This window comes from Spermophilus citellus (assembly GCF_964194105.1).
Source record: "Spermophilus citellus genome assembly, chromosome: 4".
Classification (NCBI taxonomy): Eukaryota; Metazoa; Chordata; class Mammalia; order Rodentia; family Sciuridae; genus Spermophilus; species Spermophilus citellus.
This window is the reverse complement of record NC_138185.1, coordinates 149,457,623-149,529,711: the sequence shown is the minus strand read 5'-3', so window position 1 is coordinate 149,529,711 and position 72,089 is coordinate 149,457,623.

The following is a 72,089-nucleotide window of genomic DNA, read 5'->3' as shown; positions in this document are numbered from 1 at the left end:
CACTTTACATCTTTGTTTTACCTTCTTCATTTACACAATGAACAGACTGGCAAAGATTGACTTTTTGAGTTCCCAACCCTTAACTTGTTAGACTTTCGTGGAATAAAAAACAAAAACAGGACACATACTAAATAGGGAGCTCGGTTTACCTACATATCCAAAACGGAACATTACCATCCATTTCCCTCCTGGGAAATTGATATCAGGTGATGGGTATAGAAAGTTTGTAGGATGATTCTGGGTTTTACAAACAAATTTCCATGTACCTCTTTAATTTGCGATTACCTTAAGTAAGCAATTCCCTTTACACTTTTATTTTAAAATAACAAGCTGTGTTTGAAGTGCCAGTATACACCATTTATTACGCTCTCCAACCCAAACACAAAAACATTTGTACTTATGTTATGACTTCACCTGGTGGCTTTCATTTTCCCCAACATAAAGACAGGGTGAAGCAAAGTAATAGAAAAATAGAAAACATCTTTGTCGGAAAATGAGATTGCAGCTGTGTAACTGGAGCACACAACCATAAATCAGAATGTCAAATCCAAAACACATGACTTTTTTGCAAGTTCTCCATGTGCGCTCTAATGTGATTACAGCCTGGTTGCTATTATGATTTAAAACAAAGTCTTTCATGCTAGAAGCAAAATTCGGAATGTGAGCCGCCTGGGGGAGAGAGCTGCAGGCGAGGGAGCGACATACCCCTTTCTGTCATTGAGGTGGGCTCCAGGCATTTCAACCTGGGTTGTCAGGTGTGAGACAGCCAGAGGATACAGAGGAACCTTGGCAGAGGTCTTAACATGAGGGACAAATTAGCCAGCGGTGCTCAGCTCTGTTTGACAATCTGAAATTAGTTTCTTTCTCCCTGTTCACCATCTTTTCTTTCTTTCTTTCTTTCTTTTTTTCCCCTAAGCAGAATTCTGAAGCCAAATACAAAGATTACAGAAGTCATTCTTTCCTGCCTATCACATAAACAAATGGCCCAGCTGTTATTGCTAAGATTCCAGTTTTAAACTTGGACTTTCTTGTATAAACTTCAATGTAATGGTATTTAAAGTGTCATAGGCAATAAGCATCTAATCCTACTCAATAAATTGTAGGCTCGTTGCATGAACTCCTAGAGCTGTTAAAGACAGCTGTGCTTTTTTTGTAATTTAAGTCATTTCCAAATTGGGCAGCTCTCCAGGTGTATTTTCAGACAAACAATGTGTGCTGGAAAAAAAAGTGATGTTCTGAATCTTTCAGCAATGGAATAAACACAAAGGAGTAAGAGCTGGGGTATAACCTGGTGAAAACATAGGGCCTGCTCACTCCAAGAGGGCAGGTATCAAGGTAGGGGTGCTAGGACACTGCTCTTGCTTCCTCGCACTGCTAGAATATGAGCCAGGACACTCTCCCCCAAGAGCCTTTTGCATGCACTATTACCTTTGTACTATCTGGTGGTTGGGGTGATGCCCTAGATGGGTTCCAGGAATGGAAATTAACAATTTAGTATTTCTCAAAATAGGACCTTTGACTTTAAGAGCAGAGACACAACCCTAAAATTGAAAAAGCCTCTATACCAATATTTAAAGGATCCAGACCAATATTTAAAGGGATCCGGACAAAATGGTTTATACCCCTGTGATGTCATTAAAACAAATCCATATAATAAAAAGGAATTTCTAGAGATCATTTTATCTAGCTCATTGTCTCTAACAAGACCCACAAGGAAAGCATTTGAAAATAAATATATAAAAGTTATTTTATACATAAATCAGGAAGTATTAATTGAGTCCTCTTTTGGTGCATAGGGCTCAGAGTGGGCAGGGTGGGCAGGCACTTCTCTATATCCACCCCAAATTGAATATTCTTCAATCAGATGGTGTACCTGAGTTCAAGCCCACAGCCAGGAAACAGCAGCCCAATTCATCCCAACCATGATTTGGTGATAGCTGGTGCTTTTCAGGGAGGCCATTGCAAGCTTTGCTTCTAGAGCTCATTCTAGAGCAGGACAGTGTTGTTGTTGGCTTTGTTCACATCGATCTTTATTATCAGCCGTTGTTCTGAGCCTAGAAGAACTTACCCACTTTTGTTCTACACTGCTCCAAGATACCGTGTACTATCTTTCAGGCTGAATATATTTGATGTCTGCCTCGTTGTCAACAATGCAGAGAAAACAGAGAAAGGCACAAGGAAAACATAAATCACAGACCTGGAGCCCACAGGGCAGCTCCCCTGGGCTCTCTGTGGTGGGTTGAACTTCATCATAGACAAACTAGGCCTGAAATGAATCAACACCTCCTTCAGCTGCTGGCACGTAACACAAGCTCACAGGTGGAAGGAGTTCCAGGCTATGACTCAGCATTGCTTTTGGCTCAGGTGGACAGCTGGACAGCTACCCCTACTCCCAAAACTCTTAGAAGTAGCCTCTTGGATCCCTGTCCCCAAATGACAGGGCTACATGTGCTCCTAGGAAACTTTCAAGTGAGAGCTTGATAATTAGAACTCTGCTCCTGCAGGGATTCAGGTAGGTATTCCTACTATTCCCCTTGGAGAAAGGAAAGCTCAGACCTACACCTGGGTGGGAAACTTCACCTTAGGAAAAAGCAATGGCCCCCTTGTTCCTAGTCCCGTAGAACAAAACCTCATAGGCTTTGCTGGGTTTTGAGGGAAAACTCATCAGCTCTGCATAGATTAAAGTCCTAACCAAAAAAAAAAAAAAAAATGTCTAGAAACAACTAATTTCTCAGTGTCACTGCAAACAAGTACGGCAGATGAGACACATGGTGATGATCAAACAATCAGAAACAATCAGACCTTCAGCTAGCCATCCTAGTGAGTCCCATTTCTCTCACTAAAAGTCTCTAAAAGCTTAGAAAAATATTGTCAAAGCTACATATATATTATTCAGAATTTTGTTCTCAAGACAATTTACCCAATGCTACAGGTAGCATAACTCCTACTAAAATTCTGTTTAAATCTCATGAAAGTGCCTTCAAACAAGGACATGCCCCATAGAATGGAATGATGGGTAGTTTTCTTGTGTGTGAGTGTGTGTGTGTGGTGTGCAAGCTAAAAGCTGGAGGATGAACTTATTGAAACCATCTTCTGTTCCACTTTAATTTTCGCCAGCTTTTGCTAGTTTACTTTAACAAGTAACGTTTGATTTAATTCAGGCCTGCTTTTGTTTACAAAGTGAACGAGAGCCAGCAAGTCGTGGCCTGGCTAATTTGCACATCCACTGCCTTGGTCTCCTCCCCTTTAAACAAAAATCTGGAGTTTGTGATTTATTGTTGATTTGGTTAGCTCAAATGATTTCAATAGTTAAAACCTACCTTCCACCCCATCCTTGAGATTTCACCAAAAGCACCCAACTAATTTTTACTACATCGGCAGAGCTGGCCCCACACTCCACAAAAAAAGCAAAGCAAAACATATCTGACCTCCCAAGATTTGAGATGCCAACAACAGGGATTGAGAGATGGGAGAAGAAGAAAGCAAGACACTATATAAAGCCATAGCTTAGACATTAAACCGACTCATTCAGAAGAATAATGTCATACTGACAAATAAAATGGTAATTGTTGATAACAGATCCTTTTGAATCTATGTGAACCACCCTTGTCTGACAACTAGGCAAACCAGATGTTCTCAAATTCATCAGAGTTCAGAGTCTTCTTGGAAGTCTCATTCATAAATCTCTTCCTTTAGAAACTCTGATTATCAGAGTCCAGAGGAAAATCTCTATATTCACGAGGTACCCCCAAATGGTTCTTGAGGTCTATCAAACTTCAAGACATTAGTATAGTCTTTATTAATATTTAATGTCACCTTGCCCAGCAAGTCCAATCTCCTCCTTGACTTGAATTCTCCATTCAAAATCTTTTTTATTCTAGTCTGTGCTGTTCCTTATATATAAGGGGAGGGGAGAAAAAGGGAGGAATAACACTCCTACTTCCCTTTGCTACAAATTCCATATGCATATTACTACTGGGGGCTTGTTCCTCAAAATCACTCCCTGGCACTGACATAGCTTGACTTTCACATGCACAGTGTGGCCATAGCTTTTCATCTCCATTCAACCTCCCATTCTAAAGGCAAGGCAAAGTGTGTTCCCAGTCTCCTACCCTCCCATGCAAACTGCTACCTTTTTGAAATCTAGCCACTTTTCTTCAATTTGCTTATTTCAATGCAATCTCATTTTAAATAAAAAGGGTACTTGCCCAGTACTTGTGAGGGAATGACTATTAACTCTGAGGGGAAAAAAACTATGCCCATCCCTGTATTCCCAAAGAATACCCTGGCATAGGCCCATGACAGATGTTCAGCAAATATTTGTTGAAAATACTAATGGATGTCCAAAGACTATTTTAATAAGCTACAACTTTTCAGACTGTACCTTAGCCACATGGAATCATAAAATCTTAGAAATGAAAAGGATGCCCTCCTGATACTGATAAGAAAACTAAGGTAAAGAAAACTTATGGCCTGAACAACCTCAACTACACAAGAATTGTGAATTTTAGACTAGCAAAGAGTCCAAGGTTTGTTGGTTTATGTGTGTGTGTATTTGTGTGTGTGTGTGTTTTGTTTTTAGCACTCTTCTATAAAATAATCAATAATCCTTCCTACATCATAGGGTGGAAGGAAAGTAAATAAATGTTTGGGTTACATACCTACAAAGTGCTTTCTAATATATCATAAACATTTAATGCATTTAAGCTATTATTATTATATTAAATCATATCATGTTCCCTTTCCAAGTATAATGCCTGACTTCCAACTCTTCCACAATCTGGCTCTATTTTGTCAATCTAAGTGGGTTTCCCATTATTGGCCTTGCAATGAAATTCCAACACTGAGCTACTAAGAGTTAGGTCAGATTTCGCAGGTCAAAAGCATAGTATTCTACAAGATTGCCCTCACCTCGGACACCAGCCACAAGCTCTGGGGTTACTAGGCCACCTGCACTTCTGACTAACTGGCTACAAATTCTAAAGCTCCTTCTACTCCCCCAGGTTCAATAATTCAATTTAACAACTTACAGAGCTCAGAGCTCAGAAAACATGGTACTTACAATTATATTTTTATATAAAAAATACAAATCAGGAATAGCAATAAAGAGACAAAAGGATTGACGCTGGGAAGGGACAAATGCAGGGTTTTAATGTCCTTAGCACTCTTCATCCTCCCAGTACATCAGTTTGTGTCAGGAAAATCACCGGAGATACAGGTATCTGTAGTTTTTATTGGGGTTTCATTACACAGGCATGATTGGTTGACTTATTGACCACATGACTGATCTCCTCCTCTAGGACAATTCTGTTTCCTGCAGGACTAACCGACATCCCATGGGTAAAACTCCAGTGTTCTAATCACATGGGTTGGCCCTATTACACAGTTCCAGAGTCACCAGACCCATCCTAAGTCATCTCATTAGCATGAACTCAGGCATGGTGTTAGGGAAGCCCCATAAATAACAGGCAAGGCCCTCACTCAGGAAGTTCCAAGGATTTAAAGATTACCTGGAAGGGACCAAAGTTTTATTATATTAGAGGCCTCTACTCCACCATGACTGGTCTTCTCAGTGTCCCTTGGCCATGATCAGTTCTAGGTCAGCTCCTTCTGCTGATCATGCCTCAGCTCTCTGTTTTTGACTTTTGTTACATTCATACTTGTAAGTACTTGTTTCTCTGTCTCCCTCCTTAATCTACGAGAACCTTAAAGGAGAGGACCACTTCTGTCACAACATCACACATCACCAGCTCCTCACAATGGTCCAGACCTTAGTTAATAGAGTTAAGGGGGCTGGGGGTGTGGCTCAAGCGGTAGCGCGCTGGCCTGGCAAGCACGGGGCGCTGGGTTCGATCCTCAGCACCACATAAAGATGTTGTGTTTGCCGAAAACTAAAAAATAAATATTAAAAAAGTTCCCTCTCTCTTAAAAAAATAAAGTTAAGTAGTAGATAATTTTCATCTTCATAACTTTATTCATAGATATGAAAGCAAGAGGCATCACAATACCAGACATTAAACTACACTACAGAGCCACAGTAACAAAAATGGCATGGTATTGGCACCAAAACAGATTCATAGGCCAATGATACAGAATAGAAGACACAGAGACAAACCCACATATATACAGTTATCTCATACTAGACAAAGCAGCCAAAAACATACATTAGAGAAAAGATAGCCTCTTCAACAAATGGTGCTGGGAAACCTGGAAATCCATGTGCAGCAAAATGAAATTAAACCCCTTATCTCTCACCTTGCACTAAAATCAACACAAATTGGATCAAGGACATAGGCACTAGAACAGAAACTCTGCACCTAAAAGAAGAAAAAGTAGGCCCAAATCTCCACCATGCCAGAGTAGGACCTGACTTCTTTAACAAGACTCCTAAAGTGCAAGAAGTAAAATTAAGAATCAATAAATATGATGGAATCAAACTAAAAAGCTTCTTCACAGCAAAAGAAACAATAACATGAAGAGAGAACCTACAGAATGGGAGAAAATCTTTACCACATGCACCTCTGATAGATATTAATCTCTAGGACATATAAAGAACACAAAAAATTGCACACCAAAAAAAAAAACCCACAAAAAAACCCCAAAAAACCAACAAATAACCCAGGCAATAAATAGGCCAAGGAACTGTACAGACACTTCACAGAAGAAGAAATACAATCAGTCAATAAATGTATGAAAAAGTGTTCAACATCTCTAGCAATTAGAGAAATGCAAAGCAAAACTACACTGAGATTTCATCTCACTCCAGTCAGAATGACAATTATCAAGAATACAAGCAACAATAAATTCTGGTGAGGATGTGGGTGGAAAGGTACATTCTATATTACTGGTGGGACTGCAAATTGGTACAACCATTATGGAAGGGACATTTTCAAACCTAAACCTAGCACTAGTACTACATTAGCTGCAGTAGTACCAAGTATGAAAATAGAATTAAATAATAAGGGGAATTTCCCAAAATTTTTTCAAATTCCCATTTGAAATAAACCTCAAAATATATATAAAATATTCATAATTCATCTCAAACCCTGCTGTGGCTATAACAGAGACTTGGGGAATATGTAAGCTGAGAGACCCCCCACAAAATGGGGTCATATTTTTCACCCTAACTGTGCTATTGATGATTGTAGAGGAAGGAGATATTGATTTATTTTCTCCTTTATTTCACTTCTAGTTTCATTCATCTTTAGCAAACAATCGAGTCTTAAGAAGGCAAGGTATTTCTTTCCAGTTCATTCTTCCCTAAAATATGTGGTAATAGACTTGAATTGAAAATTATTTCCTCAATTTCATTGATCTAAGTCTTGCTCCCCAAACACTGTAGGACATAAATGCAGTATAATGTAAAGTATGCCTTATGGAATGAAAGGCTTTGGGAGTATCACAGTCAACAGTACTTTGCACATTCAGAAATCAGAAATCTATAGTAGGCAAATGACTCAACTTTCTACACCAAGTTCATGGCAGAGATAAGCCCAGAATCTCATATCCTATTTTCATTCCCATAATATTTAACCTCTATCATGTCACAATAGTGATTATTTTCTATGCCCCAGTTTATGATGAAGTTTGGCACATAATAAATGCTCACTGAATCAAGCTGATTTTCCTTTCTTAAAGGGGATTTGTCTAACACTCACTCAAACATGCTTCTGATTGATTCCATACTTTCTTGTGTACTTAATCCTACTTCTAAACTCACGCAGATTATACAAGGCCATTTGCAGACTACCCGGTGTGTCCCAATTTCTGCTGACATTCTTCTTCATTCTCTCCAAATGTACTCACTTCCACGTGTACCCCTGCATGGCATTCCCCCATGATTGGTTACTACCCCTTCTTTAGAGGGAGACTTGTTCTTCTAGTTCCAGTTTGAAAGACAACCAACTGATTTGTAAATGGTTTAAACAGTTGACTCGTGGGAGGAAAAAAAAAATGCATATCTCCCAAGGACATTCCAATTTTTTTTCTTGGTTTCACTGGACTCAAATAGAATACATCTAGTATTTATTATTTTTGTTTGTTTTTTCAACCAAAGTGACTGAGACATGTTAGTCCTTCAAATGCATATTGGATAAAATATGTGTGAAGATGTGATTTGAATTCTTTTATCTCAAACTGCAACAGAATGTATTCTTATCCCTTCTATCTTTGAGAAAGCTTGGAATGCAGTCTTTCTGTTCAGGGAGCTAATTCATGAATATTGGGTTCTACAGAGGGGTCAGCAACAACATTTGGAAAGACAGAGCATGCCAAAATTTCCCTGCTGAAATTTTCAATAGTTTTGTCCTGCAACAAACTTATAAACAATAGCCTACATGTCCCACAAGATCTTGCACTACCATCTCCAACCTCACCATTCTTGAAAGTTCTTTCATTCCTTATCAGCCATGGTGGCTTTCTTTGAGTTTCCTCTAATTTCAGCTAATTCAGGGCCTTTACATATGCTGTTCCCTCTGTTTGGAATATTAATTGTGCTCCTCATGCTCCTCCCTGCCACCCCTACCAATGAACCATGCCTCTTTTGTGTCCACCTCCCTTTGCTGCTCCTACTATCAAATAGTAGAGGCGATTTCTCCACCACTTTACTTGGACAAAACTTCTGACTGATATAATGTAATGGAAGTGCTATGGTTTGGGTAAGTGCTAAATGTAAGTAGCCCATGTGTTAAAGATTTGGTTCCCAGCACCATGGAGCTATTGGGAAGTAGCAGATCCTTTCAGAGGTGGGGCCTAGTCGGAGGTCTTCCAGCCACTGGTGCATACTCTTGAAGTGGGCATGGAAACCCCAGTCGACCCTTCTTCTCTCACTTCCCAGCGATGAGGTGAGCAGTTTGCTCCATGTGTACCCACTGTGGTTTGGATATGAGGTGTCTCCCTCACGTTCATGTGGTAATACAGGAATGTTCAGAAGTGAAATGGTTATATTGTGAGAGCGGTAACCTAAGCAGTCTGTTCTACTTTGAATGAGCTAAGCAGGTGGTAATTGTAAGCAGGTGGGGCATGGCTCGAGGAGGTGGGTCACTGGGGACATGCTCTGGAAAGGTTCATCTTCCCAGCCTCTAAAAGGGTAAGTCAAATGAACCTCTCTTTCTCCCCACCTCCCCTGTTCCTCTGCTTCCTGGTAACCATGAATGGGGCAGTGCTTCTCCACCACACACTGGTACTGCTCACCTTGGGCCTAGAGCAATGGAATTGACCTACCATGGACTGAATCTCTGAAACAATGAATCAAAATGAACTTTTACTCCTCTAAGTTGTTTCTGTTGGGTATTATGGTCAGAGCAAAGCTAATCTTCCTAACACAGCATTTCACCATAATGCTGCCTTGACATGGGCCCAAAAGCAATGGGATCAACTGACTATGAACTAAAACATTTGAAACCATAAGCCTTCTCTCTTTATAAGTTCATTATATTTTGTTACAGCAACAAAGCTAAATAACACAGAAAGTAAACATTCTGGAACTTCCAAAATCAGATCCTAAGTGGCCTTAGAATTTTTGTTCTCAGAAATACATAAGATGATCGAGCCATTTTGTCAAAGACAGAGGGCACATGGGGAGAGAAAGCCTTGTAGAAAGACATACCACATGGAGAAAAACCAAGATGTCTTAGCTCAAAGATAGCACCAAGACCTAATACACTAGTGAAGCCAATTTGTATTCTCTAGCTCCAGTTTGAGCTATCACTATATGAAACAGAAGTACCATCCTGACTTAATCCTTCCATATTCCTGACTCAAAAAATTGTAAGCAATAAAATAATTATTGCCATTTAAAATTCATTTATTTTTGTTACATAGAGTAAGTATATTACTATACTTTGGTTCACAGTTATATAGGTTCAAGTGTATACATAGATTCTTTTAATCACCCATGAATGGATTTATGGTAGTGACATAATGTTCCAAAGTATTTTTGGTACTATCAATAGTACAAAATAGAACTCTACACCCACAGAATCCTAGCAACCACTGATCTACTCTCTGAATAACAGGTTTTTGTTTGTGTTCAAGTGTCATGTACATAGATTCATAATGTAATATTTGAGACTGGTTTCTTTCTATTAGAATAGCTAACTTGAGATTCATTCATGTTGCATATATCGAGTAGTATTTTATTGTATGGATTCCCACTCACTGAGGTACTTTACGGTTGGTTCTGGTTTGGGGTAATTTTGAGGGCTATTTTAAACATTCACCTTAAAGTTTCTATTGAAAATAAGTGGTTAGTCCTTTCAATGCCATGACCAAAATACCTGACAAGTGCAATTTCTAGGAGGAAAAGTTTATTTGGGGCTCATGATTAAAGAGGTCTCAGTCTATGGTTGACTGACTCCATTGCTTTGGGTCTGAGATGAGGCAGAACATCATGGCAGAAGGAATTGGCAGAGGAAAGCTGCTCACCTCATGGCAGCCAGGAAGCAAAGAGATCATGGAAAGAGCCAGGGACAAAATTATAGACCCCAAGGCATGTGCTCAATGCCCATTTCCTCCAGCCATGCTCCCACTGTATAGTTAACTACCCAATTAGTCCATTCAAATTAGAATGAACTGATTAGGTTACAGTTCTCACAATCTAATACTTTGACCTCTGAACATCCCTGCATTAACACAGGAGCTTTCAAAGGACACCCCATATCCAAACCATAACAGTAAGCTTTCATTTTTAGCATACAAATAACTAGAGGTAAGCTTACTCAGTCACATGAAAGATCTGCATTTCACCTTGTAATAAACTACCAGAGTAGCTGTCCCAATTTGCACTCCTGCCAGCAGTACATGAGAATTTTAGTTCTTCCACATCTTTGCCTCACTTATTTTCAGTAATTTTAAATGATTCTAATAGACATGTATGTAGTGGTAACTTTTACTTTAAATTTGAGTGGTAACAATGGGCACTTCCCATCAGGTATGTCATATTATCATTTCAAACTGTACATATTAAATATTTATGGTTCTTTGTATATCAATTATATTTCAATGAGACTGCTTTTTTAAAGAGATAAGCCCCTTTCTCCTTTGTTTGATCATTAATGGAGGTAAACAGTGAATAGTGGCTAGTTTTATTCTGTTTTGTATTCTGCTATACATATATGTATGTATATATTTGATATATGTATGTCTTTTTATATATTATACATGATATTTATTATATATTATATAGGTGTACATAACATATAATCATATATAATATATAATGTGATATATATTATATAGGATATATATGTGTTTATATACAATATGAATATATATATAGAAATATATAGTATGTATACATACATATGTATTCATCTTTCTTCTACCTTCTCTTCCACCTTCTCTGCAAACTCTTAGGATTCTTTCCTTTCTATTTATGATACTAACTTTCATTTCTTCAGTTACATAATTGAACTGCCTATGATTACCTCCTTTCCCTCATGCTTGAACACTGATTATCCTAGACGAATCGCATGCTTTCTTCATCTCGGTGCTCCTGGAAATCTTTCTAGTTCCTGTTCTCAAACTGCATTGCTGTTGTTTTAAAGCTGGTTTTGTTTCTTCACCCATTACCCTTTACATGCTTTAGAATTTCTCTTTCTTCCTGGGCCAATCCCAGACCTCATCCTCAGACTTTGGTTCTAATTTCCCTTTAATTAGAGCCCTTGAAGTACACGAAAACTACTCCAACACTAGTCCCTGCAGTTAGAATTCAATCTGTGTCCAGCCCCCACTTTTCTGAGAAGGCAGATCTGCCACCTGGCTTGCTACAGATGAAATATGCAAACTGACAGGGTGGAGCCATCATAATATAATTCATGTGGTTTTGCTGTTTATTGATTACAATTTAATCCATTGGGCAAAAAGATGTTTGATTTTAAATACATTAGGGTCTAGATTTTTCTGCCTTTCTAAAAGATTACTTAAAACATCATTTAACTTTTTCTTGGTATTATTTTAACATCAGTTATCTAAATGGATATTATAGCATGACAAACCCATATCTTAGTCAATTGAAAAAGACTATTTCTCTCTTAAACATGCCTAGATTGCTATAGATTTATTGTGTTTTATTGTTGGTAGTGTTTCTTCATGTTTTTTCTATTTCTTATGATTTTAACATTTTCTCCTTTTCTATAAAACTATTTAACTTTCTCTGGAAGTACCTTTCTTTTAAATTTCTTCTAATTTACTATAAATATTATTAAAAAAATGTTTGCTAAACTTACCACCCATTCTTCTTTATTTTTTTGCTTACCTATGATTTGAATTATTACAATGACATATTAGTTTTTATATATTTTACTAACTAAAAATAATTTTAAAATGAATTGAGGCCTGGTTACTTCCTAGTAGAGTTATAAATATTAAATACATTAAAATGTGTTGAATATCTACAGTCATCTGATCCTTGACAAAGGTGCCAAATATGTACATCGGAGGAAAAAACACTCTTTTTAACAAATGATGCAGGAAACTTGTTATCCAAATGTAGAATAATGAGACTAGACCCTTATCTCTCAACCTACACAAAAATCAATTAAAAATGGATCAAAGATCTAGGAATTAGACCAGAAGCTTTGCAACTCCTAGAAGAAAACATAGGTTCACCACTCCAGCATATAAGCAGAGGCAACAACTTTCTCCCAAAACTCAGAAGGCCCAAGAATTAATAAATGGATGGCATCACAAATGTCTTCTTTGATATAAGGAGAGTAACTAAGAACAGAGTAGGGACGAAGAGCATGAGAAGAAGATTAACATTAAACAGGGATGAGAGGTGGGAGGGAAAGGGAGAAAGAAGGGAAATTGCTTGGAAATGGAAGGAGACCCTCAGGGTTATACAAAATTACATACAAGAGGAAGTGAGGGGAAAGGGAAAAATAATACAAGGGGGAGAAATGAATTACAGTAGAGGGGGTAGAGAGAGAAGAGGGGAGGGGAGGGGAGGGGAGGGGGGATAGTAGAGGATAGGAAAGGCAGCAGAATACAACAGACATGAGTATGTCAATATGTAAATCAGTGGAAGTGTAACTGATGTGATTCTGCAATCTGTATATGGGGTAAAAATGGGAGTTCATAACCCACTTGAATCAAAGTGTGAAATATGATATATCAAGAACTATGTAATGTTTTGAACAACCAACAATAAAAAAAAGAAAAATAAATAAATAAATCCCAACAGCCCCCTTGGGAGATCTAAAACAACTGGCTACAGCACAGGGAGAAAAAAATAATTTCAGGGTTCTCTCTCTCCCTTTCTTTCTTTCTCCTTCTTTCAGTACCTGAACTCACACTAGCCTGAGTCAAAAAGTAAACTGTATGGTGCTTTATTAAAATAATTAATGGCTATGTCACTTTTTCCTAGGACTCTTTTTTTTTTAATTCTATATTTTTCAGCTCATGGTTTTATGGTGAAATTCACATTTTGGTCCTGTGTGCCTAGACTAATATGTTTTTATGATCAGTCCTATTTTTATCCAAATATACAGGCTTTTTTTTTTTACTCTGTTTTGTTCAAAGGCCAATTTACAAAGGTTAGTTAGCTCTCATCCGTAGCATTGCAATGGAGACCTACCTACAAAAAGCTACAAGGCCTTTTTTTGTTTGTTTTGTGTATGTGTGCACCTGTATATTGTTATGTCTACATGTGTTTGTGTCCATGGTAAAATTGGCATTATAGATAAATGAGTGACATAAGTTAAAATTTTAAAAATGGATCCAAATGCCTTTAATTCACATGATTTTAAAAGTTCAATTTAAATTGACTAAACAAATGAGAGTAAAGACATTTTTAAATGACTAACTCATACTTTTTCGAGGTGGTCAAACAACTAATAAAATGTTGCTATCTAAATCCATTGTTTCTAAAATTTTTCTTTAACAAGGAAGAGATGGTTAATGCTATTCAATACACTTGTTTGATATCTTGGTTTATAAAGTTAAACTAAATTAGGTTTTAATATCTGTGGGTTTAATCTTTGTAAATGTGTTAAGGAGACATCTGGTTAACTTATAAAGTTAAAGTGCTAACTGCTAAATATACAATCAAATATTCTTGACTTATTGAATTCAGGGTGATACACTTAAACATTATGCATGTTTTCATGAATTTGTAAATGGAAAAAGGTTTAAGATTGCTATGTCTATGCCTTACCTAAAACAAGGTTACTAAGAGTCAATATTCTATTAGGTATAATTTATATACAAAGAGTGTAAGAGGTTTCATTTGGGTTTTGATTAAAGTGACATAACAACATAAAAGTATTTCATCTTATTAAATAAAATATTTTGCCTAAATTTAAAAAAATATAAAAAAATAAATGGATGGCATCAAATTAAAAAGCTTTTTCATAGCAAAGGAAACATTTAGGAATGTGAAAAGAGAACCTACAAAAGATCTCTGCTAGCTACTCTTCTGACAGAGGATTTATATAGAATATATAAAATACACAAAAAAATTAACAGCAAAAAATCAAATAACCTAATTAATAAATGGATAAAAGAATTAAACAGACCCCATTTCTTCAAAAGAAGAAATACAAATGACCAACAAACATATGAAAAAAAAGTTCAACATGTTTAACAATTAGGGAAATGCAAATCAAAACTGCACAGAGATTTCATCTTACACCAGTCAAAATGGCAGTCATCGAGAATACGAATAATAATAAATGCTGGAGAGGATGTAGAGAAAAAGAAACATTTTTACACTGTTGGTGAGATTGTAAATTAGTACAACCACTATGGAAATCAATATGGAGATTCCTCAGAAGACTAGGAATATGTCCCAGCTATACCATCCCTCAGTATTTATCCTGAAGAATTAGTCATCTTACTACAGTAATACACGCATACCCATGTTTACAGCAGCACAATTCACAACAGCCAAACTATAAAACCAGCTTAGGTGTTCATCAATGGATGAAGGGAAAAACAAAATGTGGTATATATACACAATGGATTTTTTTTAATTCAGCCATAAAGAAAAATGAAATTATGTCATTTGCAGGAAAATGAATAAAACTGGAGACCATTATGTTAAGCAAAATAAGCTAAACTCAGAAGGTCAAGGGACTTATGTTTTCTCTCATTTGTGGAAGCTAGAGAGGAAAAAGGCAAAGAAAGGTGTTGGGAGTGGGGAGGGGAATCTCATGAAGATCAAAGGAAGAGAAGCAGAAGAAAGAGACCAGGGGATGAGAGACACAGAGGGAGGGGGGAAGTGCTGGGTAGTAATATTGGCCAAATTATATTGTTACATTGTGTGTATATACAAATATGTAACAATAGATCCCACCATTATGTACAACTATAATGCATCCAAAAAATGGGGAAAGAGAAATTTAAAAAATAAACAAAAATGTATTTGAGAGATTAACTACTATGAATTTTGTTTTCATCCCTGATTCTGGACATAGTCCTACTCTGCATTTTTAACTTCTCTGACATCTCTCCTGGATACTCTACATGTACCTATGTAACTCAAATTGAAGATTTAAGCTCACCATCTTCCTCCACCTCCATCTAAGCTTATTTCTCCTCTTGTGTTTCTTAGTTCTGCCTGTAGCACTATGAATTTACTCTCATGGACTTGAATGTTTTTAAGACACCTTTGATTTTTCTCTTTTCTTTGTCCCCCAACCCAAGCAAATATCCAAGGCCTTTTTATTTCTACTTCTGCTATTTCTCTTAATTTTCATTAAGACTTTCTTTTCCTCACATACCCTTATTTGGAACATTATTTCTGCTCATTTGGATTAATGCCATAAAATCTAGATTAATGCAATAGTTTGATAATTCCTTTGATTTCCAGCCTCTACACATGTCGCATTAATTTTACTCAAGAACTTGTCTAATAACGTATCTTTTCTACTCAATAACTTTCTTCAACTTCCTAATCTACAAAGAATTAAAGTCTTTCACTCTGCAGTCCCAATCTACCATTGCAATTTGCTTTAGTAACCCCTTCTTCCTTTTTGTCCTCCAGGCAAGTTATCTAACTAGTACTAAAATTAAAACGGTCATATTTTAACTGAAGGTCTATGATATTTTTTCTTTCTATATTTAATGAATGAGCTATAAGGAGTGGACTTCAGTCACCTCTACCTGGGCTTCTAGAAAGTCTTTTATGTTGATTTTAATGGGTTCTTGGCTTTATACTGAATAGATGACATTGCCAAATTACAGAGTTCCTCATATATATATATATATATATATATATATATATGTGTGTGTGTGTGTGTGTGTGTGTGTGTACAACCATACACACAGGCACACGCATGCACACACAACCCACCAACAAGTTCATACATACATCTAAGCAATGTATTAGAATTTCCATAATATTCATTCTTTACCTCAAATGCAGTAGATACCAGAGGAATACTTTTATATCTTCCTTTACATTGGACATATTTGCAATTTGAGAACAAGAGCTAGTGTTGGTTTTCAGACAGAATCCATTTAATTAATCATACTATTTGAACAGCTGGGGAGGCCATGTATTTATGTAAGAGCTTAACATTCTTGCGAAAAATTGTCAAGTATGAATCAAAATAATATTATTTCACTTTTTAATGATACACTATTTATCTTTAGGTTTTATTCACACCTAACTTTATAAATCAATAGTTCCAGTCTTTGGGACACATTATTACCTATGTTTAAATGCTTTTAAAAGCACTATCATATGCAGTGTGGTAAAAAGGGCTAAGGTTCTCTTTACCACAGGGACTCATTTGGAAAGTGTAAGATTTTCCAATTTTTGTTTCTAAATTTGGCCAGCAAGGAATAGAGTAGAAAAGAAATAGTTTGATAAAATTGCATTTTTCCCTTGGTAGTTACCAGCACAAAGATGGACCTTTTTTATTTAAAAAAAAGGGGGGGTGTTTAAGTTTGTCTTGTTCAACACAGCAATAAGACTTCTTCAAAAAAACAAGTCGAAGTCATAGTAAATCTGAATTCTAGTGTTAAATCACCCAAAAACAGTTTTAAAGAAAAATGTTCATTAAAACATACCCAACAAGAGTGAAAATAAGTGGGAAACCTATAAAACTAGTTTTAATGCTGGATTCTATCTTTTATTTCTAGAGTAAAAGCCAATTTGAAGGAAAAACTTTGGATTCTACCAGAGCTAATCTACAAGGAATCTCTGGGAATGTGGAGGCACTTGTTTAAGTGGAAATCATTTCTGAGCACCCTCAACAGCTGGCCTGTGGGCCTGGCCATTGTGGTCAGGGCCTCCAAGGGCTACAGTAAGTCCTCAGAACTCTCATAGAACTTGAAAAAAAAAAAAAAACTTATAAAGGGCCAGAAGTTTCATATGAGTAAACTTCTAGAGTAAAGGATTTAAAAAAAAAAAAAAGTCAACTCTGTCTCTGCCCCTATGGAGCTCTCAAAAATGTAGAGTAGAAAGACAATCAAACAAAACATGCATACATGTAAAACTGAAACTGCGATGTGGAAAAGACAGTACGATGAGAGCTTATCATAACTAGAGGTAAGTGCTGAGAGGAGGCAGGGACTGAGCAAGAGTCCTCAGTGAGACTAGGAGGGAATCATTTTCCATGAAAAAGGAGGAAGCATGGTGAGTCAGAGGCACTGGAAAAAGGCTGGTGTGCCAGGAAAAGAAAGCATAGGGTGATCTGATGGGAAATGAGGCTTGACAGGAAGAAGGGCTCAGATCCTGCACCATTTGTAGGCCTCACTAATGAGTTTTATTTTGGGTAGAAAACAGGAGGAGCACATATTTTGAGATAATTACCTAGAAGGTCCAATCTAGAGAAAAGAGAGACCCACAGAGTCTAGAATCCAACATGGCTGAGTAGAGTAAAGGCACGCCCACCCTCTCAGTGTACATTAATTGCCAGGGACAGCAATATTAAGAGATGGCTTCTTGAATAGGGGCCAAACCACCACTTGGTTAAAACAGGGAAGTTTTGACTAGCTCTACTAATAAATAATGAACCCAATATCCTTTGCCTGGCCTTCATTCTTTCACATAAATCCAATATGTTAATGCATCTGTAACAAATTAAGTGTCTCTTAAAAGTCCCTTAAAAGTCTCCAAATCTTTGAAAATTTAGAGTGCCTATGGAAAACAAATAAGCAAAATCCTTGACCTTTTCTCTATTCATAAGTAAGATCAATGGAATATGCCAAGAACCCAGAAATCCTTCTATTTCCAGAATTTTCAAAAGGAATTTGCTTTTATGAACCCAAAGCAAAATTGGAGGTATTAAAAAAAAACTAGCTTGTTTGGTTAGCTTTTGATAATGAAGTCAAGAGAATACTAATATATACCAGTAGCAATACAGAATAACCCAGTCTCTGAACTCACACTGATATTTGACATATGTAGCCTATGCAACCCTTTGGAATCTAAAAGTAGCAATTTAAGTTGTTTATTCTTACATAATGGGAAAGAAGGGAAAGGAAGAATTTCTATTTCCCATTAGTCAATGTCACTTGTCCCTTCTGTTTTCCAGTGAGCATTCTCTGTAATAACCCATTAAACTGATCTGTAACAATCAATAAAATACTTGAGACCATGCATGAGATCCAAACAGAATCTCAGAATAGAGAGATAGACTTTTGGAAGGACTTTTTAAATAACAAATTTCATTTATTTTATTTTGGGGAAAAATATGAAGAATGGGAAGGAAAATGCTATTAAAAAGCTACCACAAGGAGTCAGCAATTTCTGAGTTTTTCAATTAAGTTGCCAATTTTAAGGCTATTACACTGTTCCCTGAATCAAAAGGATTAACAATTTTCCTCTTAGCAATTAGAAAGGTAGAATTTTACCATGGAAGCACATGGGAAAGACTGTACAAGAAGTTAGAATTAACTAAATCTCTACTGAGGACCACCCAAGAGGAGCTAAATGAAGGGTTACTTTCAAGTAGGGCTGGGATCAAAGATTGAGGGAGATTAGAACCAATAGGAGGTTAAAGGAAAACATCTGGTCTTTTGCAGTAATCACCAATAGAGAGGTGGATCTTCCTTGGGGAAAGAGCAGCCCATCTGACCACAGACCCTGCCATGTGCCACAGAGTGGTGACTCCGTGGAGGAAGGCACTTCTGTCATTCTGTAGAAAATGCACTCAACTGTTCTGAAATGTTAATGAGAGTCAGGCAGAATGCAGATTTACAGTTCAGCATTAGGATTCAAAAGACATTATTTTCCCCCCTTAGGGTAACATAGTCATGCTACATATGGATGATACCTGCTTCCCAGACTTGACTGTAGTGAAACCCGTCACTGTGGATGGTGGTGGTGGATAATGTCTAAGCTAAGAGCTGAGGCCACCATAAAAAGAGGAGGGAATGCACGTTAACACTGACTTTAATCAGCTTTCCTAACTTTGGTTTATATAATAAGTTCCCAAGTCTGCTAAGACAAGAGCCGTAAAGTCCTGGGAGAATCATGGAAATGTTCAGGAGATAGAATGAAGAGGAAGAAGTTCCATTATTTTCCAAATAAAAAGGTCTTTGATGAAAAAAAGCAGTTTATTTTAGAATGTTCTTGCTTTTTAATTTGAGTCTCTTAAAAGTAGAACTTAGTTTTACCTGGTTCCTAAACAAATTCTAATTCTACTATATTCCCTATTTTTCAGATTATCCTGGATAATTAATCATCCACAAAGAATGATGAAACAGCCAAAAAATGGCATCTTTAAATGTGCCAGTTTTATCTGTTATCTCTTCACTCACATTTCCTTAGAAATCCAAGAAGGAATTTTTGTAAAACTTCAGAGCAAGTGTGTTTGCTCCACTCTATCTAACAGGAAGTTGGCTGGGATGAGATAGAATGTGCACTTTGCCACAGGTCAGGCCGGCAACAGGCTGTTTCATCAGTCAGGCCACAAGTTGGAGAGACTGTGCTTTCTGCTCAGTACCTCCTTACATAGTACTTTCATAGCCATGAACTTCTTAGAAGGAGAATCATATAGACATTGGGGCCTGGAAAGAGCTTTAATTAGACCACCTCACTTTTGCAGTAGGGACACCAAGGACTAAAAGAGTCACTAGCAGAATAGGAACTAGTCCCTGCTGGTGTTCAACTGGAGGCCTGTTTACAACTCAGGACTTGCCATTATTTCTCCATTGTCTTACCATCCTTCTTACTTGTTATGGCTTAGATGTGAGGTGTTCCTCCAAAAGCTCATGTGTGAAGCAATGTAAGCATGTTTGGAGGTGCAATGATTAGATAATGAGAGGTTAAAAACCTAATCAGTAGATTAATCCACTGATGTGGATTAACTGGGTGGTAACTGTAGGCAGGTAGGGTGTGGCTAGAGGAGGTTGGTCACTGGGGGCATTTGGGGTTTATATTTTGTCCCTAGCAAGTGCAGAAGTGAAGCTTGTTTTCTCTCTCTCTCTCTCTCTCTCTCTCTCTCTCTCTCTCTCTCTCTCTCTCTCTCTCTCCTGTCCCCTTTCTGTTGCTGTCTCCTGAGCTGCTTTCCTCTGCTGGGTCCTTCTGCCATGATGTCCTGCCTCACCTTGGCCCCAGAGCTATGGAGTCGGCTGTCTATAGACTGAGAACTCTCAAACTGTGAGCCAAAATAAACTTCTCCTCCCCTATGTTGTTCTTGTCAAGTCTTTTGGTCACAGTGATGAAAAAGCTGAATAAAACACTTCTCAAAGGCTTCCTTTTTGCTCCCCTGTGTCTTAGGCAGCTGGAAAAGAGTGTTATAAGAAGCAAGTCACCTTGGCCCCAGAGCATCCAGCATCAGAGTGGATGATGGGGTTCAGAGAGAGAATTCAGAGCCATAAGGCACTGGCTTCTACCTTATCCCCCAATTATAAGTGAGTTTTCCTACAAACTTAGCCAAACATTTTCTCCTTTCTAATTTTCTTATTGTCTTCTTTAGACCTCAGGATAGAAGACTGAGAACCATCATATTCTTCAGCTTGTGGCTCATTATCATCATTTGACTATGCAGAACATTAATTACCCCCCACCTTTTTAAGGTTGATTATTTCCCTCTTCATCCCCATTCCCATTACCCTCTCTCCCATAATCAGTCCTTCTAATGCATTTCGATATGTCCTTGGATATTGATGTGTTCTTGAAGAATTTAATGCCCTCATGTGCAGTACCTGTTTCTAATTTACAGAAATAATATTACACTAAGCTCTCCTTCTGTTTGTTACATTTCAATAAATACTTTTATTAAGATTTACCCATGCTTCTGCATGTAGATCTAGTTTATTACTCCAGACTGCTACATATCACTATGCAAAAATTCATCACAAAAAAATTACTTATCCATTACTTCCAGTGATGGAAATATAGGTTTTTGTTTTGTTTTGTTTTGTTTTGTTTTTTAGTTCCAGCTACCCTGAGTAACATTGCACTGAACGTGCTCATATAAGCCCTCTCTGTCCATGGAAGAATTTCTATTGGGTCCCTGAGAATTAGACTGCTAGGTCATGGGGAACATGCATACTTATTTTCCCTATATATTCACACATTGCTCTCCAGAATGTCCAGACAATACTATATACCCACCTGCAGTACAGGAGAATCTTCACATCCTTCTTAGTTCTTCATATTGTAGGGTATCATATATGACTTTTTAACATGGGTTGCAGATAGTCAGGGTTTCATCCTTGTTAACACCAGGGCTTTTGACTTTGCAATTAAAGCCATCATTTTTATGTTACATTTTTCTACTTTTTGAAGTCACATGAAATGACCAAATGCAGGAAAAATTATCTTGCAACTTCAATAAATACTAAAAATAAGTCAATATTCTGAATAGTGAAGAGCTATTAGTGACAGCATTCTCAGTCTGTCATTTTCAACAAAGCAGAAAACCAACTGCAAAAGTCCATGTCACCATAGTCGGTGTGAAAATTCAGAAATCACACTTAGGATTAAGTGTAACCCAGAGATCATCCCCATGAAAACCAGTTCTTGTCCCTTGTTATAATGTCTTGAAATTATTTTTAAAAAAAAATAAGGAACACTTTTTGATAATGCAGCCCACCCACCCCCTCCACCGTCCCATCCACATTCTTATACATATACACCCTTCCTTGAAATTACTCTGAAGAAGTGGTCCTATGACCATGTTAGTACCACATCATCCCATAGTTTCTGGGATGATGGAGTTCATTGATCTAAGATTGAACTCATCCATAATCTGGGATGAACCAGCAAGAGTCTTAAGACTTTGAACTGAGATAGGTCTGCATGGTCACCATATGGACCAGAGCATGGATAGCATGGGCCAGAGGCAGCACCAGGGCAAGACAGAACTAAGACCACGAGAAAACAGGAACCAAGACATAGTAGAGAATTCTTTTCTTCAGGGAGGAAACAGGATCAAATTTGCAGAAAGAAGCAGAGATTACACCCAACAGTCCAACACCTACGTGTACATGAACTAGCCAAGTGGGAGCCTGACTACAAAGAATCATTACCTAGATTCCTCCAGTTCCACACCTAAGGTATGGAAAATAAAGCTATTCAAACATTCTACCCCAAAGACAAGCACCGTCCATCCCAGAAAAGAAGGCTGGCCTTAAGGCCTCTGTTTTCTTTAGTTCCCCCAGATCACACTCCAACAAAGCACTATCCACCATTTGTAAGGGAAAGTAGAATTCCTGAGCCTCCATGACTCCTTCCCTATTACAAGTTAGGACTCTCAAGGAGATGGGTAAGGAGTTGAAGAAAGAAAAAAGGAGTATGGTGTTTATCAGGCTTCCGAGGATCAGCTACCGTATAAACAGCTCAAAAATATCCCAAACCCACTGGAATGTCAAAGCCAGAAAGGACCTAAATATAATATAAATTGGACATTTAATTGAATATTTGTGTAACAACCAAAGAGTGTGCTCTTTTGAGTACACTGAAAATGCTTTAGAAGCTGGTGTTGAATGAAGTTAAATTAAACTTGGTGGAAGTCATCAAACTGTGGAAGAAAATCAAAAGTGAAGAATCTGTGATTTGGGGAACTTGTTTTTTTTGGGGGGTAGGGGTACTTGGGATTGAACTCAGGGACACTCAACCACTGAGCCATATTCCTAGCCCTATTTTGCATTTTATTTAGAGACAGGGTCTCACTGAGTTGCTTAGTGCATTGATAAGTTGCTAAGTCTGACTTTGAACTTGCAATCCTCCTGCCTCAGCCTCCTGAGCCACTTGGATTACAGGTATGCGCCATCATGTCCAGTGGAATCATTTTCCTTAGAAGCCAGAAATAACTTCTGGGACAGAGCTTCAGAGAAAACTCTCCCCTGAAACATTCTGACCGCAGGTGAACCAGTGACTCTCCACTTGCCATCATCACTTAGATGCAACCAAACGGCTGGCTATGAAAACAAATGAGCTAAGTCAAGTGGACATCCCTATTGTCCATCATTCCTAAAGTCCTCTTCAGGTAGCACAGTGTGGTGGTCAAAGGAATGGGCTGCAAGATGGACCCTGGTTCTGTCTTCCCAGCTAGTGAATTTGAGCAAGTTACAGGCTTTCTATGCTTCAGTTTACTCATGTACAAAACAGAGATAATAATTGTGTTTATTTACAAAGTTTTTGAGGTGATTGACTTTAGAAGCGTGTCTGACAGGTAAGTGTGCTCAATAAGTTTTAGCTATTATTGTGATTGTAGTTTGGTTAAGGTCACCAAGATTCTCCCTCAAGAAAGCAGTATCTCTCCCATTCTCAATCCAGTTAACTGAGGTGGACTTGGCTCCTATCATGACTCCTTGGTCATTGCCAAAATAGATTCTGTAAGGGTCAAGGTTAAGAGTTTTTACTTGAATTAGTGGTAAAAAATGTACTTTTATTTTCTCTGGAGCTTTCTAAACTCATGACTAAACATGGAGATGGTAAGGAATTATTAACTTGGGAAAACTGCCTGAGGATATGCCAACACAGAAAAACCTCAGTTGAATAATGGCAAGAGACCCAATCATTATAACATCATTCAAGGTCCTGGATCTAGCCATACCTGATGCTATATACTTTTGGAATTTCTAGTTGTGTGAGCCAATAAGTTCTCAACCAATCTAAATTGGAATTCTGTTATTCATAATTGAAAGAGTCTAAAGAAATATAATACATTACAGCCAAAGGTATTTGGGGACTAAGTAAGTCACTTCTTAATTAACTCATCCAAAACTTTTATTTAGCACCACATTATTAGATACTGTACTAGATATTATGGGACAGCATTGTGAACAAAATAAAAATCTGCATTCCAGTGGGGGAAGGCAACGAATAAATTAAAATCATCAGGCTGAAATATGTAAAATTATCACTTTTATAGGTCAAATATAGTCAAATGTTGGTAATTTTACATGATGGAGCCCTACTTATAGGTCATACTATAGTTACTCTTTACTGTCAGAGGTTTGATACTAAGAAACAGAACCACTTTGCTGGCTTCTGGTTTTACATCTTCATCCCACAAGACTCCACTCCTCTGGACAACATTTGTTCTACTATGACTTAACCTTGGTTAATGCCACAACCTCCATCCCAGCATGACAAAAAGGTATAACCACCTTCAAAATCACTTTCCTATCCATGAGGTCCTTCATTCCTATGAAACCACATTGCTTACCAATATTGTTACCATATTTTCTTTCACATGTCAGTAACAGCCTGTCTGCCCACCTCCTTATACCAACCTGTTTTGCCTACTTGATCCCAGGGCAGTCCCTTTGTAATTGGTATCACCTGGTATTTTCTTGCCTGCTCCTGGTCTGAGTCTCTGATTTCTGCTTGGATACTTATGCCAGGCCTTCCTAACTTAGAACAGCTGGCAGGCTCCATCTATCATTTGGAGGAGGTTGTACCTTGCCTGGCTGGTGGGAGTTCAGCAGGACTGAATCTGGTAGAATGACTATCCATATTGGGAGTGACAGGAACAAGGAGGGGGAGCAGGGAGTCCAAATGTGTAGCCTGGGAGGTGAACACTAAGATGGGGATTAAGATGCAGAAGGGTACTGGAAGTGCTATTTGGGAAAACAACTGTGGGACAGATGGGAAGAGTGAGGAAGGAAGCATATTGGGTAGAAAAAGAATTTGAACTTTAGTGTAGTCATTGTAGAATTTTAGAGGCGTGCAGGAAGTTCCTAAGATGAGTCCATCCCTGAGATTTTCCTTGAATGGGGTTAAGAGAGAAAGGCCTTTGTGTTCCAGCACCAATCACTGATGGGGGTCATTCTGTGGGGAGGTGTAACAATTCCTAAAGATGGCTTTCAACCAAAGTGTCTGCTTAAGGTGCTCCAAGCATCCAGGATAAGTCCTTTATTATTTACCACAGTGGGGACACAAGAGAAGGGAGTTCCATCAGCCACCAAGTCACAGAGAAAAGTCAGAAGCCATTGGCAAAAGTTGGAGCATGGTACCCAGGCATGGTACCTGCTTCACTTCTTTGTTCACATGTTATTATCAATACTCATGTTATTTAGAAGTTGTTTTATCATGTTAATTTTAATTGCAGTCTTCTCCAACTTATCATCAAACCCCTTTTTCCCCCTAAATCAATGGTGTCCTTAAAAGTCAGTCAAAAGCGCAAATAACAAAATGAATAGTTATTGAGTAAAAGGAGTCAAACAAGACTATAATTCAAATGCTCTCTGATACCGCTTGTGTTTCAAGAAAGAATTTGATCATTTCGTTACCAACCTTTTGGATCATTTCAAATTTTAATCTCAACAAATTTTAGCTGAGCCATCTGTATGAAATATCTTAAGGATACAGACACAAATGAGAAATGGTCCTCAGTGTCAAGAAATGTGCCTTCTTGTTATACATCATATAAACAAATAATTCAGGTTCGGGGCTACATGTGTCACCACCGTTGGAATTGTCCAAGGGAATCCCAAGAGTTGGGATAGAATTGGGATACTTCAGCCCAACTTGACCTGGGGTGGGGTAGAATGCTTTGGGGGAGTTGATGCATTTGATCTGTGATTAAAAGGATCAATTGGGCTCAGATAAAGTTAGTGAGGATATTCAAAGCTGAGGGACTGACAGTGGATGGAGGAAGAACAAGTTGTGTGAATTAGCTGGATAATGGAGTAAATTTGTGGAATGGAGAAAGTAGCACCAAAATTTAGGCTTAGGGTCAAGTTCTGGAAATGTCCTAGCAAATCTCAACCACCCAGACATCTGAGTCTTGAGAGAAAAACACCCTCCTATTCTTTAGTGCAATTTTCAATTTTATTTGATTCTCTCTGGAAGTGAGTCTATTCTAGGCCAAAAATTCCTTTGTGGACTTCAGTGCTTTTTGTTTGGTTTTATCATTTTTTTTAAAGTTGAAGAATTATTCATAAATATGTGTGAAAAATCATCTTGGCAATTATATCGTTTATATAACACCAAAGTGATTCTGAAATGTCCAAAGCTCACCAAAATTAATAAATATTAAATATTACCTAAGTCTTAAATATTAAATATTACCTAAGCATTTCTAAGGAGTCCCTGATTATTTTTTTTTAAAGGGAGAGGTTACCTTCTGAATACCTATCTGAAAAGGGGACATTCAGAAAAGTTTGCTGGTCAGCTCATAACTAAACTTCTACTACTCTCAAAAAGCATCAAACCAATTGACAGGAGAAATGATGAAATAAAGGTGAAAGGGAAATGTATTTTGCTTCCAAGGTACTAGGAACTAGTACTTCCAAAGTGCTAGGAACTAGTATGTCCAAGTTACTAGTATTAGATTAACCGTATGATCCTTTTTGAAGGTAGTTCTATCTTAGAATGATTTAAAATGAAAATGGGTCTAATAACAAACATTTATTTGAGATTTTGTATAAAGTTTAGGAAAAAAAACAATATACTTATTCACATATTTTCAAGGCTATCAATTTTATTCTTCAGAAATAAAGCTAGGGCTGGGGATATAGCTCAGTTGGTAAAGCACTTGCCTTGCAAGGCCCTGGGTTCAATTCCCAGCACCCCCCGCCACACACACACACACAAAGATAGTAGTAGAAATAAAGCTAATGGTGGCCAAATTTCATCTCCAAAGATCACTGCATTCTAATTTCGTTCTTGCTGTAACCTTCGTTTGCAGCTTATCCACATCTAAGTTATGTGCTAGCATTTCTGTGTGACAGTCTTTCTGCTGACACTAAGTGGGAAAAGGGACCTGTTAAATCAGAGCAAGACGATCCCAAGTTTCCTTTGAATAAATCTGTGGTTAATATGTCCTGACATCTCCCTCAGCAGGTTACACACTGGCTAGCTCTTTCCAGAAGACTTTTGAAAGGTGGGGCAATCGCAGTGCTGGGAAGCTTCAGGAATGTCTTCTAGCTGGAGGAAAGACATGCAGACTGGAGATCCAAAGGGCATACTTTGGCTGGATGCCAGTATTTTGTAGTGGGGAAACGTAATGTTGAGGGACTTCCTTTGCACCAGTGAAAGCTTCATAAAGGTCAGAAAATTATCCATTGTACCCACACACAGAGTCTCACAATTCACAGATTTATTGTGGCTCAGGAATTTGTGACATCTCCTTAGAGTTTACCATGGGTGACAGAGTAGAAATATGATAATGAAATCATTATACATCAGCATTAGTCTTTTCTTCACATTGTCCTAACACTGCCCTTCTCTCTTTAAAATGAAAAAAAAAAAAGTAAGTAATGATTTGATTTGCTTCATTCTATAATTCCTTAAATAGCTTCTAAAAATGTTTTCCCAACAGAAATAAAATACCATCTGGCTCATAATAACTAACCCTGATGTACCAAAGTATAAATATAATATTTCTTCCTTAAACTTTTAAATTAGTTCATCATACTTATAGTTTTATTTGTAAGCAACCCTTTTTAGACAAAACATTTGATGTTAAGGAAGGAAAATATCACAATGGCAGATTGGCTGCTTTTATCCCTTTACATTCTACTCTATTTTCTTTTTTATATTAAATACTAAAATTAAATAAAATAGTGTCTTTTTATTGTTCTTTGTGAAATAAATTTTAAAAATCATTCCCACAAACTGCTGAACCTTAACAATGCAATGTATAGAGTCTTATTCTTTTCACAATTAAAATTTATTTCAAGTCTTTTTCATTTAATACCAGGCCTAAGACCACCAACCTAGAAACAATTTCTGTTTTTAATAGCCCCCATTAATATCTATGAAAACATAGTAAATGCATAATTTTCACATCAGGATATGGAACCACAAGAAATGAATTATTTATATGAACTACATAAAAGTAATCTAGCATTACCAATGCTTGCCAAACTAAAGTATCCTTGGTAATTTTTATTCATTCAACAAAGATTCATTGAACTCCCACTCAGTGCTTTACACTAAAGCAAAAATTTTAATGGATAAGAGATATTACATGTAATTCCTGTCTTGGAGACACTGAACTCTAGGTGGGAAGACACGCAACTGTACACACACACACACACACACACACACACACACAATACCCAGTCATGTGTTATCAAGGGCCTGATAGCAGGGCATAGTAGCTTAGAGGAAATTGTAATCACTGTTGTTTTTTAACAGTCTAAGAAGTTGTCATGGAAATAGTGGGGCATCATTCCAAAGGGTAAACCAATGGCCAAGGATTCCATCCCTCACAGATGTATACATCTAATTGAAAATAAAAGTTTGTTGATGCTCTGTTACCCTGGATAAACATTTTTATACCATAATGTCCCTCTTCCTTCTTTCTCTGCTCCACACCCCACACCCATCAGCTGCTTGTGCTTATAGTGCCTGTTGCTATGATTCCTATATGTTCTGCCAGAAATGCTAAACAAAAGTGAATCTTAATCTCTGAGCACCAGCAAAAATGATGTTACATTAATGACACATTCTTACACACAAATGAAATGGCCTCCTAAGAATTGAGAAAGGGATATAGAGAGATATTTCTCCATATACATGTGTGTGAGCACACGTGAATGCACGTGTACACGCACACACACACACACACACACACAGGTTTTCCAAAGAAATTTTACTCAGAGTTAGGAGCCATCCTTTGTATTATCTTCTGTGGAGTCAAATCAGCCTACTGCAGAATTATTTATCTCTGAGAATGGATGCTTTAAGCTAAGTGGTAACTAAGTATTCATACGTTGTAGTTAAGTTTTCTAAATGTCTCTGAACTTGCAAATTTAATGGATTTCTTTTTTTCTGAACCTTGTGCCTTTAACTATAAATTAGAATCAGCATTAAAGGATAGATTATATCATTAAGAAATTTAATGTACATAAAGGTGAGGAACTTAAAATCAGATAGAAATTGCAGGATGTTCACGACAAAGCTGAAATGGGTTTTGTTTTTAACCTTCCTGGGTTCAGTCGTTAGCAATGAGAGGCTATGACCTCATTAGAGAGTGATGGTCCATGATCTGAGACAGGTGGCCAGGGGAGATTCGGGCAGTCATGGTGGTAACAAGAGATTCTCCAGAATGTAGAAACATTTCTTTTTTCCTTAAAACTATTTTTTTTGTTTTGTTTTCATCAGAACTTGAGTAAGATTAGGATGTTTTACACATGTGTTAAGCCTTATTTGGATAAATCAAGCTATGTATCTTTTCTTAACAAATTGCCTGTTCTCTGCACCAACAAAATGGACATTGTTTTTACATATAAAGCCAAAAAAGAAATCAATTTACAGCCTGTTATTCAAATTAGACCAGCTGTGAATTCCTCTCTGTGCAGGGAGTTTTTATGGTCATCCATTTTTAAAGTTGACAGTTGTTCAAGAAATATGTGTTAATTTTACCAATTGAAATTTTATTTATTAAGAAATTCCATGCACTCAGGAAGATATATATGACTTGAATAGGCTAGCTTTGTTGAAAATGAGCAATCCAGATCTCAGGGAGATATAAGGAACAACTTCTAGGCCAAGATGCCCCTTCAAGTAATGCAACAGTAGGATTTATTTTACCACTGAGGTTAGGGATAGCCAAGATCTTATTCTGGGCCATGAGTCATGACTTATCAAAAAGTTTGAAGACTTGGTACATTTCAGAGACTAAGCAAAGATGACTATGGTTCTAAAAGATGCCCAGCAATGAAGCCCAGAGGTAAGACATTAATGGTAGGAACAGGCTATGAGAATTCTCTTCTCAACTTTGTTCATCTGTATTACTATTTTATACAATGACATTATCATCAGTTACTACTGTAGCATCAATAGATAGTAAGCGAATTCATTTCTGGGCATACAGGAGCTAGGAAGGTGGTACAAAAACTCTGAGATCCTAACGAAAAGAGATATACAAACAAGAGATTGTTAACTTTTTCTCTCTCCCTAAGAACCTGCTCTTAAATTTCCCTTTCTCTCCTCTTATAATTCTCCCTCATCAGTCATTCTTTTCTATGGCCAATTGGTTTACCATCCAAACCCACAGTGACACCTGCTGGCTGATCAGAAATGATGGGACTGAGTCCCAGCAAGGGTACCCATAGTATGTAAACAAGCACATTGAAGCAAGCATTAAATCTTATAAAATTCTTTTAGACATTTAGACAGAAAAAATTTGAGAAAGCATGGCACAAGGCAGTTTGGGAGGGGTGAACTTTGCAGAGAAATCTGCTTGAACCATTGCAAATATAAAATGGAAAGACTGCATGTGTTTTAACCTCATAAAAATGAACCCCAAGTACATACTCTACTATGAACCAAGTATTAAGACTTAAGTAAATAGTTATGCTAATTACTCCTGGAGAGGCACTTTTTACAATGGTTTTCATTGACTACACTTAGAATCTGAAAGATTGCATGTAGCTTTAACTTAATAAATACCCAAAAAGAAATACAAGAAAATGAGTTGCATGAACATCTGTTTTCTTTTAAAAAATATTGATTAGAACTCCAACATATAGGGTTAAAAATTTAGATTTAAAACATTATTTGCAGGATTTCCAATTCTTGGTTAAGTTTCTTTCTAAGGAATATTCTTATTTTTTAATCCTAGGTATTCACACATTGGTTATTTTGGCTGGGTACTTTTTCAAGGATGTTTGCTTTATTTCAAGCAAATCCATTTCTGACTTGAAAGTACAAATTCTAGTAAAAACAAAGACAACAGGAATATTTTTTAACATTGGTACATCTTCTGAAAATATTTACACTTTTCATTCGAAGGTTAAATCCTAGGAAAATTTCTCCATACACATGTTCATATTTGAAACAAGAGGTTGTCCCCCAAGGACTTGTAGCAGCAAATGTGTATTGGACAAAAATGTTGGCCTTCTTCATCCTTACTCTGTGTTCTAAAAGCCAAAACTTCATTTTAGCATGACCTTAGAAGAATAGTGATACTTTTAGCATTTCCTGGTATTTGGTGGAAGGAATGTTTTTATTTGACTGCAGATGTCACTTGGTTTACAGGAAGGATTTGGTAACGCATTCATGCCAGTACTGCACTTACCCTAGATTTCTTGCTATGTAGGAAGAACACATGTCAGAGCTCACTGTTTGTTAAATGGAAAAGATTCAGTACACCAGAAGCTTCTATTATAAACATTGTGACTTTGTGCAATTTACAAAATGTTCTATCTCCATTAAACAATAAACCCCTGACCCCAGAGCTCAGTTTTGGGATTCTGTGATTTGAGAAGGTAGACATAATGGATGGCAATAATAAATGAAAAGTTCGAGAGGTTAAGAAAAACTGTTTAATTATTTCTCTAGAGCGTGGGCTGCAGAAGCTTTGCATGTCTGCCTTCTTCCTCATGGAAATGCTGCATGGAAGGGATCCATCAGTGCAGCCCAGGCAGGTCATGAAAGCAGGTTGCTGGCCCTCAGCTGTGTTTATGAACAAATGGTCTCTAGATACACTTCCCTCTCTGAACCTTTGCAATTCCTGCCAGGAGGGATCCAGTGCCAGTCCCAGGGCTCAGCATCTGTTTTCCAAAGAGCTTGGATTTGTTAGCATGAGAAATTCATTGCTCATAGTTGCTTCCCAGCTGTGGCACTAGTCAGTGTAGCCTTTTTGCCTTATTTATTTGTTGAAAACGAGGTCCTATTCTCTCTTGGAAGTTCTCTTATATAACGAGTCCTGGACACAAGCCCCTGAGCTCTCAGGCCCAGGCCCATCAGGCTGCCTTGCTAGCTAACGAGCCCCTCCTGAAAAGCTCCCTCATTCAAACTTCTCAAAGTCAGGAAGTCCACATGAGGGCAAGACTTGGCAATTCCTGAGGCACCATGTTCTGTAAATCACAGATACAAAACATAGGCCCAGTCTGGAGACTTGGGCCTTGGTTGGAGAGTCTAGGGAAAGCTCCCAATGTAGCTTCGGAAGCCAGGTGAAAAGCCTTCCCAGAGGAGAACAACTACAGCAGATCTGCCAGGAATTCCTCACGGAGTCCACAGCGTGTTCAGAGCAGAGCCAGCAAAGAATGCTTTGTAGGTCTAGACCCAGGGCTTAAGGGATAGCAGACAGGCATCCTTGTTGTTGCCAAACGAATGTGAATTCTTTAGAACTATCCCTCAACCCATCCCAAAAGCACTTACAGTAAATTGCTATCTGTCTTACTCCATCTAGACTTGTGGAAACCAGATCAGGGGCAGCTGTTCTGATGAACCTTGGCTTCTGAACTCAAGAAAAGCACTGTGAAGGTCGTAACATGGGAAAGGAAAAGTACCTGGCTTTGCTTGAATTCACATGCCAAGGATTTTTTTTCAGTTAATATAAAAAAAAAAACCTATACCAAAACTTTAATGAAAGAATTAGAGCATTTTTACTCATTTGTTGTCTTAATTTGGAAGATATCATTACCACTAGAAACTGTAAACTGACTTCTTTCCAGTGTGTGTACTATGGGAGAGGAGGTGTGCGGAACAATGGATAGAACCAGAGCTTTGAGTTAAGAAAGTTTTGCATTCCACCATCATCTCTCTGGGTAACTTTGAGGAAGTCAACATCTTTAAACCCAAGTTTTCTTTTCTGTAAAATAAGGATTATAAGACCGTTAAGGACAAAAGGACACAGTGCACCTAAGACAATGCTCAACCCAGAACATTGCGTTACTCAGTCATTGCTGGCAACGCTTCCTATAATGAAGCCTTCAACGGCAAATATAAACACCTTGAATTTAAAGCCAGCCTTGACAACAAGACCCAAATATCTTCCCTTTCCGTTGGTTCAGAATCTATTCTTAAGGACCTCTAGGAGGAATAATACAATGAATGGAATGTTCCTTATTTCCAATCTGTATGAGATGGAAATGAAACAATCATTTTGATAGAAAAAGGCTTAAGTACTAGGAGCAAGGATCTTTATTCCATTCTTATCTTGTACTATACAGTTAAGTTTCTGACAAGAGAGAAATTACAAACTCTAAGACCTTAGCACTAACTCTGAGACTTGTGGAAGAAGCACATAGGTAGATGCACTGGATATAGGCCAACCGGTCACCAGGAAGGAAAAATCTAGCTAAGGCAAAAGTCAGGGATGGACTGGAGCAGAATTTCTCAACCATTATGCCCCACCCACACTGCACCCTGGCCTCAACTGGAGACAGCCAGAGTGCAGAAGAGATGGGGAGCCCAGGTGCAAGACCTATCAGATTTTGACCCCAGGCACAAAACCTAAGAAGGTACCAAACATCTCAGTAATCAATATAAATATTTCAATGCAAATTGTAACATAAAATTCAATGCAAAAAGCCACACAATGAGCAAATTATAACTTTGACTAACTTGGGGCTGTGGCTGTATGGAGAGATCGAACCTGGCTGAGCTCAATTGGTTGCTAGGAGGTCTTGATGGAAAAAGTCTGTTAAATATACAAACCCTTTGTAGGAGGAGTTTTCTCCCCAAAAGCCTTGTCCCCATCACAAGACACATGTAAACCTCCCCATACTGGCTGAGAGATGATTTAAAAAATAAGTTCTGTGTTGCTCTGGATTCATTCAAAGCACATTTTTATTATCCTATTAAACATAAAAAAAAGAATACTACTTATCAAAGACCCCAAGAAGTTTCTTGAACCCAGAGCTATTTTGATAAATGAGGGTTAAATAATTCCAAAATACACAGATCAAATTTTCTTCAAATATACATGTTTTTGGAAAATGAAAGGGAAATGGTGCTTTGAGAAAAAGCTCTGCTGAATCCCAAATATTTCAAAAGTACAAAGCTCATCCAACCCTAAGTGCTTCTGGACTCATGTGTCCTAGCTCTCTTCTCTAGAATACTTTTCTATCAGCACTTTGCCCAGGCAGCTCTACTCACGACAGGAAGTTTGTAACTCGATTTTCCCTTCTATAAATAAAAGCATCTCTAAATGACAACTATACCAGAAGGAAATAAATGAAGGCAGTTCTTTTGAGTGTTGTCACCCTCAGAGAACTATCATGCAATTAGGCAGGAAAATGCCAGGTGCTGACCTTGAGGGTGGGGAACTCTCTCATTAAACAAACAGTATCAATTCTCATGCAATGTCACACCCCATTACAAGGCCTTGGGAAAATAGCATTGGCATCAACATTGAGTTCATACTGAAATCTAAATATACAGATGAGCTAGTATCACTCTGTACAAATTTAAATATAAACACAAGATGCTCTTTTAAATAGGGTGATGCTATGAATAGGTGACCAAAGCAAATGAATTAACTGATGTTAAAAACAAAGCTGTGTTTGGAAAAAAAAAAAGTCTTAATACACCTATGTGTCCTAATTCTCCTAAGAGCAGATATTAAATATAAATGCTGATAAACTTAGATAAAAACTTTTATTTCCAAAGCAGTGAGCTCGAGAGTCAACAAGAGCTGGAGATTTCTAAGTTCCCAGGTTTGCAAATGGGTTAGCAGGGCAGAATGGAGGTGTTTCCGTTTGTGGGTTTGTTGGGTTCACTCATTGGCGTGAGAAACCAGGCACATTTCTTCAACTTTGGAAGTGGCAAAGGAGTCTGATTCGTTGGGGTTTGTGAATCAACGAAGAGGAATGGCGTTTAATATTTAAATATGTCTCATGTAGCCATTAAAAATCTTTTACGAGTGTTAAGCCATTATTAAAGCAAGATGGGCTGTGGGTCATGGACCCTTTCATGGCACTCCCACAGTGCTAATGAGTCAAGTAATATCTCTTCTCAGCACAATGGCTGCCTCCAGCACCAAATTCAGAATTTGGCTAAGAATTCTCAAGAAAAACAAAATTAGCATGAGAAATAGTCTGTCCCCGTCTGAACAAAAATGCAGTTTCTAACCAATGAACATTAGAGTGTGTGTGTGTGTGTGTGTGTGTGTGTGTGTGTGTGTAGTGTGTAGTTGGAGGGGCTGAGTAGGAAATATAGATAACCAGTATAGATCAAATATGTGGAGAGTAGTGGAAGATATGAATGCCTGTCACCCCACAGGACCACATGCAGATATCCCGAGAGGATGTTCATCTTAGTTTACAGATGGCGGTACACTCCACTCCAATGTAAGCCATCAGCTGTTTCCAAGGTAACTGAAAGAAGAACAGAAGAAGGAAAGAACAACAATGACAAGAGCAGGCAAAGCTAATAAAAGCAGACAAATGCTCTGCATGAAAGAAATACGTGAGTGAGCACAGCAGCTCACATTCTTACATAAGATCCTACTTGCCAATATCAAAGCTTTATTACACCCCATTGCCCAAGCATATTCTATAGAGAAGCAAACAAACAAATGAACAGTGAGGTATTTGTATATGCAAATACTCTCAAATACTCTTCCTTCCCTTTACTCCAAAGAAGATGAGTTTCCACAGAGCTGCCATCAGAGCACAGAATAAGTGACAGCCAGCATACCATGAGAGTGAAACACAAGTGTCTCATGTATTCCAGACCACACACTAGGCACAAAACTGCATCACAATTTTTGTGTCATACATAACACCTTGATGGTTCCATACAGCATTTGTTTAAATAAATACATGGTGTAAACCTCTGAATTCTGATATTAGTGGTGTCTGATTTTGGTTGGTTTGGATGGATATTGATAAGAAGAGAGAAAACAATTCTGGTGGGTTTTAACTACATCCAAGGCATTTAGAAGAAATTTTCGTGATTGAAAAAAGGTAGCAGGAGGTAACAATTCCATTTCTTTTTGGTGACTTACTTTGGTTGCTGCAATACTATTGGTCATAGTGCCACAATCATCAACAAAACTTCATCAAACTTTTTGCTGGTATTAGCAAGACTCAATTGGTCATGAGGGACAGAGGTGGCTCATTCAAGATGCCCCATGGCTGAAATGAAATTTGAAGCCAAAGCTGTCAGGAACTGAGGCAGCTTCATTTTGAGTGTGCCTAGGGACTGTACTAATCTCAACCCATAACTTCTTCTTATCCTCATAAGTTCATCCTATAATTGCTTCCCTGATTCCAAATCTACCTTGCAACATTTTTAGTCACTTTTCAAAGCCAACCTGCCCACTCTCCGATTTTCCCTGATTCTAAATTCCAACAAGAGAACAGAGAGACGGTGTCTCCTCTTTTCCACCCAGACAACCCTGTGGCGGGTCTTCAGCAAGCCTATGGACAGGCCATCCTGGGATCATATGTGTCCCATTGATCCATCCATGTCTTGCTGGACAAGGGAGTCATTGACTCAGTAGGGTCTGAGGGGAGACAGCTAAGACAGCTCCTGACATGGAGGCATAAAAATAGCTAACCATGACACAGTGAGCTGCTGCTGTCAGCAAGGACACAGAGCAGACATGGGACATGTGATGGCAGCTGCTCCCAACCAATGGGGAACTCTGTTTTCACTTCAGTTTGGAACAATTTAGAGGTAAAAATTTTCCTCCTTCATTTTCTTATTAAAAAGTGTTTAAGAATTTTAAAAAACAACAACTTTAGGAGTGCACAGGAAAAAAATAAGCCATTCTCTGCTAATAAGAATCTGGAGGCAAGCATTTGTCAGACAGAAATGGAATTCTTGGAAATAAGATTGTTTAAAACTAGATTGCAACAACAATGAAACCATGCTTCAAGGACACTTGGAGCAAATGTTCTCAGGGCCCTGGTGGGTAGAAATGACCATAAGAGAATTCTACCAAAAAATAAGGGTAACACTTGGAACTAGAGGACCCAAAGAGAATCTCAATATCCAAAATATGCTACTGCTCTTAGTATCAACTACTGTTTTCTGGATCAGTATTAGTCTTTTCTCACCTAAATTTAGTCTGGGGTTTTCAACTATCGTTAGTGAGAAGGGACTTAGAAAACAACATCCAAACCTTGTCCTGTTCTTGCGGATCATTTGTTGGTATAATTGCTCATGCATTAACTGAATCTAAAATAAATTGCATGTGATTTTCAACCCACAGCAGAACCTAGACATACATCTCCCTGGTTCATTAGAGGTGAAAATAGATCATTTTGTTGCTGCTCACCCTAAGAGTTTTTGGCAAATAGGAAAACAGCACAGCAAACCTGTCTGTCTGTAATGTTTTCCTTCAAAAATGTAGATGGTTTCCCAGAGCCTCATATGATGTTTGGTATAATCAGTATTTATTGAATGACTCAATTATTGGTAGTAGGCAGGAAAGAACAAAGGAAGATGCAAATCACTAGTCACATTTTTGGAGGATTTTGCTCCTATCTTGTTAGGTATCATCATACTCACAGAATTCAATTTTGGACACCTTACTAAACACAACTATTAGATTATGCTGAACACTAGAGCAAGAACTTCCAAGCTTTGTGAATCTAAAAGGGCAAGACACAAAAACAGCTGTTCCCTTGTCCTTGACTAAGGCAGCAAATAGTTTTGGGCTCAAGAGTTGTTCTCAAACACATCTGCCTTAGTGAGTTGAAGTTTTGGAAATTACTCAGTTAATACTAAAATATGACTTGATACAACATCAGAGGTTTTAGCAGTGAACAATGAAGGTGCTAATTATGATTGATGACCCTGGCTGTATTCTGATTACTATTTGTAGTTTCATCATTTGAGTGGTAATTCACTGCCTATTAGCTCATATCAATGCCTGGTTATAAAAGTGTTCCTAATGTTTACAACGAGAGGCCTTGGTGATTACAGTCAAATAAATGTGTGAATAATTGAGAGGTTATGCTGTAGTACACGCCTCGTCAAGCTTCCTTTTCAAGTCTTAAGAACATATTTAAAGCTCAACACTAGACCTCAATTATACTTGAATTACCAGCAAGAGTAAAAAAAGCTATGTTAACAAAGCTGTCAAAAACACCCTCTGCTTTAAATTTACTTGGACAACTGGACAATGGAAATAGTTCACTCATTTAAGGGGTGACTTCATCTGGTAAAGATTCCACTGCATTTAAGAGAAAAGAAAACAGAGGCTTGAAATTTATTGAGTTTTTTTTCTCCCCCTTGGTCCCCAAGAAGACAGAATGTTAATCTTGATATAATGGATTGCAAAATTGATTATATTGCTAACTTTATAATGCAGATTTGGTACAAAGGATAGATAAGTGAAATGTTTACATATGTATGATCTAAGATCAATTTACCAAGGTCTCAATGAATTATAAAGTTCCCAGCAATAAAATAATTCAATGCAATATGCCCTTCTCAAAGAGTACAATAAATACCTACCAACTTTTCTTTAGCTCCACAAGGGAAAGTTCTGTAATTTGGAACTGAAATTAAGCCAGTACACATCAAAAAGTTCTATCCTTTTCCATAATAAAAAAGTTGCATTTCTTAAAATATTATTTTAAAGAACACTTCAAGTCTCAGGGATAATTCCAATTTGTTTTAATATAAAAATGTGAAGAAACAAATGTGATTATGTTTCAAAAATAACAACAACTACCAAAATTCAAACACTATATTAAAATTGGCATCCATATTTATTTTTTCTATAATGTGTTTTGCAATCTGTATCATAGTCGATGTGGAAGTAATCTTGGATTATTCCTCTGACACTGGGTTTTTTTATTTTAAGCCATCCTTTCAGACTGTCTAAAGATGCATTGCAATAAATTTTTTATCATGAGTCCCATGTTTGTGAAAAATAATTCTTAGCACTCAAAATACAATAGATTCTTATTGTCTTGGAATCACCTAGGTGGTACTCATTTTTACACATTGTTTAATCTGCCTAAAATTCTTAGCACCTTACCTTAGATGAAGGTGGCATATACCGGGAAATGTTAGAAACTTAATGTTGTGGGATTGGGATCCTAACAGCCAACTCAATTCATTCTCTTCCTATACAGAGGAGGTACCCAAGGCTCTCAGAGTTTAGGGATTTTCCAAGGCCACATGCTACAATGTAGTGATGGAGCATGGACTGCAGTCCAGTTCCTGCTTCTGACTTGATTTCCTTTCCCTAGTCCTCCACCAACAGGTTCCTCAGCAGCTCTACTATTTCCCCTCTTGTGCATACTCTACAAAAGAAACAAAGCTAATCACCACTAGATCTCCTGCCTCCAGGAGAAGACAGATATGTCCCTGAGATGACCATTATCCACAGTCTGTAACTTCATACAAGAGCTACCACAGAAAGGGCGAGAGCTGGAAAGGCACAGGGTTGAAGAGAGAGTCAGTCCAGGTTAAAAGACCTGGAAATGCCTTGAGAAGTAGGTGGCATTTGAGGGTGGGTGAGGGAGATTTTGGCAGCTGGCTTGATATTGATTCTAGGAAATGACTGTATTCTGCCAAACGAGTTCATTTTTGACTCATTTAAAAATTCAGCCTAAAAATATAGTAGATTATAGCCAATCTATGGATGGTGTATCAAAATGTTACTACAGATTCAGCAGGTAAAACTGCAGACACTAATACATTTATTCATTCTTATCCCAAGTTATTTGTACAAGTAAACCTGCTTCAACATGATGCTTTAATTTTATTAAGGTGCATTAAAGACAACACTATTTTTTGGATAAAAAAATGAGGATGAGAAAAATCAAAGACTTGCCCACAGACACAGCTAACTAGCAAATGGCAGAACTAAGGCTAAAACCCATTTTTCTCCTGTATTCCCTCCCTGCATTTTCTCCCATGTTTTCTTTTATGAGTTTACTACTTTAAAATCCATTTTTATGTGCAGGGGACAAGATGGAAAGATGATAAATGCAAGGTCACAAACTTTCAGAACACCACTACAAAACAAATTTTGATCCATCAGATATAACTGTTACACACTGTGGACTCAAAACCCACTATCAAAACTGTGATCAGCAAGCTAATGTTATCAGGCAGGGTCCCCTAGATATGGTTGATCAGGCATCACATATACACTTGCTTTCTTTCCTAAGAAAACTAGAAACACCTGGATCATGTTAGGTCACTTCTGGGTTTCTACAGCTGGCTTTTATGCTTCTCCCCTCTTAAGGAGTTGACAATCTGGAAAAAATCTTGATATTCAGCCAAGAAAATAAGACTCTTTCATTTTGAGCATGGACATTTCTGTATGTTCTGGTTAAAGAATGGGGAGAGTGAGATGGAAATTATTCCTTATGGTATAAAGATAAAAATGTATACAATAAAAAAATAGGTCATGATCATCAAGAAAGGTTCTATAAGAAAAAAAATTCTGTTTACATCCTAAACAATTCTCTTCAGCATAACAAGTGGCTGCATTTTTCAATAGCTGTGGCCAGTGGTGCCCAGTGGACAGTAACTTCAGGCCTCCTGTGCTCCATCTGCACCATCTGCTCTGTGGGGCCAGGCAGCTGTGTCTCTGTTCTGTGTATCCTCCACCCTCTCTCAGAGAGACACTTGAAAAATCTCCTAACTTCAAGCAAAGGGCGGGAGGCCAGGGGTGGGGTGGCCATGCTTACTCTGTAGCACACTATTTCTCTGGTTGAGCTTCTGATGTAAAATTAGTCATCAATTTAGCTCTTTTTTTCCATGAGCCTGAACTCTGGCTTTCTGAATGTAATGTGTAGATGTAAAATATCCAAACCATGGGAAGAGCCGCAGTTTCCACAACATGAACAGTGAAGCTGGCAAAGTTCAGAGCAGGTTTGACATTAATCAAGTATCACTTCACTATCCGGGCTTTGAGCTGAAAACTTATCATATTGAAAATAAGAAAATGAGAGTCCCTACACAAGGGACCATGAAATACTCTGAACAAGAAAGTCAAACAAAGGCTCTGTGGCTCTCTGCCTAAGGCAAGAATCGGCCAAAGTGTGTCTATAGGCAAAGCAGTGATTTTGAAATCCCTGCATCTTCCAGCACAGTAAAAGCCGAGGTGAGAGGGCAATTTCACCTGCTGCTTATTGTCTTTACAAAACTGTTTATTTATTTATGTGTTTGCTTTCCATCAAGTGCAGTTCAGTTCTTGTGTTCTGCTAGAGATACTGGCGTGGATGTGTCTCATGTTAAAAGGGCCTTTCACAGGGGCAGTCTAGCCATATATCTGATCTACTCCGTGCTGTGTTTTCGATCTCTTTTACCGCACACACATACTGACTGTCCAGCGGATGGCTAATAAAAGAAAGGGTCCCTAATTCACCTTCATTCTTGCAATTGTCCAACACTTTCCTCTGTTGCTCCTAATCTTGCATTATTCTTGTCCCCCAAGCTCCTAACCCTTGACTTTCCCTCCCATTAACCAACCTGGAAGTGTCCCCCTGGATTTAATGCAGAACTTGCACATACTGATTTTCAGGCTCCGTGCACCCGAACAACAGTGGATCAGAATCACCCTTTGACTTTTCCCACTCAGGAATAGCCAGAGGGCAACTTCCTCTTCCTATACACATACCTATAGTCCCTGGGACCCAAACCACAACCCTGACCCAAATTGTTGTGAGGGGCACAATGTATATCATTACTTTTTTGCAGGGCAGCTTGTTGCTTCATTACGGAGCTTCAAGCCTTGGAATTCAGTAGATCTACTCTCCTGTGAGAGGAAACAAAGAGACCTTAATGACCAATGGTAAATAGGAGAAAAACAGTTGCAGTAAGGATCATTACTCACTGTCAAGCCTCCTCCTAGGTAAAGAACTCCTGCTGCTACTCATAAGAGACACTCTCCTGCCTTCCATGGGATGATTACTGAAAATCAATATTTGCAATATTTCACAAGATCATTCCAAATGTAATCATTGACAGGGTCACAAATAAAACTATTAGGAGAATATAAATAACATGTTTTCAAAAATTTTGCTTAGAAGGTGAGGAATATCTAAGAGTAACCTCCATCAGAGAAAGCACCATACAAGAAAATGAAATTTTAGGATCCTTAGAAAGTAGCTGTGAAATAATTTAAAAAGCCTGGCAAAGGAGACTATTTCAAGGGAAGGAGACCCCAAGTGCATTGGCTTTGAACTGGGCATGGAACATAGCTGGAGAGAGGATGTTATGGAAAGAAGACGTGTAATGGAGAACAAGAGCACAAAGGAATTAAAATAGCTCCTGTTCATTACTCATTAAAAAAAAATGCAAGATTTAGAAAGGATGGATAATAAGGTGGGCCCAGCCTCTGCTCCATCCCCACCTGGATTCACCCAGCCATCATTTCCAGCTGCTGAGGACCCTCCAGGAAGTTTGCCCAGCATTGAGCAGTCTGTAGGTTGCAGGGAGATCTTGATCTTCAATGGAGGAAGTTGCCTCTCTGTCCATGTGGTGGCAATCTGCATGATGGGCTAGCTGGGCCTACTATAACAGCCACCTGTCAAATCTGATGTCATTTTTGGATGTCATAAAAGTACCTTTCCTCATACCTCATGTCTAGAGCCTTCCTGCCTTTTTCCAAAGGCTTCTGTTTTAGTCACTGTGACAGGATGTGCCATGGAACCCCCTGGTGTTGATGGGAGCACTGGTTCATACTGGATCTGCAGAGCAGGAAGGCTTGACAGCAGGGTCTCTGGCTTGTTCCCACTGGCTATGTGTGCTGCTGCATGCAGAGGCCCTTGCTGAGGAGATGGCCCAGGACTTGGGTTCAGATTTCCACAGTGACCACAGGAGGACCAAGTCATATGACCCAGAAATGCAGAGGAGCTGTGGTGCTCCTCAGAAAATGGTCTATGACAGATAAATTCTCCTCTCCTCCTTCTTCTGCAAAGACTGTTCGGAGACACAATAATCCATGCCATCTCTCTTAAGATGTCCTAAAGAACCAATGACATTATTAAAAAGTTGTACCCAGCTTGGGTACATTCTTTTTGTCCTCTGCTGCCTGACTCTTTCCCTTCTGTTTCTTTGGGATGGCTCTTCACATTGAAAATGTGACACATACTATTTTGGCCCATGCTTTGTTTTCTAGGTTAACAGGAGGCTAGGATAAGTGGCATCCTTCATGCTACACAAAGCTGGGATTTGAACCCAAACCTACTTCAACTATGATACACTGGTGAAAAGACACCCCCCACCCCACCCCCACTGCCAGGTAGCCATATAGAAAAAGGAAAGAGTGAAACTAATGCAAAGCAAGGACAGGTCTGTCTGAACCCCCAAAGAAAAAATGAGGAGAACAAGGACGAAAGAAAAAGATAGTTGCCACTCTTCAGTCTTCTGTTTTTCCATCCCAAGCTGTCTTGCAATTATCAAAGGCCTCAATTATCCTGGGAGAAGAAATTGCCTGATGAAGATAATGGAAGTTTGTTCCTGTGTAGTTCCTACTGTTTGGGGTGTCTTCAAGGGCACTATCTCTAAAATGAACACAAAATGTTACCAGCTATTTCAAGAAAGACTACATTATATCTTTATGATAAAGAATGCAATTTACAGATCTTAACCACAGAACACCAATTACCATAGTTCTTATACCTTTTATTACCCCTGTTACCTTCTGCCTCTGAAGAGATTCTTCAAGAATATTTTAATTAAAAAAAAAAATCTCTACAGAGGCAGTAGAATGGTCCATTGGAAAAGTCCATCATCTTTAGCAAAGAAATGTGAAATATGTGTATCTGCTTTGAGTTGTTGTTGCACTGCCTTTAGGAGCATTAGGTTTTCATACTGAGCACTGACATTCCAGTAATGAAAAAAAAAAATCTCCAAAATACATCTGCCAGCTCCACCTCACGGTTCTAGAAATAATTCTCTCCAGTTGCAAAGAAGAAGGGCCACACATTACCAAATAAATCTGTTCTGGCTTCTCTTCTAGCAAATTGTGCATCTTCTCCCTGGAGTACTATTAAGTGGATGATACAAAATTCCCTTGGACTCTAATAATCTCCTAGCTCATCCCCTTGAACTCTGCTTCCAGCCTCTGCAACATGTCTGGACTCAGACAGCATCTCTGTCATGTCATTTATGTTTTTGCACACACCCCTTCTGCATAGCCTTCACTCCACGAAGGACAATTCATTAGGGAAGATCACAGAGGAGTCTCCTGGTTCACATAAAAACACCACAGTCATCAGAGAAAACTAAAAATATTTCAACTATCCCTTTTGGAACCTTCACAGGATTCCAGAAATGTTTAAAAATCAATAATAAGCCTGGTATTAAAATTTGTTTTCCTGAAAATGTACCCAAAAGAATAATCTTGAAGTTAAAAAAAAAAAATCTTGAACTCATTTGAAATTCCCAGCTTCACGAAGCCTGGGTTCCATCTCTATTGACTATCATATCCTCAAGGAAGCACCAGCAGACCTTGAGGTAATCTATTCGTCAGTCAAATGAAGTGTTCAGATTCAGACTCATGTAAATCTCTTTCCCTCCCTCTCTCTCCCTTGTACCTTCCATCTGCCATCACTACTGCTATAAAATTTTATATGGTTGAAATAGAGATTAAGGGTAGCTTTGGGTCCAAGAGGCTGGCCAAGAGGTATGTGTGGAAGTAGGGAGTGCCATCCAACTCTGTGCCTTGATTACGAGGTTGGCAGTAAGAACTTCAGTGACTGAAAATACATCTGTGGGTATCACAGCCATTTGAAACTCCTGAAGCTGCCCTCCCTCTCCTTGCCCAAGTGCCAACAGCAAAGGGTTCCCCGAGTCCTGGGCCTTAAGAGCATCAATTGCCGTATATTCAGGACAGTGTTATTTATGGAGAACTACCAGTCCATTAAAGAACTCCATATTCCTATGAAATAATCACTACCACTCAAGAAAATAGAATCACATGGATTTTATTTAGTTTTCAAAACAGAACTTGGCTATACAGAAATAGATTTTAAGGAACCTGGTCATTTGGAACTAAATAAATAAATAAATACAACTTCCTGGGGCTGCTTTTAAATAAAAAAATTTTTAGGTGCTTTCCTTTGTTTACTTTGACTTCAGTGGCTTGTTGGCATCCATTCATGCCATTTGAAGATGACCAAGTGACTCACACACCATCCAAAGTGCACAGACCAAAGCAATTTCAGAGAAATCCAAGGAGGGGAGATTATCTATTTGGTCAACCTTCTGTTTGAAGGAGAATCACCACTTTGTTTTTATATTACGAATCCAGCTTTTATACTGTAGATGTTACCGAAGTTGAGAAGCTTCCAGGAAGGAGTGAGATATGGCCTTTTTGACAATATTCAGTGTTGGAAAAATAATCCATTTTGTTGAGATTTGGGGATGAAGATGGTGCAGAATCATATATTCAAGGGAAGTCCTTTCTCCCACAGAGAATGCTGTTCAATAGGATCAGGGGAAAAGTCAGATCTGCCAAGTCCATCCACCTTCATGGGTGGTAAAAATGGGGAGATCTACTGACCTCCCCATGATTTCTTTCCCTTAAATCTATTTTATGAAAATTTCAACATGCTAAAACAAATAAAAGGACAAAATGAAAAAAAAAAGATAACAATGACCATTCTTTCCTAAGAAATGCTTACAATGCTCAACTATGATTTTTCTGACTCCTGATATTTTTCACTCTATACTCAAATGGTTTTATATTGTTTCCCATTTCCAGTGACAGAATTTAATGGTAACATTTAAAAAAAATACCCTCAGAAAATGAAGTAAACTTTAAAAAAAATTTAAAAAGATTACAATGCTCAAGAATGTCATGAAAATGTCATGTAAGAAATTGCTAATCTTACAGAAGAAATTTAGCTGACAGAGTTCATGGAATCATCTTAGTACTTTTAAGTACTAAAGAGAAAGAAGGCTTACCTTTTGTAACTTCTCAAAATAGAACTAAGTCTAAAACTCAGCATAATAGGAAAAAGAGTTTAGTCTATTTTAAGAAAAAACAATAGAGTTGTCTAACATTAGAACATACTGCATAAATAAAGAGTGAGCTTTTCAACACTGGAAATATTTTAATAGGAGCTAGACAACTCCTTGCTCAGGGAAGTCTGCTTGGAATGAAAAATGAACAATATTTCCAACTAAAAGATGTCTATGATTCTCTAAGTACCAATCAGTACTGCAATTATGATTAAGGTTAAGGTTATGGTTAAGGTTTTTCAAATTTAAAAAAAAAGCTAGAACCAAGTTATCAAATTTACACAAAACATCCTTTAATGTGAACATATCACTGATTTTTTTCTATTAATCAAATAATATTTGAGCCCTTAAAAAATGCCTGTATGTTTTAGATGTTGCACTACAATGATGGATAAGGACACTCTCCTCATGACACTTGCATTCTTCCAAAAAAAAAAAAAACATGTTTACAAACATACACAAGGAAATTTCAGAGAGTGATAAATCCTATAAGAAAATAACATAAAGTAATAGGATAGAGAATGGAGATGGGCAGCTACGTTAGCCATGGTGAGCAGGGAGGTCTACCCTGGGAAAATATAATTTGAAAATAAAATCTGTTTGAATAGAAAAATCTGTGCATGCTAAGGTATGGGGAAAGAGAGGTTTATGCTGAGGAAAGGGCAATTGAAGGGCTCCTGAGACAGAATGGTTCTTGATCTAGAAATAGAATGAGCTGAAGTCAGAGAGTAGGCAGGATGCAGGTCATGTGTGGACCACTGGAAGACGTTTGGATTCTACTTCTATTACAGTAGAAAACAACCAGCATATGACAGCCATGTGTTCTGAATTACTTTTAACAATTACTCCATCTATTGTGTAGAAAATATGGCTATCAGGAGCCAAAGGTGAAAGTAGGATGGCTAGTTAGAAGCCCTCACAGTGATCTAGTGAGAGCTAATGAGAGCTTGGGAGATAGCATAGTTCAAATAGCATGGTAAGAATTCTGTAGACATTTAGATGAAACGATTGAAGTGTGTGTGTGTGTGTGTGTGTGTGTGTGTGTGTGTGTGTGTACACCTTAAGGAATATATACATACTATTTTTTAAATTGAGAACAGGAGTCATCTAGAAAAGAATCTTTGAATAAACCGTGGGAGAATTTAACAAAAAACACTAAGACAAGTTTTCATTTTAATTGCCTCAAAAACACTGTCCCTGTATTCCCAAGGTCAAAACTCCATTACATCTACGTTTATCACTGGATCTGAATGACAATGAAAGTGGCATTCATAACAGCTGCAGGGATGGACATCCTTCTCTAGCTTGTGAGAGGACAGGGGAACCAGCCACAAATTAAATCTGGTGAACTTCTCATGGCCTGTCACAGAGCCACAGTGAACAATTAACCAAACAAGGGAGCGGCTTCTCCAGATTTACCAAACAGGAGAGAAATAAAAAGCCAATTTACCAGTGTTGTTGTTGTTTTGCATTTTACCCTGGGAGAAATATACAGTTGTTTGGAAACTGCAGGTGATGGGACCCATTCAACCTGGGATTTAAGTGGGGTTGTGTGCAGATGGATAAGCCATCAATCACTCTGGCCCTAGGTGGAAAATCTTTGCTTAAGTCATCAACACTCCCAAGTGTAATCCTACCTGCATTAAGCAGGGGGATTTCTGTTTTTCTACTGTGACTTGATATTGAGAAATAATACAAGCAGATAAGCTTTATAACAGCACTAGGAAGCCCTGTCATTCCTAACAAATGAGAATTACCGGGCTACACAAGCTGGACTCTGGTTCATGGGCCATGTGTATGATGACCTAGGTAATGTGGCAGAACCTGGGTTTTTCGAAAGGAGCCCAGCAAGAAAACAAAGTGGTTGAAACACAGTGGAAAAGAATAGTGGGGGGTGCCAGGAGATCTTGAGATAAAGAGGCCAGCCAGCTCCCCAATTTTCAAAATCATTCCTTTGCTTTATTTTTTAATTTGTTTAAACTTGATGGCTAATTTGGGAGAATTGTGTTGTTCCCAAAGGCTCTGTGCTAGGAGCGATGGTGCCCACAGCGGTCCTGACCCCATGCCCCTCTCATTTCCACTTTAAATCTTCAAAGAAGATGGTTGTCACTTAACGTCTATTGAATGGTTTTGGCTTGGAGCTGTTCAAAATATTCTACCCTTCCTCCTCCTCGTTCTTCTTATTCTATGTTACCATACCTCAATGTGGCTCCACCTACTCTTTTTCTCACCTTCTTCCAAGAAGCAGTTTGGAATTCCAGTCAGTAGTAAAGATGGTAGCTGCAGCCACATGAGGGGGAAGCTCCTATACTTGGATAGTTCACCTCTGCTATGCATTTTTGAAAGTTTCCTGGGAAATTGTAAAAATGCATATTTGTTTTTTTGTAACAATATGCAGTTGTTTATATGAAATTGGAATACCTACAAAATTAAGAGAATTTATATAAAAAAAACAATGAATACTTCCATAGAAAACTAATAGTTGAAAGGAAGAACATAGTTAAACGAAATGAAAGTTAAGCGATAGAATTAGGGGAAATTGGAACAAATTACTGTACTAAATGCTATCCTGACTGTGACAATAATTCAGTCTTATCAACATAGGTTAATAAGTTTTCAAACCCCACATTATTAACAATATGATGTGTGGGCATTTGCCTTGTTATGGTTAATTCCTACTTGAGTATTATCCAGAGTCAGAGATTTGCCATTGGAGTAAACATCTGTGTTTGAATGCACATGCCTATTTGTATGCATGTAAAGACACAATACACAGAACACATGTTTTTTTAAAAAACAAATTGGGATGAAACAGGCACCAACTGATGGTAGCTAACAACATAATCACTGCTTAAACTGGGCTTATAATATAAATCAAGTAGGAGCCACAATCACAGGAAAGCACAAGTGTAGTAGTAAAGAAGAGTCTCTAGACCCAGACCCCTAGACTCAGACTTCACATCTCTGTTAACTTGCCAAGTGATCTTGGGTAAGTCAAATTCTCTGCCTTGATTTCCTCATTTGGGGTGGCAATATCACTTGTAAGGGTTTCATGACAATTAATGAGCTATTATATGAAAAGTGCTTGACACTGCTCCTAGTACATAGTAATTGTTATTTAAGTGTTTATTGTCTTCATTGTCATTGATTATAATTATTATTGTTGTCATTAAAATATGACTTTCCAAAATCAAAAAGCAAGCTATGAAATGTTACATCTTGTTAGTTATTATTAGAGAGAAATGCTCTTCAAAGATTTCTCTTCATTTAATCAGCTAGAAACCATTTGTTCTGGTTTTTGGTTTTTGTTTGTTTTGTTTTGTTTATTTGTTTGTTTTGAGTTCTTCCTATGTTCGAAGCACTGTTTAGCACAAGGTGCCAGCAACCATCTCTGGTCTCATGTAGCATACTGTTATGCTCAAATTTGGGACCCTCAAAAGACCACCAGAGACCAAGATCGATGTAAGCAACAAAGAGGCGTTTATTGCGAGCTAGCTCGGTCCTCCGCGCGCGCACACACACAGCAACTGGTGACGCTGAGAGGCCCAGAGCCCAAGGTTTGCAGCAGTTTTATACACTCTTTGGGGGAAGGCAGGGACTTCACATACATCATAGCATCTCTTAGCAAATCATCACTCACACCACGGGAAAATCATAAAACAACTCTAAAACATAATTAGCACATTCACTGGTGGGAACAAGTTGGGTAAGGGTGATTGGTTAGTACAAGAGGGGGATTCATTTGAACTGATTGGTTTAGACCACCAGGGGTGTACGTGCTAAACTACATTGTTTCCTAACATGTTACCAACCACCATAAACTACTGGGGGGTCATCTGGCATCTCAGGTATTTTCCCTGTCTCATGCTGATTGGTGGTTGCTAGGGGGTTGCTATGGGTCCTCACCTAGCCTGACTGAGTCAGGGTCACCTGGCTCCATAGATCTCTCCTGTTATTTGTAGATAAACAACTCAGCAGGGTGTGTATGTGCCTAGGAGAGCTCGGTAGATTTTTCCAAGGACAAGGGTTATGCCCTTGGACAGGCTTTGCTCTGAGGTAGAGGCTGGTTTCTCAAAAATGGAGTCATAGTTTCTCACATACAGGTAGGTGGTGTTTATGTTTTATCTGTGCCTGGAGTCATTTCAAAGTATTTTTGAAGAAAGATCTGTTTTAAAGAATGAAAATATGAACATACATACCCCAAATTTTCTCCATAGACAGGCAATAGATTAATATATTAATGTCCTTTAGAGCTATGTTTTGATCATGTCATTATTATGCAAACATATCACTTCTACTTTTTAAGCCACCAAAAAAGGCTTTATCTTGACTTTCTTCACATTGGTTTTCTTCCAAAGCGACTGGTCAGTAAGAAAGAACACACTATGAGGCTCCCTGATCCCAGACAGGTTAACATATTTGACTATGAAAGACAAAGGAATGTGAACTAGATAGGTGAGCCCTGAAACAGATAAAAAAAAAAACCAACTCATTAGCAGATTATTTTCAAGCACAAAGAAAATAAAATGCCAAATCAAGCTCCATTATAATTTCACTGAGCAATTTCAGCTCAAACTACACACACACACACACACACACACACACACACACACACACACACACACACGTTGACCTTGGCAAAGAGATTCAACACCCACTTGTATGTACATGAGTTTGGAAAGTCATGATATTGAATCTCAGAATAAGTTGAGGACAGATAATCGAAGTCCAGTGGTCTGAATCCTAATTCTGTTCAATCTGCAGGCAAGTCATCAAATCTCATAAGACCTGTGTTCTGTACAATGGGACAAGAGTTCCTACCTTGTTTATCTCACAGACAAGAATCAAATGAGATTTGTTTATGAAAAATGGAGCATAGTAGCCTAGGTGGTGGTGTTGATGTTGGGGCATGGACTGTGTAGAGATGGTAGAGATGATCTTCAGAAGGATATGTCAGTTAGAGTTCCTCCAGGGAAACAGAACTAGAAGGGACTGGTTGCAGGGAATTATCTTGTGGGAACTTGATAAACACTCTGTAAGTCTACTGTCCCCACATCTGATGCTTGAATTGATGTCTGTGGGGCAGGACATCAGGAAAAGAAGATGGACAGGAAAATGTAAAACACTGGCATAAGCTAGAACTGCACAAGAGTAGAATAAAACCTGAGACTGGTCTTGGTGCTGGACAAAAGTGAGGGCCCTTTGCCACAAAACTGAACACACACCTGGTCCAGGTGTCAGAGGGATGGAAAGAGAATCCAGAGGAAATTGGGCAATCATAGACTCGGCTACTGCTTTTACACCAATCACATGTGCACACTACAAGATGGCTGTTGTTTCTTGTCTGGCCTCTACATCTCTCAAGAATTTTCTCTGTGGTATCCCTATCACCAGACATATGTAAGAATGTGATTTCTGGGAAGTGTAGTTCAGCCTAGCCAAGTTGATATTCTACAAGGTCCTCACGAAGCCCTTCACCTTCTCATCCAGACAAATGCCACTAAAGGCTAACATGTCTCTTAGACTAGTTAAGAGCAAGAGCTTTGGAATCTTCCTGACCCAAATGCAAATTCAAAGTTTATCACTTTCTTGTTTGTGGACACTGAGCAAGCAAATTATTTAGCTCTCTGTACCTCAATTTTCTTATCTCTAAAACTGGGGTTATAATACCTGACTTACCAGTCAGATCAAAGATTAGAGAGATGATACAAGTAAAATGCTAGTAGAGTACTACTATTATATGGTCATTGTTTAGTAAGGGATAATCATTTTTATTGTCATGGTTATGCCATCGACTCTTAAGAGTTAACTACATAGGAGTCAAATGTCTAAAAAGATTCCCAGAGATCTCTTTTCCCTACTCAGCTTTAAGTACATGCTTAAGAAGAGTGATAAAGAAGTATTTAAAGAACATTCTTGAGGCAAATAAGAATGGAATCAATTTATACATTAAATCATAGAAGGCAAACTATTTTCATATTTTCCCAGCTGCTGGAGATATTTGCTGAAAGAACATTGGTATTTTGAAGTGTTATGCTTCCAAGTTGACTTGTGGAGTGGATTCATCAGAAAAAGCATTTATTAGGCAAGCCTAGTTATGTTAGACAATATATGTCAAGAAATAGAGTTATGAGTATGAATAGAGTTATGAGTGACGAGTATGGGGACAGATGGCCTGGGTTCAAATCCTGGCCCACCATTTAATGTGCCTGGGCAAGTTCTGGATGCTCTCTATCTCATTTTCTACTTCTGTACAATGGAAATAATACCAGCATATATGTCATTGAGTCACTTTGAGGACTGCTGAGTTAAATTATGTGGAGTGCTTAGAATAAGAAACATAGGGGTCCTCATGTAAGCACTTGCTGTTATCACTGTCATCATCATCATCATCATTCACAGATCTCTCATCTTCTTTCAAGCCAGGAATCAGCACCTATAAATTCAGGTCCATCAACATCCAGCAGAAAGCTTAAAAACAAGCAAAGAAAAAATGGTCTCCACTCAAGTACCAGCATTCGCATTCAACTCTCCAACACTTGCACTCCTACTTGCTGTGGTCTATCTCCTCTTTTTGCCAAGGCAATGTCCTCTGGACTTGGCTTTTCACCTGCCTCTCTTCCTGCGGATTTGATCAGTTCTTCATATTTACTTAGCTGGATTTCAGGACCTTTCTGTTGGCCTGTTGTGGATACCTGCCACTCATGCTCCAGAGGAATAGTCTACTGGAAAGGATTTCCATGACCCTTGGGGTCTAAAAAGAATGGGTGAAATAGTTTTCCATTAACTGTATTAACAAATCAAAATTATGCACTGTTTCACAGTCTCGTTGTCCTAAAGAGGATGCAATACTTCAAGCTCTTTGCTCACCCATTGGAAAGCATTAGATAATTGAAAACTGAGCTCTCCTACTCTATGAAGGCTGTGGGTTTTATCAGATGTTTGCTTTTCCATGCTTGCACCTGCACTTCACCATAATAATACAGCCTAGGAGTTTAAATAGAGATGTGTCTAATTCAGAACACAGAAGCTTAGGAAAGATTTCTGTTTTTAAAAGAGATTCCTATAAATGATTTAGCAAATTTGAGCACAAAACCTGTCCAAAAATGCTAGCACACTTTGCTTCAAGCAGCCAATTTTGCAGGCAAAGCTGTGGTTTTCTTGTTCCTTCTGCTACCTGTGGCTGCCATTTCCTCATAGCAGAGTCCTCAGTGATGCACGAACCAGGGATGTATTTCTCATTTGTGCATACAAGTGGTTTCCTTGAATTATGAGCCCCAAAGTTCCAAGACACTTACAGTCTGGGTGGCCACACAGGTATAAGTGCATAAAAGTCTGTTCTTAGCATGGCTCAAGGAGTGAACATATTCACTTCAAACAACCCGTCTCTCTCTCTGGGAACATGGTAACAGCACTCCACCAGGAAGAGGCATATTTGTGGTCATAATGTACTAAGCAAGGATACAAGAAACACACACTTAGAGAAGTTAGAATATACCAAAAATCAAAATAAGTCCAGCTTCTTATAGGAAAGGATTCTTTAGTCCTCCCCTTCCCTCCCTCCACTGAAACATCTTAGCTCTTTGGAATTCAGCAGAAATGCCAAAAGTGAGATTGTGTCTGTGGACCCAGCCATAAACCCAACAGTAGCAGATGTTAAAATCTAGATTTTTTAAAAAGAATAAAAACTAAGGAAAACAAATGTTTTGATAAAACAACTCCTAATTTGGGGCTAATTACACACATAAAGTTATGAGTATAAATAGAGTTATGAGTTACGAGTATGGGGACAGATGGCCTGGGTTCAAATCACCATTTAATGTACCTGGGCAAGTTCTGGATGCTCTCTACCTCATTTTTTCTAGAGAAAAAATATTTCTTCTTCAGACATGGAAAAGAGAACCTACGGTTGACCCTATGGAGTTGCTTGAGCAGTGTGGGCAGCAAGACCTGGGCTTAGAGGACAGCAAGGCAGCACAGGCCCGGTGCCTCTCCCAGAGGCAGAGGATCACTGTGATCAAATGTGCCACATCTGTTCTATGGGAACAGGAGAGAGGGACAAGGGAATTTGACGACCCTGAATAAATGCAAGATCTTTGAATTCAGAACAATTATTTTCTCTACTGAACAGGTCCTGGGATCCCCAAAATTTGTTCTTCTAAATAACAAGAGAACTCTTCAAAGGTTATAACTATTGACTTAGAAAAGTTAACTCATATTGGAAATACTCAGTATCATTTTTCCTCTTATGTACCTAGGAACAAAATTATTACTGATTATGAAGGACATATTTACCTAAATGAAAATTGTCAAACTGAGCAACGATAAGCCACTACAAATGTGCAAATTTGATTCTCTTTGGTTATATTTGTACCTGAACTAAAATTATCTACAGATGTATTTCTGACTGTAGAATAGATACACCCCTAAAGAGTTGCCAGGAAATCTTTGAAAACAGAAAATTATCTTTAGAGTGCTAGGGGAGTAGCACATTATTTGCAAGGGCCCTGATATGAATTATTTACTAGATAGATTGTGTGGCTATATGGAGAGCCTTATAGGTGAAAACTACAAAAAAAAAAAAAAGAAAAGAAAAAAAGACACAATCTTTGCCCTTGATCAGATTCCAATTCAAGGTATTGTTTCAAGAACTGATATTTTTCACTTATTTTCACTTATTGAAGTTTCTTAAAATGAGGCCACCTGTATAATACATAGTGTCCAGGAAACCCCAGTCTCACTCTCTGCTAGGGAAGCACTCTGTGATAAGATCCTGTGTAAGATAGTACACCTTCCTCATAGGTGGGAGAATCCTGAACTTCCTAGATATCTTGAGCCACCAACTGCAAAGGTGATTGCCTAAGATTAAACCACCCTTCAAAGGTACTGACTGCATAAGATTGAGTCACCTCTTAGGAAAGTCAAGCAGGCACTTCTCTTCCATGCATACATTGCCTTCTGTATTAGCCAGCTTCTGACTGCCATAATGGAATACCAGAGGCAAGGTCCACTTAAAAAAAGGAAAAGAAAGGTTATTTAGTCATAGCTTTGGGGACTCAAAAGTCCAAGCAACATGGTTCTGGCTCTTGTGAGGTCCCCCTTGACTGTGCCACTTCATGGCAGATGGCATCACAAGAGTAGGAGCACATGCAAGAGGGACAGATAACATGGTGACATGGCCAACCAGAAAGCAGAGAGGGACAAATGACAGCTCACTTTCACAAGAATTTTAATCTCTTCCAAGGGCAGCCTCGTGCATTGTCACACTTTTGGGGGACACACTAAAACCATACCAAATGGTAGCATTTTTCCATGCCACACTGTCTTTGCTCACTCATCATATATAATCAGCCATCTGGGATGTATCTCTCTCTCTGTGCTTCTTGATTTCCTCAGGCCTTCCACAGTGAGGTTTCATTGTAATGAGTCAAGCATCACCAGCCCATTCTGCAAACCCTCTTTGATTTCTTCCTTCTTCCTTATCTCCCCCAATCAGAGGAGAATCAGAAGAAGATGGAAAAGTCTCTGAGACTCTCAAATCACACCATGTCAATAGCCCTATTCCATCTCTATTTAGATCCTACTGTACACTGAGCACGAAAGGAACAAACTCACTGCACCAGTACTATAGAGATTTGGTTTTTTGCTCTGTTGGTTCAGTTATAGCTGAAAATACATCCACTTGGTTGAGAGGACTCTGGTGGTCTCCTAAACATGTTCTAAACAATAAAGTTCTATTGGTGGTTTAATGGCAGCCAGTGAGTTGGGGATTATGCCATATACTCTTAGAACCAGGGAGAGCTAAACCCTATAGGTATATTGTTTCATGAACAGTTAAATGTTTCAACAGAGACATGTCTAGTGGATGATGCTGTAGAATTTGACTATCTCATTCTCAACATACCCTTATCTTGACCTCTGTGACACCATCATGCTGTCCTGGTTTTATCTGCCTGTTAACAACAAAAACAACAGTAACAATCATTTACTTTAATCCAATGCTTATTCTGTATCAGACATAGTACTAAGTATATTTCTATGCATTCTCTCAAGCCCTCAGCAGTGGCTTGTCACTTTATTCTCCCTCTTCATTTTCTCATGGATTTGAAAACCATAGCCTAATCATTACCAATTATTATCTCTAGCCCAGACTTATTTTGGCATTCCAGACCCACTAACTACTTAATTAGCAACTCCTCTTGAATATTTTGCAGCATCTCAAAGTTAACTCTTCTGGCTAGACGTGTGGCTCAATGGGGGAGCACTTGCCTAGCATGCTTAAGGTTCTGGGTTTAATCCCCAGCCACCCACCCACACACACAGTTAACGCTTCACATTTTCTCATACAGCAGTCTCTTCTCCAATTTCCCATAGCTCAGGAAATGGCACTAAATAGGTGCCACTCGTGATGCTCCTTTCCTTCAACTCTCATGTCTAATCCACCAGCAACCCTACTGAGACAGTCTCCACAATGTATATCATATACCACAATGTATACCACCTCTTTTATCTGAACCAGGGTAATCACCCCATTACCATTCTTTCTACATTCATTCTTTTCCAATGCCAAATGATTATCCACAAATCAATTAGAAAAATCTTTTCAAAATAAAATCTCGTCAAAACTTTTTTCTGTGGCTTCACGTGGCACTTAGGATAAAATTGAGAATCTTCATGTGGCCTCCACCCACATCTCCATCCCCTCCTCTCACCATATTCCTCTTGCTCCCTTTACTTCTACCACCATTGTTCTTTCCCCCAAAACATTCTAAGGTCATCTCTACCTCAGAACTCTCCCACCAGCTCCCCTTCATTGGCCTCTTGATTTGGTCTCCCTCCCTATGCTGTGCACGTTATAAGGAAAGAGACCGTCGGTGTCTATGAGTTTAACGCTGCATCTGAAGAGCACGCAGGATGCCTGGCCTATAGGTGTGCAGGAAATATTTGGTGAACACATAAACTAAAATATCTTTTCAAGGTCTGTTATGTGCCAGATAAAGTGACAGACATGTTGTCTTCTCCACAGGATAGTTCACAAGATGACAGCTGGTTTCCTTAAGAGCAAGCAAATATGGAAGCAAAGGAGGAGGAAAAGCAAGACAGAAACCATCTTTTTGAAGCCTAATGCCCAAAATGTCATCACACTACCTTTGCCTTGTCTATTCACTAAAAGCAATTCACTGGGTCTAGCCCACACTCAAATAGAGGGTATGATACAATGTCATGCACACCAGAAGCAGGGATCAGTGGAGACCACTGAGAAGCTGCCTATCAGGGTGGTTATCATTCTATGCCAACGTACATAAGCCTGTTCCTTTATTATTAAACCTTCATAACATTCTAAGGTAGAAATGAAGTGATTTGTTTGAACAATTTCCTATCATTGGATATTTATATGTAATATATGTTATATATATACATATTATATATATAATATTATAATTTCTCAGAAAACTTTGTAATAAATATTCTTGAACACATACATTTTCATAATCATCCAATTATTTCTGGAAAATCAATTTCTAGAAGTGAAATTACTGCATCAGAGCATCTTTGTAATCATTCATATATGTTGCCAAATGGCCTTCCAAAAATGTTATACCAATTCACCTCTCAAAAATTTCTGACTAATACTTTAGAAACTAATCATTAAAATGTTTTGATACTCAATTTCTCTACCACATAAAAAATACTGGGATGGGATTACTTTTTATTATGGCCTTTTCCCAATGTTGCCTTCACTAAGTTCAAAGTCTGTATTTGCTTATCTGAAGATGCGACGCCTATAACTGCATAGTTACTTCAGACAGCTTTTCTTCTTCATCAGAAAGGTGATAGTATTGGATGTATCAGCTGATGCTTCATTTTCTGTTCCCATAAAAAGTATCTGAGACTGGATAATTTATAAAGAATAGAAATCTGTTTGGCTTATGATTCTGGAGGCTGGGAATTCCAAAAGCGTGGTGCAGGCATCTGTTCAGCATCTGGTGAGGACCTTCTTTCTGCATCATAACATGGTAGAGGATATCACATGGTGAAAAGGACTAGTTCAAGTCTCCCTCTCCTCATAAAGCCATTAATGCCATCCTAGGGCCTCACTCTCATGACTTCATCAAATCCTCATTACCTTCCAAGGGCACCACCTTCAAATACCATTAGTTTATGAACATGGGGATTAAGTTTTTCCCACATGACTTTGGGGGGACACATTCAGACCATAGTACTGTGGTAACAGACAAAAGTAGAACTTCCAATAGCTTATATATGAAAATTCATTTCTCACTCACACAAAGGGGCCTTCAGAACAGTTTTTCTTCCCAGGGTGGTTAAGGGATCCCACCTGTTTCTACCAGGTGGTTGGGCTCTTTAGTTGGAGTAAGGGGGGCAGAGAGAGCTGGAGGATTAAGCAAGGGCTCTTAACTACTTCAGCCAGGAAGTAACATACATCATTTCATTCAAAGTGCATTGACCAGAACTAGTCATGGAGCCACACCCAAGAATCTTGGTAAGCATCCAATTTTTAAATTCTTAATTTTACTAAATATTACATAAGTGATATCATTAAGACTTAATATTAATGCATCGGACTAATGGATGCTTGTAAACACATAATATGGTGACAGGTATATAGCCAATGAATTTATCTCATAATATTAACATATCTCTATAACAAAACACAGCAGGTAAAAATGTACTTTTATGCTTAGCAGAGGGCCTCTTTCATTGGGCTCAGATATTTTCAACAAATCTGTAACCTATCTATAACTTTGGTCTTTTGGGTGAAGTCATATAAAAATGTAAAAGTAAGATTGTCCATCTCTGACCTTGCTGCATTCGGAGGGACATGTGCCACTTGGTCCCACATGTTGAAACAGCCGTTTCCAGATGATGTATTCTTTAAGTGGACACAGCTTGGCACTGGACTTTTCCACCTCTCCTGTTTCTAATCATCCATTGCCTGGGCATGTCAGGGTCAGGCTTAAAGACTTGCTAGAACTGGATTCAAGATTTACGAGAACGAGATGTAACCAGGCCTCTCCCAGAGGTTTGGGAAGAACAGCTGGGGTCTGGCCCTTTGCATCATGACAAGGACTATTAAGAACTAAAGGTTTTTTATGTTATTTTATTTTATTTTTTTAAATGAGTGTCTAAAAGCAAAAAGTAATCCAAAGGAATATCAAAGGCATCTTCACAAGGGGCACCTCTAAAGCAAAAGAGCCTAGTGGCTCCAATTCTCTACCTCACTCACATTTCAACTCTTTGTAAACAAGAAGCAAAAATTATTAGGTTGGAACTGTGGGTTTTCCCCCTTGACCCATTCCTGAATGAAGTTGAATCATTCCCACTCAGAGCATGAGGGGCTGTTTTGTTCCCCAGGCCCCACCCTGTGCTGATGTAATGCACCACCACGGGTGTGTTTTTCTGATGAGTGTGCTAGGGAGGGCCCTCGCCAGGAAGAGGGAAGCTGTTGCCCAGCACTCCTGGAAGGGCAGGGAGAGAGGAGGCCTAAGCACAGATGTCTGCTGTGGAAGGGACTGACAGCTCACGCTGAGTATTGGAAAGTTCACCTTGTCCCTCCTCTTAACCGAGCATGACTGCCCCTTGCCCCCTCCATCCCCTCCAAGACCATCCATCGCTGAGAGCTCATCACTCATCACCAGAGAGCTCTGGTTTCTTTCATTTGGTTCCTGAAGCTACACTCCCTTTCTGTGCAGCATTGGACAATGTCTGCCAGCCTAAGAGCGACTGCCTGCTCCTGATGCCCAGGTTCCTGTGGAAGGAAGAAGAAACAGGTCCTGCCCCTGGGCTGGACAATCCAGGCAGAATCTTCCGGCCTTCCCTAATGGGGGCCCTGTCACCTACTTGAAGGGACTGGTTTTTATAATTTCTTGATTTTCTTTTAATGATGAATTCATATTTGTGAACGTGTCAGAAACACCAGAGCAGAAAATAAATTTTAAGTAAAAACCATAAATGTTCCATTTATTCAGCCCCACCCACTACACACACATGCACACATATGCACACATGCCACAATTTTCCTCACTCCTGATTTACCTCTTTAATGCCTTACTTTTCCTTTTGGTTCCAACAATTGCCTGCTATTTGAAAATAACCTAAATTTAAAGAATTAAGTGTATAGTTCTCTTAAAAGTGAGCAATATATACAGAAAAACTTTCTGTATGTAATTTCTTAAACTATCCAGAGACTATCAAACAAATAGTAAACAAATTTATTATTTTAAAGCAACTTTATTGGTTTTTCACATGAAAGCAATTTCACTGAAAAATCTTTACTAAAAATGATCTATTCCTAATAAATCAATAAAAGCCACACATGGTCCCTGAATTTAAAGAAAAATGTTAAGTAAATCTATATTTCTGTAAACCATTTCTTTTTTCTATAGGGAAATTAAACATATTCCCATCTATTCAAGGATTTCAACTTGTTCTCTGTTTGTAAATTGATTTCTTAAACTTTCCCTTCAAAAAGGGAGAAAAACAGCATTAAAAGATAATAAAAGCATGGTATTTGCAGGTTAAATGGATGGCATTGGAGAACATCATACTAAGCAAAGTAAGACAATCCCAAAAAACCAAAGGCTCTGATAAGTGGATGCTGATCCATAATGAGAATAGAGGGGAGCATGGGAGGAATAGAGGAACCTTGGATTGGGCAAAGGGGAGGGAAGGGAGGGGAGCAGGTATGGGGGTGGGAAAGATGGTGGAATGAGAAGGACATCATTACCCTAGGTACATGTAGATTGCACAAATTGTGTGATTCTATATCCTGTACAACCAGAGAAATGAAAAGTTGTGCTCCATTTCACTTGTGTACAATGAAACAAAATACATTTGGCTGTCATGTACAACTAATTAGAACAAATAATTTTTTTTTAAAAAGGGAGCAAAATATGGGTAAGGTCACTTCCTCCTTTAAAAGAGTACAGGAGCTGTGTACATTTTTCAAAGGGGGGGGAATATTTTCTGATTATTTTTCATCATGTTTGAAAAAAAATTTGACTAAGCATTGAGAAGTCTGCACAAATAATTAAAATTTTTAAAGAACACATAATATGGTGACAGATATATAGCCAATGAATTTACCTCATAATATTAACATATCTCTATATAAAACATATCAGGTAAAAATATACTTTTATGCTTAGCAGAGGGCCTCTTTCATTGGGCTCAGATATTTTCAACAAATCCGTAACCTGGGGTTACAGCTCAGAAGTAGAGCTGGGTTATAGCTCAGAAGTAGAGCTCTTGCCTACCATGTAGAGGCCTTGATTTGATTCCTAACGCGCTCGCGCACGCGCGCACACACACACACACACAAACACAAACACATATACACACACAAGCAAAGCTCTATAAAAAAACATAGTTTATTTAAAAACCATCCTTTTCAGTGATATTTGGTCATGAAAATGTTAAATCTGAAAATAATAGCTGAAATATACCTAGAGAAAGTCCTCTATTATAGTTAATGATAGTTTTTTGAAACTTTTTAACCTCTCTAGTTCAATAAGAATGTCCTTACTACTAAATGGGTGAGGAAAAAGAAAAATAATCCTTGAATTTATCAGCCTGAGATTAAAGAACATTTAGAAATAGAATTCAGTCTACCTTTGACCTCTATCACCTCCTACCCTTCTGGGGGCATTTGATGGGCTTCTCTGCAGAGCTATGACTTGGTTGTCCCCTAGAAGTCAAGGAGCTCTGTGCTCTACTGGGGCTTGGTTAGCCATGGTGTTTAGATACAGCACTGTGGTTTAGCTAGTGGCAGAAATCTAGAAGGTGGAAAACCAACTTCTGGAAGAATACTGGTGAGCAAGGCCGTGCCACTCCAGGTCCAGCCCAGAGGCAATGACTGAGGCAGGCCGCTACTCAAACTCCTTCTGATTCCTATTCTGCTCCCCTCTCATTCCCTCCCTCTGACTGCCCTCTCCTGTGCCCTTTCTTTTCCCTCACTTGTTTTCTCTCCCTCCTTTTTTATCTTATTCCTGCAACACCATTAGCAGGACTTCCCCACAAGTGATCTCTAAATATGGAACTTGTCCTTCCTAAAGCAGTTAGGGTTTTGAGAGGCTAAGTATCTTCATTAATCAAGCATTGTTGCATCTCTACTATATACCACACCAGATATTTGGTATCAAACAATGATCTGGGTTTTAATGTATGTCTGGTAGGGGAGACAAGTCATTTTAGGTTATAGATTATTTCAATTTAGTGGGATAGGGAAAATGACAGAGATGGTGTATCAGCCAGGGTTTGCTCAGAAGACTGAAGCTACTCTACATGTAACAAGTGTAAAGAATTTCATATAAAACTGGGGGACTGCATGCTTATTAGGAAAGCTGCTATGGAAGGTCCCAAGATTGACAATGAAGATTTTACCCTGAGCATTGGAGGTGAGGGTGTGCAAAGAAGCTGAATTTTTCCTAGAAGACTGCAAAGAAATGAGTGAAGCCCACAAACCATAAAGCAAGAGCTCATGTATGGAAGAGAGCTTTGTTTAACCCCACACCCTGTTGAGAATAGTGACCTCCACTTCACCTCCATTCCCAACTCTCATGTGAGTGCCTCTCCTTGGTAAAATTAAATCTGGAGCTACATTGGGGGAGGTGACTCTAGGAAATACAGTTCCTGGACTTAGACAGGAGTGAGGGAGAGGGTCCAATTGACTACAGGAAATCCACCACAGATAAGAAAAGGGTGCTATGCAGCATAGAGAAAGGCCATCTAGCCCAGATAAGAATGGAAGAAAGAGGAGGTTGAAGAGCTTGCCTTAAATGGGTCTTAATGAATGACTCAGTTAGCTACGAGGAACAGAGGGCAGACCAGGCAGAAGGCACATGAGCAAAGTCGCGGACATAAGATACAGCAAGAATGTTCAAGGACTACTTTCATATTAATTTTTCTCTTCCAGTTTCAGTTTTTAATCAAAGAATAAAATGGTTTTATTTTCTAAATTGAGTTCATCATGAGCCTCTAAGTGCTCTACATACCAAAGTAAGTCCCCATAGTGGCAATAAAGCAAACTAGTTACAAATTAGTTACTCTGGCATCAGAGTGGAAATACATCTCTACCACTTAGGAGGCATGTGACTTCAGAAAAGTCACCCAATGTCTCTGAGCCTCTATTTTATCTTTTACAAAATGTCAAAAATTGTAGTAATTTTTTAAGGTTGTTGTGAGTGGTAATTTAACTATTCCATGAAAGCACTAGAAAATATTAGCCATTAATATTCATCTACTTCTGGTATTATGGGAAGAACATAACTGCTTACAATTTCTCATTTGTTTTAATAATATATTTATAATTCATGTGGATATGTGAACAGAATGAGTAGATGAGTCACTGATATGTTCATGAATGATCTTTAGTTATAGCTCAAAAGCATAAAGAGCACTGATGTTGAAATTGTAACCACAACAAGGAGCATAAAAGTGAGTCTTACATTCATCTCAAAAACATCTTCATCACACTCCCAAGGAGCATCACTCATCCCAATTGTTAGATGACGAAATCCTCCAACACTTCAAAATTCAGTTACAAAAACATTTTAGTGATAAGTATTACCTAATTGAGCTTTCTTTTCATAACAATCAAGAGGAACCATATTTGAAATGGGTTATTTGTGCAGAGGCACTTGTCATAGCAATCTCAAATTTCCTCTCATATTTAGAATTAGAGAGAATATAGGAAAATCATAAAATCGAATAGTTAACATTTTAAAGCACTAATGCAGCATTTATAAACATCAGATCAAAAATCATTTTTGTCTACTTTTAATACCATCAAGCAATTAAATTTCAACAGACATTTTTCTGTTTGTCTTGATACCCAAATACAATGAAATGTTCAGTGCATTTATCTTATATCATGCTTTTGACTATGTAATTTGTTGAAATAATACTAAACCATACACTTGTTAAATAGGGAACAGGCAAAATAAGTCTATAAATTATGCATATTATGTAGACTGGATTCAAAATAAAATTGATAAAATAATCTAAAATAATATTTCACCTAAAATAGCCTCCCTTTTACACAGCACATCCATCCCCATAATGAAAACAAAAATAAAACACAAAGGAGAATCAAATGATTAAATATGATTTTAATGTGGCAAATAGGTCAGAGAAGATTGGCAAACTGTTATAGGTAATGATAGCTTTTATGAAAAGGAATAAAGGATAGATTTCAGAGGAACAAGACAGGTGCAAATAATGAAGGTGCTATTAGAAGAATCCATGTGAAAAACAGTGCATATCTTACTTTATGTGATAATAGGATTGGTGTGGAGCAGAGAGATTATGGGACAATTTGGGGAGGTAAAATTGGTAGGTCATGTGATGGAGACTGGAGAAAGGGAGAGAAGTGGTGATGGTTCCGAGGTACTACTTGGCCAGTCCCACTGAGCCAGTGTGTGCTGGGAAGGAACCGTGAGAAAGCAAACTGCTCAGCTTTAGCCAATCAAGGAAACAAAACATTTTATTTTGCTACTTGAGACTGTGTCATATTTCCTCCTTCTCTTTTCCTTTCTTCTACTCCACTTAGCCTTTTCCCCTTTATTTGGACATTAATTACTTATAAAAACTCAGACTATACTTCGAAAGGTTCTGAATTATGGATAGTGTTAAGGCTATTTTACAAAATTCAAGGCTGTTTTCAACCCATAAACCTGACCTTAGTTGGGATTACTAGACCCAAGTTCCGGTATTAATTCTTCCATGAACAAACTGTGATTTGGGACAAGTCACTTACAATCTCTAGGTCTCAATTGTCTTTTCTGAAAAATAAAAGAGATGAATTAGGTACATCTAAGGCTTCTCTCAATACAGATATTTTTATTTCATATAATAAATGGGTTTTTTTTTTGCTAAATCCAGAACTTGACAGACTTGACAGACTTTGAATAATCCATGCAGCACTATAATGGTTAATTTCATCGTGACTAAAATTTTATCTCTTTTAATGCTAACTAACAAGCTACATCATGGAATTGGAGTTTGGGGTTGAAGTATTATGAACTAAATTAATTTCCTTAAAATTTATATGTGAAAGCCCTAACTTTCAGTGTAACTGTATTTGGAGATAGAACTTTTAAAGAAGTCAAAAAGGTTAAATGGGGTCCTCAAAGTGGGCTCCTAGTCCAGTAGGACTGGTATTACTTATAAGAAGAAAAGATGTTAGGGATGCGCACACACAAAGGAAAGACTGTGAGGACAAAGTAAGAAGATGGCCATCTGCAAGATGAGAAGAGAGGCCTCCAGAGAAACCAGACCTGCTATACCTTGATCTTGCACTGCCAGTCTCCATAACTGTGGAGAAAATAAATTTCTGTCTGTAAGCCACCCAGTCTATGATAATTCATTATGGCAATGCTAGCAGATAAAAATAATTATAGAGGACAGATAATTTTATTTCATAGGAGGAAAATCCAATTCAAGCTTTTCACATTCTGTGCTAAAGAAGAAATTATACATATATACATATATATGTGTATATATGTATATATACACATTATATATATAAGAAGACATTTTATATATGTATATATATATAGAATAAATTATTATATATAGAAGAAATTTTTATATATTATATATATACACACATATATAAAATTTCTTCTCTACCTCAATGTCTCTAATTAAAAAAATTTTTTCAACTTCTCCATCTATATCCCAAGAGTATAGAGATGATTAATAAAATTAAAGAATAAAAACAAGCTTGTAAATTTGCTCTGGTTTGTTCTTGAAGGAAAAAGAATGTTTCATAAATGAAATTTAATTACCTTATTTTCATTGAAAATGCTAAGAATCTTGGTTCATTCTACACCAAACTTTGGCTTCATATTTCTTCTTCTAAACAATAGGATATGAAAATTCTTTTTAAAAATAAAATAATTTCCTAATGAAAATGGAGTTTTAAAATTTTTTACATTATTTCCCCAATTGGGCTTGACAAAATGTATTAAAATGAATTCAGAAGCCACAAAATCTAGATCCTCATTCCAAATTATACACTTGGCAGATGAGAGATGAAAACATCTGACCATGACCTCTGAACCTTAGTTTCTTCATTGGTAATATAGAGATCATAAAATCCAATTCACAGAATTATTGGGAGAATTGAATGCAATATATGTACTTCTTGGTCAGGTAATTTTATATATAATACATATTTTGTCCCACAGCCTGATTATGTCACCTCCCTATACAAAATTCACACTGGTTTCCCTTTAATGTAGAGGTGGTATCTACTTCTCTAGCATGTTGTTAAAATCTCATGCCCATCGCCTATAATATCCAGCACTGTCCATCCTCCTAGCATATGCTGTTCCTGGCAATTCCCTGAGGAAACCATGGGCTTTGGAAGGTTCTATGATTTTTGTCAGAAACTCCCTTCCCAACCTCACTGACCTGGCCAACACCAGTTCTTCCTGTATGTCTCACTTCAAATGTCCCCACCTCTTCGATGCCTTCCCTGACTCTGGTTGAATTAGGTCCTCCCATCAGTCTTGAGGCAGTGTGTGCAATTTAGTCACAGATGTTCTTGGATGTCTAACCCATCAGACTGGGAATTTCTGGTTGGGTTTGTCTCTGAACTCACAGCACTAGCACATGGTGGACGCTCGATATCTAATAAAAAAGGGAAGAGCTGTGAGAACAATGGGAAGAAGAGATGGAAAGAAACAAAACAAAAGGGGAAAGAAGTAAAAGTAACAAGAGGAAGAAAGAAGACAGAAGAATGAGAAGAACGAAAACATTAAGCACTCTAAAAATCCAGTCAATTCAGGGCTCTTTCAAGGAAAAATACTTACCTGAATAAGGTTGATCTGCCTAAATCTCTTCTACATCAATGGTGCCATCAAGATAAGCACTGATTTTGTCTGCTAAAATTGCAAGTTGGTGAAAAAGGAAAAGTTGAACCAATGTAAATCAAATAAATTTTGAAAAATAATTTTGCACTGACAAAACAATATAGGAGAATATAAGTCAAAAATGCAGTTCTTGGGGGGAACAGAAGATGGCGGCGATGGGAGTGCAGCACCCCAGTGCGCCGCGTCACTGTGCGGGAGAAAGACGAGGTGAAACGGCTGAAGGCTACCTTGTTGGGAATTTCCAGTGAAATTGAGGTGCTCCAGAATCTAGAGGACAGATTTCCAGCGTGCGGGATTCGGCTGCGGGGGCTCGGTCGCGGGCGATTTCTCCGCACGGAGGGTAGCAGTACCTGGTCGGCGGACCGCCCCGCGGATGGAGTCTGGGGTGCACGCTAGTTAGTTAGCAGCGAGGTACCAGAGCGGGATTACAGCGAAGCAGATTCTGGAGGCTCCTGCCAGCGGCGCACTGGCCGCGCTTAGTGCTGAGTTCCGGCTTTGAGACAGAGGAGAGAACCGGTCCAGTTTGATTCCCGACACCGGTCGGAACACGGAGGAGGACAGCAGCCGCCATCTTGGAGAGCCGATGCAATCATCACTGTTTTCTACTGATCTCAGCTCATTCAACTACGGAACAGGTGATTCCAGGCTGGTATTTGCCTGCATCTGGCAGACAGATCGCTCAGGCTCGGGACTGGAGAACCTGAGGAGAATACTCTTCGGGGCTCGCCCCTGGCAAGGCGGGCGCCGAACTTTGAGCGGCCAGATTCTAGCTCCCCGGGTTGCTTTGGCCCAGGGCGGGGGATCCTTCGGGGACTCCGGGCTGAGGCCAGTTACAAATGGATTGTGCACTGAGGGGCGGCGTGGCTCTGACTCCCGGAACAGTTTTGGCCCGGGGCTGGGGAGCCCGTTGGGACTGCGTCTTTGACCCTGCCCCTGGTGGAGCGTACACTGAGCTGGGAGAGTTTGGAGCGGCCAGGCTCGGGCTCCCGGGGCTGCTTGGGCCTGAGGCTGGGGTACCTCTGTGGAGCCTGCTCCTAGCAGAGTGTGGCAGGGATCGGAGAGGCTGGGTTCTGGCTCCCATAGCAGCTTGAGCCCAGGGCCGGGGAACCTGTGGGGACCGCGAGCTGAGGCCAGCTACAAGTGAAACGTGCGCCGAGGGGCAGCGGGGCTCTGACTCCCGGAACAGTTTTGGCCCGGGGCTGGGGAGCCCGCGGGAACTGCGTCTTTGACTCTGCTCCTAGCGGAGCGTGCACCGAGCAGGGAGAGTCTGGTGCGGCCAGGCTTGGGCTCCCGGGGCTGCTTTGGCCTGGGGTTGGGGAACCCGCGGCGGTTGTTCTGTGGAGCCTGCTCCTAGCAGAAGGTGGCTGGGATCGGAGAGGCCGGCTCCTGGCTCCCGAAGCTGCTTTGGCCCAGGGTTGGTGATCCTACAGGGACTGCTTCTTGGTCCGGGTCCTGCTGGGTGCTGCGGGGGCCTGGGGGGCAGAGTGGAGCTGCCACCTACACCCAGAGCAGGCTAAGGGACCTGCCGGTGTGGTATCACGACACCCCAACTGCAGCTGGGGCCGAGGAGAGTAGCCGCCCACGCCTGGAACAGGACCAGCGACCCGACGGCAGGGTAGCCAAGTCATCCCATTTGGAGTGGAGGCCGTGAAGAGCTGCCGTCTGATCCTGCAAGGTAGGCAGACCTGCGTCCCACTGGCAGGACAGGCTCGGCAGCCTGCCAGTGTGGTGGACAAGTAGCATCGAGGCAGTCACGTCACACTGGTTGGAGTGGGGGTTGAACAGAGCCACCGCCAGTGTCCGGAAAAGGCACAGCGACCTGTTGGAGGAGCAGTTAGGTACCCCCACTGGGAGTGGGGGCTGAGCAGAACTGCCGCCCAAGCCCGCAAGGTAGGCAGATCTGAGACCCACCGGCGGAACAGGCTTAGAGGCCAACCAGCGTGGTAGACACGTCACACCAAGTGGAGTAGGGGTGGAGCAGAGCTGCCGCCCACATCCGGATCAGGACCAACGATCCGAGGACGTGGTAGGTACGTCACCACAATTGGAGTGGGGGTAGAGTAGAGCAGCCACCCGTGCCCGCAGGGTGGGCAGACCTACGACCAACCAGCGTGGTAGATAGATCACCCTAATTAGAGGAGGAGCACAGCCACTACCCGCCCTACAAGAGAGATCTCCCAACTATACAAGAGCAATATAAATAAATAGGGGGAAAATTTCAAAAACACAACAGTTTCACCAAGCAGAAAGAAACGCAAGCAATACTAAAAGACAAGGAAATAAAGGACCACAAGCAATGCAGGTCAACTCAACTCTAGAAGAGGTAATAGCTGCAACAGATGGAATGTCAGATAAAGAGTTCAGGATATACATGCTTCAGATGATCTGGAGTCTCAAGGAAGACATGAGACAGCAAAATCAGACAATGAAAGATCACATTGACAAGGAACTACAGAAACAAATCCAGGAAGTAAAATATCAATTTCACAGGGAGTTAGAAGTAATAAACAACAAACAAATAGAAATCCTAGAAATGCAGGAAGCAATAAACCAACTTAAAACCTCAATTGACAATACTACCAGCAGAATAGATCACTTAGAAGATAGAACATCAGACAATGAAGACAAAGTATTTCAACTTGAAAAGAACATACACAGCTCAGCAAGACTGCTAAGAAACCATGAACAGAACATTCAAGAATTACGGGATAACATTAAAAGACCAAACTTAAGAGTCATTGGGATACAGGAAGGCACAGAGCTCCAAACCAAAGGAATAAACAATCTATTCAATGAAATAATACGAGAAAACTTCCCAGACTAGAAGAATGAAACAGAATCCCATATCCTAGAAGCCTACAGGACGCCGAAAGTGCAAAATCATAAGAGATCCACACCTAGACACATTATAATGAAGATGCCCAACATACAGAATAAGGAGAGAATTTTAAAAGCTACAAGAGAAAGAAAGCAGATTACATTTAGGGGCAAACCAATCAGGAATACAGCTGATCTCTCAACACAGACTCTGAAAGCTAAAAGATCCTGGAATAACATTTTTCAAACACTGAAAGAAAATGGGTTCCAACCAAGAATCATGTATCCGGCGAAATTAAGCTTCAGGATGGAAGATGAAATTAAAACCTTTCACGATAAACAAAAGTTAAAAGAATTTGCAGCTAGAAAACCATCTCTTCAAAAAATCCTTGGCAAAACATTACAGGAAGAGGAAACTGAAAATAACATTGAAATCCATCAGTGGGAGGTAGGACAGTAAAGGGGGGAAAGTAACCAAAGAGGAAAACTAATCAGGTTTAGTAACATAAATAAACAAATATGACTGGAGGAACAAACCAAATCTCAATAATAACCCTAAATGTTAATGGCTTAAACTCACCAATTAAGAGACACAGGCTAGTCGAATGGATCACAAAACAAGATCCAACAATATGTTGCCTACAGGAGATGCATTTGATAGGAAAAGATATACATAGACTGAAGGTGAAAGGCTGGGAAAAATCATTCCACTCATATGGACTGCGGAAACAAGCAGAAGTGTCCATACTCATATCAAACAAAATAGATTTCAAGCCAAAGTTAATCAAAAAGGATAAAGAGGGACACTGCATACTGCTCAAGGGAACCATACACCAACAAGACATAACAATCATAAATATATATGCCCCAAACAATGGTGCAGCTACGTTCATCAACCAAACTCTTCTCAAGTACAAGAGTCTAATAGACCACCATACAATAATCATGGGAGACTTCAACACCTCTCTCACCACTGGACAGATCTTCCAAACAAAAGTTAAATAAGGAAACTATAGAACTCAACAACACAATTAACAACCTAGACTTAATTGACATATATAGAATATACCACCCAACATCAAGCAGTTACACTTTTTTCTCAGCAGCACATGGTTCCTTCACAAAAATAGATCATATATTATGTCACAGGGCAACTCTTAGACAATATAAAGGAGTAGAAATAATACCATGCATCTTATCTGATCATAATGGAATGAAACTGAAAATCAATGATAAAAGAAGGAAGGAAAAATCATGCATCACTTGGAGAATGAACAATAGGTTACTGAATGATCAATGGGTTATAGAAGACATTAAGGAGGAAATTAAAAACTTCTTAGAGTTAAATGAAATCACAGACACAACATATCGGAATCTATGGGACACAATGAAAGCAGTTTTAAGAGGAAAATTCATTGCTTGGAGCGCATTCCTTAAAAAAAGAAAAAACCAACAAATAAACGATCTCATATATCATCTCAAAATCCTAGAAAAAGAAAAGCAAAACAACAGCAAAAGAAGTAGAAGGCAAGAAATAATTAAAATCAGAGCTGAAATTAATGAAATCGAAACAAAAGAAACAATTGAAAAAATTGACAAAACCAAAAGTTGGTTCCTTGAAAAAATAAATAAAATCGACAGACCCTTAGCCATGCTAACGAAGAGAAGAAGAGAGAGAACCCAAATTACTAGCATACGGGATGAAAAAGGCAATATCACAACAGACACTTCAGAAATACAGAAGATAATCAGAAATTACTTTGAATCCTTATACTCCAATAAAATAGAAGATAGTGAAGGCATCGATAAATTTCTTAAGTCATATGATCTGCCTAGATTGAGTCAGGAAGATATAGACAGCCTAAACAGACCAATAACAATAGAGGAAATAGAAGAAACCATCAAAAGACTACCAACTAAGAAAAGCCCAGGACCGGACGGGTATACAGCAGAGTTTTACAAAACCTTTAAAGAGGAACTAACACCAATACTTTTCAAGCTATTTCAGGAAATAGAAAAAGAGGGAGAACTTCCAAAGACATTCTACGAGGCCAATATCACCCTGATGCCTAAACCAGACAGAGACACTTCAAAGAAAGAAAACTACAGACCTATATCTCTAATGAACCTAGATGCAAAAATCCTCAATAAAATTCTGGCGAATCGGATTCAAAATCATATCAAAAACATTATACACCATGATCAAGTAGGATTCATCCCTGGGATGCAAGGCTGGTTCAATATACGGAAATCAATAAATGTTATTCACCACATCAATAGACTTAAAAATAAGAACCATATGATCATCTCGATAGATGCAGAAAAAGCATTTGACAAAGTACAGCATCCCTTTATGTTCAAAACTCTAGAAAAATTAGGGATAACAGGAT